Here is a 72089-nt window from a genome sequence, read left to right on the forward strand (position 1 = left end):
AGCAGCACGCAACATAGCATTGCAGACGATAAGTAAAACCGTTTCAGAGAGAAGAGCCGCCAATGTGACGATCGGGCTTTAAGTCGATTCGATAACAAATGACGAAAACGGACGGATTTCTCAGGTTTTTACTACATATGAACACTTTTCACATTCTCCCATGCAACTCGGCTGCTAGTCCTCCTTTCATGCAGAATCTTAAGGTAATAGCTCATGTCCAAGGCACCAAAGCCAACTAAGAAGTCAATAATCGATACCTAAAACTTGAATTGTACTACTTCTTACTGGCTATTACATCAACTTAGAAGCTTCATCTGTGTTCTACTATGGTGATTTTAGTGTCCCCGCATACCGCAGCACGCGACATAGCTTTGCAGACGATAAGTACAACCGTTTCAGAGAGAAGAGCGGCCTATGTGACGATTTGGCTTTAAGTCGATTCGATAACAAATGACGAAAACGGACGGATTTCTCAGGTTTTTACTACATATGAAAACATTTCACATTCTCCTGTGCAACTCGGCTGCTAGTCCTCCTTTCATGCAGAATCTTAAGGTCCTAGCTCATGTCCAAGGCTCCAAATCCAGCTAAAAAGTCAATAATCAGTAGCTAAAACTTGAATTGTACTACATCTTACTGGCTATTACATCAACTTAGAAGCTTCATCGGTGTTTTACTATGGTGCTTTTAGTGTCTCCGCATACCGCAGCATGCGACATAGCTTAGCAGACGATAAGTACAACCGTTTCAGAGAGAAGAGTGGCCAGTGTGACGATCTGGCTTTAAGTCGATTCGATAACAAATGACGAAAACGGACGGATTTCTCAGGTTTTTACTACATATGAACACTTTTCACATTCTCCCGTGCAACTCGGCTGCTAGTCCTCCTTCTATGCAGAATCTTAAGGTCCTAGCTCATGTCCAAGGCATCAAAGCCAGCTAAAAAGTCAATAATCAATACCTAAAACTTGAATTGTACTACTTCTTACTGGCTATTACATCAAATTAGAAGCCTCATCTGTGTTCTACTGTGGTGGTTTTAGTGTCTCCGCCTACCGCAGCATACGACATAGCTTTGCAGACGATAAGTACAACCGTTTCAGAGAGAAGAGCGGCCAATGTGACGATCTGGCTTTAAGTCGATTCGATAACAAATGACGAAAACGGACGGATTTCTCAGGTTTTTACTACATATGAACACTTTTCACATTCTCCCGTGCAACTCGGCTGCTAGTCCTCCTTTCATGCAGAATCTTAAGGTCCTAGCTCATGTCCAAGGCACCAAAGCCAGCTAAAAAGTCAATAATCGATACCTAAAACTTGAATTGGACTACTTCGTACTGGCTATTACATCAACTTAGAAGCTTCATCTATGTTCGACTATGGTGCTTTTAGTGTCTCCGCATACCGCATCACGCGACATAGCTTTGCAGACGATAAGTAGAACCGTTTCAGAGAGAAGAGCGGCCAATGTGACGATCTGGCTTTAAGTCGATTCGATAACAAATGACGAAAACGGACGGATTTCTCAGGTTTTTACTACATATGAACACTTTTCACATTCTCCCGTGCAACTCGGCTGCTAGTCCTCCTTTCATGCAGAATCTTAAGGTCCTAGCTCATGTCCAAGGTACCAAAGCCCACAAAAAAGTCAATAATCGATACCAAAAACTTGAATTCTACTACTTCTTACTGGCTATTACATCAACTTAGAAGCTTCATCGGTGTTCTACTATGGTGCTTTTAGTGTCTCCGCATACCGCAGCAGGCGACATAGCTTTGCAGACGATAAGTACAACCGTTTCGGAGAGAATAGCGGCCAATGTGACGATCTGGCTTTTAGTCGATTCGATAACAAATGACGAAAACGGACGGATTTCTCAGGTTTTTACTACATATGAACACTTTTCACATTCTCCTGGGCAACTCGGCTGCTAGTCCTCCTTTCATGCAGAATCTTAAGGTCCTAGCTCATGTCCAAGGCACCAAAGCCAGCTAAAAAGTCAATAATCAGTAACTAAAACTTGAATTGTACTACCTCTTACTGGCTATTACATCAACTTGGAAGTGTCATCTGTGTTCTACTATGGTGCTTTTAGTGTCTCTGCATACCGCAGCACGCGACATAGCTCTGCAGACGATAAGTACAACCGTTTCCGAGAGAAGAGCGGCCAATGTGACGATCTGGCTTTAAGTCGATTCGATAACAAATGACGAAAACGGACGGATTTCTCAGGTTTTTACTACATATGAACACTTTTCACATTCTCCCGTGCAACTCGGCTGCTAGTCCTCCTTTAATGCAGAATCTTAAGGACCTAGCTCATCTCCAAGGCACCAAAGCCAGCTAAAAAGTAAATAATCGGTACCTAAAACTTGAATTGTACTACTTCTTACTGGCTATTACATCAACTTAGAAGCTTCATCTCTGTTCTACTATGGAGATTTTAGTGTCTCCGCATACCGCAGCACGCAACATAGCATTGCAGACGATAAGTACAACCGTTTCAGAGAGAAAAGCGGCCAATGTGACGATCGGGCTTTAAGTCGATTCGATAACAAATGACGAAAACGGACGGATTTCTCAGGTTTTTACTACATATGAACACGTTTCACATTCTCCCATGCAACTCGGCTGCTAGTCCTCCTTTCATGCAGAATCTTAAGGTAATAGCTCATGTCCAAGGCACCAAAGCCAACTAAGAAGTCAATAATCGATACCTAAAACTTGAATTGTACTACTTCTTACTGGCTATTACATCAACTTAGAAGCTTCATCTGTGTTCTACTATGGTGATTTTAGTGTCCCCGCATACCGCAGCACGCGACATAGCTTTGCAGACGATAAGTACAACCGTTTCAGAGAGAAGAGCGGCCTATGTGACGATTTGGCTTTATGTCGATTCGATAACAAATGACGAAAACGGACGGATTTCTCAGGTTTTTACTACATATGAACACATTTCACATTCTCCTGTGCAACTCGGCTGCTAGTCCTCCTTTCATGCAGAATCTTAAGGTCCTAGCTCATGTCCAAGGCTCCAAAGCCAGCTAAAAAGTCTATAATCAGTAGCTAAAACTTGAATTGTACTACATCTTACTGGCTATTACATCAACTTAGAAGCTTCATCGGTGTTTTACTATGGTGCTTTTAGTGTCTCCGCATACCGCAGCATGCGACATAGCTTTGCAGACGATAAGTACAACCGTTTCAGAGAGAAGAGTGGCCAGTGTGACGATCAGCCTTTAAGTCGATTCGATAACAAATGACAAAAACGGACGGATTTCTCACGTTTTTACTACATATGAACACTTTTCACATTCTCCCGTGCAACTCGGCTGCTAGTCCTCCTTCTATGCAGAATCTTAAGGTCCTAGCTCATGTCCAAGGCATCAAAGCCAGCTAAAAAGTCAATAATCAATACCTAAAACTTGAATTGTACTACTTCTTACTGGCTATTACATCAAATTAGAAGCTTCATCTGTGTTCTACTGTGGTGGTTTTAGTGTCTCCGCCTACCGCAGCATACGACATAGCTTTGCAGACGATAAGTACAACCGTTTCAGAGAGAAGAGCGGCCAATGTGACGATCTGGCTTTAAGTCGATTCGATAACAAATGACGAAAACGGACGGATTTCTCAGGTTTTTACTACATATGAACACTTTTCACATTCTCCCGTGCAACTCGGCTACTAGTCCTCCTTTCATGAAGAATCTTAAGGTCCTAGCTCATGTCCAAGGCACCAACGCCAGCTAAAAAGTCAATAATCATTAACTAAAACTTGAATTGTACTACCTCTTACTGGCTATTACATCAACTTGGAAGTGTCATCTGTGTTCTACTATGGTGCTTTTAGTGTCTCTGCATACCGCAGCACGCGACATAGCTCTGCAGATGATAAGTATAACCGTTTCCGAGAGAAGAGCGGCCAATGTGACGATCTGGCTTTAAGTCGATTCGATAACAAATGACGAAAACGGACGGATTTCTCAGGTTTTTACTACATATGAACACTTTTCACATTCTCCCGTGCAACTCGGCTGCTAGTCCTCCTTTAATGCAGAATTTTAAGGACCTAGCTGATCTCCAAGGCACCAAAGCCAGCTAAAAAGTAAATAATCGGTACCTAAAACTTGAATTGTACTACTTCTTACTGGCTATTACATCATCTTAGAAGCTTCATATGTGTTCTACTGTGGTGCTTTTAGTGTCTCTGCATACCGCAGCACGCGACGTAGCTCTGCAGACGATAAGTACAACCGTTTCAGAGAGAAGAGCGGCCAATGTGACGATCGGGCTTTAAGTCGATTCGATAAAAATGATGAAAACGGACGGATTTCTCAGGTTTTTACTCTATATGAACACTTTTCACATTCTCCCGTGCAATTAGGCAGCTAGTCCTCCTTTCATGCAGAATCTTAAGGTCCTAGCTCATGTCCAAGGCACCAAAGCCAGCTAAAAAGTCAATTACCGGTACCTAAAACTTGAATTGTACTACTTATTACTGGCTATTACATCAACTTAGAAGCTTCATCTGTGTTCTACTATGGTGCTTTTAGTGTCTCCGCATAGCGCAGCACGCGACATAGCTTTGCAGACGATAAGTACAACCGTTTCAGAGAGAAGAGCGGCCAATGTGACGATTTGGCTTTAAGTCGATTCCATAACAAATGACGAAAACGAACGGATTTCTCACGTTTTTACTACATATGAACACTTTTCACATTCTCCCGTGCAATTAGGCTGCTAGTCCTCCTTTCATGCAGAATCTTAAGGTCCTAGCTCATGTCCAAGGCACCAAAGCCAGCTAAAAAGTCAATAATCAGTACCTAAAAGTTGAATTTTGCTATTTCTTACTGGCTATTACATTAACTTGGAAGTATCATCTGAGTTCTACTATGGTGCTTTTAGTGTCTCTGCATACCGCAGCACGCGACATAGCTTTGCAGACGGTAAGTACAACCGTTTCAGAGAGAAGTGCGGCCAATGTGACCATCTGGCTTTAAGTCGATTCGATAACAAATGACGAAAACGAACGGATTTCTCAGGTTTTTACTACATATGAACACTTTTCACATTCTCCCGTGCAACTCGGCTGCTAGTCCTCCTTTCATGCAGAATCTTAAGGTCCTAGCTTATGTCCAAGGCACCAAAGCCAGCTAAAAAGTCAGTAATCAGTACCTAAAACTTGAATTTTACTACTACTTACTGCCTATTACATCATCTTAGAAGCTTCATCTGTGTTCTACTATGGTGCTTTTAGTGTCTCTGCATACCGCAGCACGCGACATAGCTCTGCAGACGGTAAGTACAACCGTTTCAGAGAGAAGAGCGTCCAATGTGACCATCTGGCTTTAAGTCGATTCGATAACAAATGACGAAAACGGACGGATTTCTCAGGATTTTACTCTATATTAACACTTTTCACATTCTCCCGTGCAATTAGGCAGCTAGTCCTCCTTTCATGCAGAATATTAAGGTCCTAGCTCATGTCCAAGGCACCAAAGCCAGCTAAAGAGTCAATAATCGATATCTAAAACTTGAATTGTACTAGTTCTAACTGGCTATTACATCAACTTAGAAGCTTCATCTGTGTTCTACTATGATGATTTTCGTGTCTCCGCATACCGCAGCACGCGACATAGTTTTGCAGACGATAAGTACAACCGTTTAAGAGAGAAGTGCGGCCAATGTGACGATCTGGCTTTAAGTCGATTCGATAACAAATGACGGAAACGGACGGATTTCCCAGGTTTTTACTACATTTGAACACTTTTACATTCTCCCGTGCAACTCGGCTGCTAGTCCTCCTTTCATGCAGAATCTTAAGGTCCTAGCTCATGTCCAAGGCACCAAAGCCAGCTAAAAAGTCAATAACCGGTACCTAAAACTTGAATTGTACTACTTAATACTGGCTATTACATCAACTTGGAAGTATCATCTGTGTTCTACTATGGTGCTTTTAGTGTCTCCGCATACCGCAGCACGCGACATAGCTCTGCAGACGGTAAGTACAACCGTTTCAGAGAGAAGAGCGGCCAATGTGACCATCTGGCTTTAAGTCGATTCGATAACAAATGACGAAAACGAACGGATTTCTCATTTTTTTACTACATATGAACACTTTACACATTCTCCCGTGCAACTCGGCTGCTAGTCCTCCTTTCATGCAGAAACTTAAGGTGCTAGCTCATGTCCAAGTCACCAAAAAAGGGTAAAAAGGCAATAACCGATTCCTAAAACTTGAATTGTACTATTCCTTACTGCCTATTACATCATCTTAGAAGCTTCATCTGTGTTCTACTATGGTGCTTTTAGTGTCTCCGAATACCGCAGTACGCGACATAGCTTTGCAGACGATAAGTACAACCGTTTCAGAGAGAAGAGCGGCCAATGTGACGATTTGGCTTTAAGTCGATTCGATAACAAATGACGAAAACGAACGGATTTCTCCGGTTTTTACTCTATATGAACACTTTTCACATTCTCCCGTGCAATTAGGCTGCTAGTCCTCCTTTCATGCAGAATCTTAAGGTCCTAGCTCATGTCCAAGGCACCAAAGCCAGCTAAAAAGTCAATAATCAGTACCTAAAACTTGAACTTTACTACTTCTTACTGCCTATTACATCAACTTGGAAGTATCATCTGTGTTCTACTATGGTGCCTTTAGTGTCTCTGCATACCGCAGCACGCGACATAGCTCTGCAGACGGTAAGTACAACCGTTTCAGAGAGAAGAGCGGCCAATGTGACCATCTGGCTTTAAGTCGATTCGATAACAAATGACGAAAACGGACGGATTTCTCAGGTTTTTACTACATATGAACACTTTTCACATTCTCCCGTGCAACTCGGCTGCTAGTCCTCCTTTCATGCAGAATCTTAAGGTCATAGCTCATGTCCAGGGCACCAAAGCCAGCTAAAAAGTCAATAACGATACCTAAAACTTGAATTGTACTACTTCTTACTGGCTATTACATCAACTTAGAAGCTTCATCTGTGTTCTACTATGGTGCTTTTAATGTCTCCGCATACCACAGCACGCGACATAGCTTTGCAGACGATAAGTACAACGGTTTCAGAGAGAAGAGCGGCCAATGTGACGATCTGGCTTTAAGTCTATTCGATAACAAATGACGAAAAAGGACGGATGTCTCAGGTTTTTACTACATATGAATACTTTTCATATTCTCCCGTGCAACTGGGCTGCTAGTCCTCCTTTTATGCAGAATCTTAAGGTCCTAGCTCATGTCCAAGGCACCAAAGCCAGCTAAAAAGTCAATAATCGATACCTAAAACTTGAATTGGACTACTTCTTACTGGCTATTACATCAACTTAGAAGCTTCATCTGTGTTCTACTATGGTGCTTTTAGTGTCTCTGCATACCGCAGCACGCGACATAGCTCTGCAGACGGTAAGTACAACCGTTTCAGAGAGAAGAGCGGCCAATGTGACGATCTGGCTTTAAGTCGATTCGATAACAAATGACGAAAACGGACGGTTTTCTCAGGTTTTTACTACATATGAACACTTTTCACATTCTCCCGTGCAACTCGGCTGCTACTCCTCCTTTCATGAAGAATCTTAAGGTCCTAGCTCATGTCCAAGGCACCAAAGCCAGCTAAAAAGTCAATAATCAATACCTAAAACTTGAATTGTACAACTTATTACTTTCTATTACATCATCTTAGAAGCTTCATCTGTGTTCTACTATGGTGCTTTTAGTGCCTCCGCACACCGCAGCACGCGACATAGCTTTGCAGACGATACGTACAACCGTATCAGAGAGAAGAGCGGCCAATGTGACGATCTGGCTTTAAGTCGATTCGATAACAAATGACGAAAACGGACGGATTTCTCAGGTTTTTACTACATATGAACACTTTTCACATTCTCCCGTGCAACTCGGGTGCTAGTCCTCCTTTCATGTAGAATCTCAAGGTCCTAGCTCATGTCCAAGGCACCAACGCCAGCTAAAAAGTCAATAATCGATACCTAAAACTTGAATTGTACTACTTCTTACTGGCTATTACATCAACTTAGAAGCCTCATCTGTGTTCTACTATGGTGATTTTAGTGTCTCCACATACCGCAGCATGCGACATAGCTTTGCAGACGATAAGTACAACGGTTTCAGAGAGAAGAACGGCAAATGTGAGGATCTGGCTTTAAGTCGATTAGATAACAAATGACGAAAACGGACGGATTTCTCAGGTTTTTACTACATATGAACACTTTTCACATTCTCCCGTGCAACTCGGGTGCTAGTCCTCCTTTCATGCAAAATCTTAAGGTCATAGCTCATGTCCAAGGCACCGAAGCCAGCTAAAAAGTCAATAATCGATACCTAAAACTTGAATTTTACTACTTCTTACTGGCTATTACACCAACTTGGAAGTATCATCTGTGTTCTACTATGGTGCTTTTAGTGTCTCTGCATACCGCAGCACGCGACATAGCTCTGCAGACGGTAAGTACAACCGTTTCAGACAGAAGAGCGGCCAATGTGACCATCTGGCTTTAAGTCGATTCGATAACAAATGACGAAAACGAACGGATTTCTCATTTTTTTACTACATATGAACACTTTACACATTCTCCCGTGCAACTCGGCTGCTAGTTCTCCTTTCATGCAGAATCTTAAGGTGCTAGCTCATGTCCAAGTCACCAAACAAGGTTAAAAAGACAATAACCGATTCCTAAAACTTGAATTGTACTATTTCTTACTGCCTATTACATCATCTTAGAAGCTTCATCTGTGTTCTAGTATGGTGCTTTTAGTGTCTCCGAATACCGCAGTACGCGACATAGCTTTGCAGACGATAAGTACAACCGTTTCAGAGAGAAGAGCGGCCAATGTGACGATTTGGCTTTAAGTCGATTCGATAACAAATGACGAAAACGAACGGATTTCTCAGGTTTTTACTCTATATGAACACTTTTCACATTCTCCCGTGCAATTAGGCTGCTAGTCCTCCTTTCATGCAGAATCTTAAGGTCCTAGCTCATGTCCAAGGCACCAAAGCCAGCTAAAAAGTCAATAATCAGTACCTAAAAGTTGAATTTTGCTATATCTTACTGGCTATTACATTAACTTGGAAGTATCATCTGAGTTCTACTATGGTGCTTTTAGTGTCTCTGCATACCGCAGCACGCGACATAGCTCTGCAGACGGTAAGTACAACCGTTTCAGAGAGAAGTGCGGCCAATGTGACCATCTGGCTTTAAGTCGATTCGATAACAAATGACGAAAACGAACGGATTTCTCAGGTTTTTACTACATATGAACACTTTTCACATTCTCCCGTGCAACTCGGCTGCTAGTCCTCCTTTCATGCAGAATCTTAAGTTCCTAGCTCATGTCCAAGGCACCAAAGCCAACTAAAAAGTCAGTAATCAGTACCTAAAACTTGAATTTTACTACTTCTTACTGCCTATTACATCATTTTAGAAGCTTCATCTGTGTTCTACTATGGTGCTTTTAGTGTCTCTGCATACCGCAGCACGCGACATAGCTCTGCAGACGATAAGTACAACCGTCTCAGAGAGAAGAGCGGCCAATGTGACGATCTGGCTTTAAGTCGATTCGATAACAAATGACGAAAACGAACGGATTTCTCAGGTTTTTACTCTATATTAACACTTTTCACATTCTCCCGTGCAATTAGGCAGCTAGTCCTCCTTTCATGCAGAATCTTAAGGTCCTAGCTCATGTCCAAGGCACCAAAGCCAGCTAAAGAGTCAATAATCGATATCTAAAACTTGAATTGTACTAGTTCTTACTGGCTATTACATCAACTTAGAAGCTTCATCTGTGTTCTACTATGATGATTTTCGTGTCTCCGCATACCGCAGCACGCGACATAGTTTTGCAGACGATAAGTACAACCGTTTCAGAGAGAAGAGCGGCCAATGTGACGATCTGGCTTTAAGTCGATTCGATAACAAATGACGAAAACGGACGGATTTCTCAGGTTTTTACTACATTTGAACACTTTTACATTCTCCCGTGCAACTCGGCTGCTAGTCCTCCTTTCATGCAGAATCTTAAGGTCCTAGCTCATGTCCAAGGCACCAAAGCCAGCTAAAAAGTCAATAACCGGTACCTAAAACTTGAATTGTACTACTTAATACTGGCTATTACATCAACTTAGAAGCTTCATCTGTGTTCTACTATGGTGCTTTTAGTGTCTCCGCATAGCGCAGCACGCGACATAGCTTTGCAGACGATAAGTACAACCGTCTCAGAGAGAAGAGCGGCCAATGTGACGATCTGGCTTTAAGTCGATTCGATAACAAATGACGAAAACGGACGGATTTCTCAGGTTTTTACTACATATGAACACTTTTCACATTCTCCCGTGCAACTCGGCTGCTAGTCGTCCTTTCATGCAAATTCTTAAGGTCCTAGCTCATGTCCAAGGCACCAAAGCCAGCTAAAAAGTCAATAATCAGTACATAAATATTGAATTTTACTACTTCTTACTGGCTATTACATCAACTTGGAGGTATCATCTGTGTTCTACAATGGTGCTTTTAGTGTCTCTGCATACCGCAGCACGCGACATAGCTCTGCAGACGGTAAGTACAACCGTTTCAGAGAGAAGAGCGGCCAATGTGACCAAATGGCTTTAAGTCGATTCGATAACAAATGACGAAAACGAAGGGATTTCTCAGGTTTTTACTACATATGAACACTTTACACATTCTCCCGTGCAACTCGGCTGCTAGTCCTCCTTTCATGCAGAATCTTAAGGTCCTAGCTCATGTCCAAGTCACCAAACAAGGGTAAAAAGTCAATAACCGATTCCTAAAATTTGAATTGTACTATTTCTTACTGCCTATTACATCATCTTAGAAGCTTCATCTGTGTTCTGCTATGGTGCTTTTAGTGTCTCCGAGTACCGCAGTACGCGACATAGCTTTGCAGACGATAAGTACAATCGTTTCAGAGAGAACAGCGGCCAATGTGACGATTTGGCTTTAAGTCGATTCGATAACAAATGACGAAAATGAACGGATTTCTCAGTTTTTTACTCTATATGAACACTTATCACATTCTCCCGTGCAATTAGGCTGCTAGTCCTCCTTTCATGCAGAATCTTAAGGACCTAGCTCATGTCCAAGGCACCAAAGCCAGCTAAAAAGTCAATAATCAGTACCTAAAACTTGAATTTTACTACTTCTTACTGGCTATTACACCAACTTGGAAGTATCATCTGTGTTCTACTATGGTGCTTTTAGTGTCTCTGCATACCGCAGCACGCGACATAGCTCTGCAGACGGTAAGTACAACCGTTTCAGAGAGAAGAGCGGCCAATGTGACCATCTGGCTTTAAGTCGATTCGATAACAAATGACGAAAACGAACGGATTTCTCAGGTTTTTACTACAAATGAACACTTTACACATTCTCCCGTGCAACTCGGCTGCTAGTTCTCCTTTCATGCAGAATCTTAAGGTGCTAGCTCATGTCCAAGTCACCAAACAAGGGTAAAAAGAAAATAACCGATTCCTAAAACTTGAATTGTACTATTTCTTACTGCCTATTACATCATCTTAGAAGCTTCATCTGTGTTCTACTATGGTGCTTTTAGTGTCTCCGAATACCGCAGTACGCGACATAGCTTTGCAGACGATAAGTACAACCGTTTCAGAGAGAAGAGCGGCCAATGTGACGATATGGCTTTAAGTCGATTCGATAACAAATGACGAAAACGAACGGATTTCTCAGGTTTTTACTCTATATGAACACTTTTCACATTCTCCCGTGCAATTAGGCTGCTATTCCTCTTTTCATGCAGAATCTTAAGGTCCTAGCTGATGTCCAAGGCACCAAAGCCAGCTAAAAAGTCAATAATCAGTACCTAAAAGTTGAATTTTACTATTTCTTACTGGCTATTACATTAACTTGGAAGTATCATCTGTGTTCTACTATGGTGCTTTTAGTGTCTCCGCATACCGGAGCACGCGACATAGCTCTGCAGACGGTAAGTACAACCGTTTCAGAGAGAAGAGCGGCCAATGTGACCATCAGGCTTTAAGTCGATTCGATAACAAATGACGAAAACGCACGGATTTCTCAGGTTTTTACTCTATATTAACACTTTTCACATTCTCCCGTGCAATTAGGCTGCTAGTCCTCCTTTCATGCAGAATCTTAAGGTCCTAGCTCATGTCCAAGGCACCAAAGCCAGCTAAAAAGTCAATAATCAGTACCTAAAAGTTGAATTTTACTATTTCTTACTGGCTATTACATTAACTTGGAAGTATCATCTGTGTTCTACTATGGTGCTTTTAGTGTCTCCGCATACCGGAGCACGCGACATAGCTCTGCAGACGGTAAGTACAACCGTTTCAGAGAGAAGAGCGGCCAATGTGACCATCAGGCTTTAAGTCGATTCGATAACAAATGACGAAAACGAACGGATTTCTCAGGGTTTTACTACATATGAACACCTTTCACATTCTCCCGTGCAACTCGGCTGCTAGTCCTCCTTTCATGCAGAATCTTAAGTTCCTAGCTCATGTCCAAGGCACCAAAGCCAGCTAAAAAGTCAGTAATCAGTACCTAAAACTTGAATTTTACTACTTCTTACTGCCTATTACATCATTTTAGAAGCTTCATCTGTGTTCTACTATGGTGCTTTTAGTGTCTCTGCATACCGCAGCACGCGACATAGCTCTGCAGACGATAAGTACAACCGTCTCAGAGAGAAGAGCGGCCAATGTGACGATCTGGCTTTAAGTCGATTCGATAACAAATGACGAAAACGAACGGATTTCTCAGGTTTTTACTCTATATTAACACTTTTCACATTCTCCCGTGCAATTAGGCAGCTAGTCCTCCTTTCATGCAGAATCTTAAGGTCCTAGCTCATGTCCAAGGCACCAAAGCCAGCTAAAAAGTCAATAATCGATACCTGTAACTTCAATTGGATTACTTCTTACTGGCTATTACATCAACTTCGAAGCTTCATCTGTGTTCTACTATGGTGCTTATAGTGTCTCCGCATACCGCAGCACGCGACCTAGCTTTGCAGACGATAAGTACAACCGTTCCAGAGAGAGAAGAGCGGCCAATGTGACCATCTGGCTGTAAGTCGATTCGATAACAAATGACGAAAACGGACGGATTTCTCAGGTTTTTACTACATATGAACACTTTTCACATTCTCCAGTGCAACTCGGCTGCTACTCCTCCTTTCATGAAGAATCTTAAGGTCCTAGCTCATGTCCAAGGCACCAAAGCCAGCTAAAAAGTTAATAATCAATACCTAAAACTTGAATTGTACAACTTCTTACTGGCTATTACATCATCTTAGAAGCTTCATATGTGTTCTACTATGGTGCTTTTAGTGCCTCCGCATACCGCAGCACGCGACATAGCTTTGCAGACGATAAGTACAACCGTTTCAGAGAGAAGAGCGGCCAATGTGACGATCTGGCTTTAAGTCGATTCGATAACAAATGACGAAAACGGACGGATTTCTCAGGTTGGTTTTTACTACATATGAACAGTTTTCACATTCTCCCGTGCAACTGGGCTGCTAGTCCTCCTTTCATACAGAATCTTAAGGTCCTAGCTCATGTTCAAGGCACCAAAGCCAGCTAAAAATTCAATAACCGATAACTAAAACTTGAATTGTACTACTTCTTACTGGCTATTATATCATCTTAGATGCTTCATCTGTGTTCTACTATGGTGTTTTTAGTGTCTCCGAATACCGCAGTACGCGACATAGCTTTGCAGACGATAAGTACAACCGTTTCAGAGATAAGAGCGGCCAATGTGATGATCTGGCTTTAAGTCGATTCGATAACAAATGACGAAAACGGACGGATTTCTCAGGTTTTTACTACATATGAACTCTTTACACAATGTCCCGTGCAACTCGGCTGCTAGTCCTCCTTTCATGCAGAATCTCAAGGTCCTTGCTCATGTCCAAGGCACCAAAGCCAGCTAAAAAGTCAATAATCGATACCTAGAACTTGAATTGTACTACCTCTTACTGGCTATTACATCAACTTAGAAGCTTCATCTGTGTTCTACTATGGTGATTTTAGTGTCTCCACATATCACAGCACGCGTCATAGCTTTGCAGACGATAAGTACAACCGTTTCAGAGAGAAGAGCGGCCAATGTGACCATCTGGCTTTAAGTCGATTCGATAACAAATGACGAAAACGGACGGATATCTCAGGTTTTTACTACATATGAACACTTTTCACATTCTCCCGTGCAACTCGGCTGCTAGTCCCCCTTTCATGCAGAATCTTAAGGTCCTAGCTCATGTCCAAGGCTCCAAAGCCACCTAAAAAGTCAATAATCGATACCTAAAACTTGAATTCTACTACTTCTTACTGGCTATTACATCAACTTAGAAGCTTCATCTGTGTTCTACTATGGTGCTTTTAGTGTCTCCGAATACCGCAGTACGCGACAAAGCTTTGCAGACGATAAGAAAAACCGTTTCAGAGAGCAGAGCTGCCAATGTGATGATTTGGCTTTAAGTCGATTCGATAACAAATGACGAAAACGGACGGATTTCTCAGGTTGGTTTTTACTACATATGAACACTTTTCACATTCTCCCGTGCAACTCGGCTGCTAGTCCTACTTTCATGCTGAATCTTATGGTCCTAGCTCATGTCCAAGGCACCAAAGCCAGCTAAAAAGTCAATAATCGATACCTAGAACTTGAGATGTACTACTTCTTACTGGCTATTACATCGACTTAGAAGCTTCATCTGTGTTCTACTATGGTGCTTTTAGTGTCTCCGAATACCGCAGTACGCGACATAGCTTTGCAGACGATAAGTACAAACGTTTCAGAGAGCAGAGCGGCCAATGTGCCGATTTGGCTTTAAGTCGATTCGATAACAAATGACGAAAACGTACGGATTTCTCAGGTTTTTACTACATTTGAACACTTTTCACATTCTCCCGTGCAACTCGGCTGCTAGTCCTACTTTCATGCTGAATCTTAAGGTCCTAGCTCATGTCCAAGGCACCAAAGCCAGCTAAAAAGTCAATAATCGATACCTAAAACTTGAATTGTACTACTTCTTACTGGCTATTACATCAACTTAGAAGCTTTATCTGTGTTCTACTATGATGATTTTCGTGTCTCCGCATACCGCAGCACGCGACATAACTTTGCAGACAATAAGTACAACCGTTTCAGAGAGAAGAGTGGCCAATGTGACGATCTGGCTTTAAGTCGATTCGATAACAAATGACGAAAACGTACGGATTTCTCAGGTTTTTACTACATATGAACACTTTTCACATTCTCCCGTGCAACTCCTCTGCTAGTCCTCCTCTCATGCAGAATCTTAAGGTCCTAGCTCATGTCCAAGGCACCAAAGCCAGCTAAAAAGTCAATAATCGATACCTAAAACTTGAATTGGATTACTTCTTACTGGCTATTACATCAACTTCGAAGCTTCATCTGTGTTCTACTATGGTGCTTTTAGTGTCCCTGCATACCGCAGCACGCGACATAGCTTTGCCGACGATAAGTACAACCGTTTCACAGAGAAGAGCGGCCAATGTGACGATCTGGCTATAAGTCGATTCGATAACAAATGACGAAAACGGACCGATTTCTCATTTTTTTACTACATATGAACACCTTTCACATTCTCCCGTGCAACTCGGCTGCTAGTCCTAATTTCATGCAGAATCTTAAGGTCCTAGCTCATGTCCAAGCCACCGAAGCCAGCTAAAAAGTCAATAATCAATACCTATAACTTGAATTCTACTACTTCTTACTGGCTATTACGTCAACTTAAAAGCTTCATCTGTGTTCTACTATGGTGCTTTTAGTGTCTCCGCATACCGGAGCACGCGACATAGCTTTGCAGACGATAAGTACAACGGTTTCAGAGAGAAGAGCGGCCAATGTGACGATCTGGCTTTAAGTCTATTCGATAACAAATGACGAAAACGGACGGATGTCTCAGGTTTTTATTACATATGAACACTTTTCACATTCTCCCGTGTAACTGGGCTGCTAGTCCTCCTTTTATGCAGAATCTTAAGGTCCTAGCTCATGTCCAAGGCACCAAAGCCAGCTAAAAAGTCAATAATCGATACCTAAAACTTGAATTGGATTACTTCTTACTGGCTATTACATCAACTTCGAAGCTTCATCTGTGTTCTACTATGGTGCTTTTAGTGTCTCCGCATACCGCAGCACGCGACCTAGCTTTGCAGACGATAAGTACAACCGTTCCAGAGAGAGAAGAGCGGCCAATGTGATGATCTGGCTTTAAGTCGATTCGATAACAAATGACGAAAACGGAGGGATTTCTCAGGTTTTTACTACATATGAACACTTTTCACATTCTCCCGTGAAACTCGGCTGCTACTCCTCCTTTCATGAAGGATCTTAAGGTCCTAGCTCATGTCCAAGGCACCAAAGCCAGCTAAGAAGTTAATAATCAATACCTAAAACTTGAATTGTACAACTTCTTACTGGCTATTACATCATCTTAGAAGCTTCATATGTGTTCTACTATGGTGCTTTTAGTGCCTCCGCATACCGCAGCACGCGACATAGCTTTGCAGACGATAAGTACAACCGTTTCAGAGAGAAGAGCGGCTAATGTGACGATCTGGTTTTAAGTCGATTCGATAACAAATGACGAAAACGGACGGATTTCTCAGGTTGGTTTTTACTACATATGAACACTTTTCACATTCTCCCGTGCAACTCGGCTGCTAGTCCTTCTTTCATGCAGAATCTTAAGGTCCTAGATCATGTCCAAGGCACCAAAGCCAGCTAAAAAGTCAATAATCAATATCTAAAACTTGAATTGTACTACTTCTTACTGGCTATTACATCAACTTAGAAGTTTCATCTGTGTTCTACTATGGTGCTTTTAGTGTCTCCGCATACCGCAGCACGCGACATAGCTTTGCAGACGATAAGTACAACGGATTCAGAGAGAAGAGCAGCCAATGTGACGATCTGGCTTTAAGTCGATTCGATAACAAATGACGAAAACGGACGGATTTCTGAAGTTTTTACTACATATGAACACTTTTCACATTCTCCCGTGCAACTCGGGTGCTAGTCCTCCTTTCATGCAGAATCTTAAGGTCATAGCTCATGTCCAAGGCACCAAAGCCAGCTAAAAAGTCAATAATCGATACCTAAAACTTGAATTGTACTACTTCTTACTGGCTATTACATCAACTTAGAAGCTTTATCTGTGTTCTACTCTGATGATTTTCGTGTCTCCGCATACCGCAGCACGTGACATAACTTTGCAGACAATAAGTACAACCGTTTCAGAGAGAAGAGTGGCCAATGTGACGATCTGGCTTTAAGTCGATTCGATAACAGATGACGAAAACGTACGGATTTCTCAGGTTTTTACTACATATGAACACTTTTCACATTCTCCCGTGCAACTCCTCTGCTAGTCCTCCTCTCATGCAGAATCTTAAGGTCCTAGCTCATGTCCAAGGCACCGAAGCCAGCTAAAAAGTCAATAATCGATACCTAAAACATGAATTGTAATACTTCTTACTGGCTATTGCATCAACTTAGAAGCTTCATCTGTGTTCTACTATGGTGATTTTAGCGTCCCTGCATACCGCAGCACGCGACATAGCTTTGCAGACGATAAGTACAACCGTTTCAGAGAGAAGAGTGGCCAATGTGACGATCTGGCTATAAGTCGATTCGATAATAAATGACGAAAACGGACGGATTTCTCAGGTTTTTACTACATATGAACACTTTTCACATTCTCCCGTGCAACTCTGCTCCTAGTCCTCCTTTCATGCAGAATCTTAAGGTCCTAGCTCATGTCCAAGGGACCAAAGCGAGCCAAAAAGTCAATAACCGATACCTAAAAATTTAATTGTACAACTTCTTACTGGCTATTACATCATCTTAGAAGCTTCATCTGTGTTCTACTATGGTGTTTTTAGTGTCTCCGAATACCGCAGTACGTGACATAGCTTTGCAGACGATAAGTACAACCGTTTCAGAGAGAAGAGCGGCCAATGTGACCATCTGGCTTTAAGTCGATTCGATAACAAATGACGAAAACGGACGGATTTCTCAGGTTTTTACTACTAATGAACACTTTCCACATTCTCCCGTGCAACTCGGCTGCTAGTCCTCCTTTCATGCAGAATCTTAAGGTCCTAGCTAATGTCTAAGGCACCGAAGCCAGCTAAAAAGTCAATAATCGATACATAAAACTTGAATTCTACTACTTCTTACTGGCTATTGCATCAAAATAGAAGCTTCATCTGTGTTCTACTATGGTGCTTTTAGTGTCTCCGCATACCGCAGCACGCGACATAGCTTTGCAGACGTTAAGTACAATGGTTTCAGAGAGAAGAGCGGCCAATGTGACGATCTGGCTTTAAGTCGATTCGATAACAAATGACGAAAACGGACGGATTTCTCAGGTTTTTACTACGTATGAACACTTCTCACATTCACCCGTGCAACTCCTCTGCTAGTCCTCCTTTCATGCAGAATCTTAAGGTCCTAGATCATGTCCAAGGCATCAAGCCAGCTAAAAAGTCAATAATCGATAACTAAAACTTGAATTGTACTACTTCTTACTGGCTATTACATCAACTTAGAAGCTTCATCTGTGTTCTACTATGAAGATTTTCTTGTCTCCGCATACCGCAGCACGCGACATAGCTTTGCAGACGATATGTACAACCGTTCAGAGAGAAGAGCGGCCAATGTGACGACCTGGATTTAAGTCGATTCGATAACAAATGAAGAAAACGGACGGATTTCTCAGGTTTTTACTACATATGAACACTTTTCACATTCTCCCGTGCAACTCGGCTGATAGTCCTCCTTTCATGCAGAATCTTAAGGCCCTAGCTCATGTCCAAGGCACCAAAGCCAGCTAAAATGTCAATAATCGATACCAAAAACTTCAATTGGACTACTTCTTACTGGCTATTACATCAACTTAGATGCTTCATCTGTGTTCTACTATGGTGATTTTAGTGTCTCCGCATACCGCAGCACGCGACATAGCTTTGCAGACGATAAGTACAACGGATTCAGAGAGAAGAGCAGCCAATGTGACGATCTGGATTTAAGTCGATTCGATAACAAATGACGAAAACGGACGGATTTCTGAAGTTTTTACTACATATGAACACTTTTCACATTCTCCCGAGCAACTCGAGTGCTAGTCCTCCTTTCATGCAGAATCTTAAGGTCATAGCTCATGTCCAAGGCACCAAAGCCAGCTAAAAAGTCAATAATCGATACCTAAAACTTGAATTGTACTACTTCTTACTGGCTATTACATCAACTTAGAAGCTTTATCTGTGTTCTACTCTGATGATTTTCGTGTCTCCGCATACCGCAGCACGCGACATAACTTTGCAGACAATAAGTACAACCGTTTCAGAGAGAAGAGTGGCCAATGTGACGATCTGGCTTTAAGTCGATTCGATAACAGATGACGAAAACGTACGGATTTCTCAGGTTTTTACTACATATGAACACTTTTCACATTCTCCCGTGCAACTCCTCTGCTAGTCCTCCTCTCATGCAGAATCTTAAGGTCCTAGCTCATGTCCAAGGCACCGAAGCCAGCTAAAAAGTCAATAATCGATACCTAAAACATGAATTGTACTACTTCTTACTGGCTATTGCATCAACTTAGAAGCTTCATCTGTGTTCTACTATGGTGATTTTAGCGTCCCTGCATACCGCAGCACGCGACATAGCTTTGCAGACGATAAGTACAACCGTTTCAGAGAGAAGAGTGGCCAATGTGACGATCTGGCTATAAGTCGATTCGATAACAAATGACGAAAACGGACGGATTTCTCAGGTTTTTACTACATTTGAACACTTTTCACATTCTCCCGTGCAACTCGGCTGCTAGTCCTCCTTTCATGCAGAATCGTAAGGTCCTAGCTCATGTCCAAGGCACCAAAGCCAGCTAAAAAGTCTATAATCGATACCTAAAACTTGAATTGTACTAGTTCTTACTGGCTATTACATAAACTTAGAAGCTTTATCTGTGTTCTACTATGGTGTTTTTAGTTTCTCCGCATACCGCAGCACGCGACACAGCTTTGCAGACGATAAGTACAACCGTTTTAGAGAGAAGAGCGGCTAATGTTACGAACTGGCTTTAAGTCGATTCGATAACAAATGACGAAAACGGACGGATGTCTCAGGTTTTTACTACATATGAACACTTTTCACATTCTCCCGTGCAACTCGGCTGCTAGTCCTCCTTTTATGCAGAATCTTAAGGTATTAGCTCATGTCCAAGGCACCAAAGCCAGCTAAAAAGTCAATAATCGATACCTAAAACTTGAATTGGACTACCTCTTACTGGCTATTACATCAACTTAGAAACTTCATCTATGTTCTACTACGGTGCTTTTAGTTTCTCCGCATACCGCAGCACGCGACATAGTTTTGCAAACGATAAGTACAACTGTTTCAGAGAGAAGAGCGGTCAATGTGACGATCTGGCTTTAACTCGATTGGATAAAAAAATGATGAAAACGGACGGTTTTCTCAGATTTTTACTACATATGAACACTTTTCACATTCTCCCGGGCAACTCGGCTGCTAGTCCTTCTTTCATGCAGAATCTTAAGGTCATAGATCATGTCCAAGGCACCAAAGCCAGCTAAAAAGTCAATAATCAATATCTAAAACTTGAATAGTACTACTTCTTACTGGCTATTACATCAACTTAGAAGCTTTATCTGTGTTCTACTATGAAATCTTTCGTGTCTCCGCATACCGCAGCACGCGACATTGCTTTGCAGACAACAAGTACAACCGTTTCAGAGAGAAGAGTGACCAATGTGACGATCTGGCTTTAAGTCGATTCGATAACAAATGACGAAAACGGACGGATTTCTCAGGTTTTTACTACATATGAACACTTTTCACATTCTCCCGTGCAACTCTGCTCCTAGTCCTCCTTTCATGCAGAATCTTAAGGTCCTAGCTCATGTCCAAGGGACCAAAGCGAGCCAAAAAGTCAATAACCGATACCTAAAAATTTAATTGTACAACTTCTTACTGGCTATTACATCATCTTAGAAGCTTCATCTGTGTTCTACTACGGTGTTTTTAGTGCCTCCGAATACCGCAGTACGTGACATAGCTTTGCAGACGATAAGTACAACCGTTTCAGAGAGAAGAGCGGCCAATGTGACCATCTGGCATTAAGTCGATTCGATAACAAATGACGAAAACGGACGGATGTCTCAGGTTTTTATTACATATGAACACTTTTCACATTCTCCCGTGCAACTGGGCTGCTAGTCCTCCTTTTATGCAGAATCTTAAGGTCCTAGCTCATGTCCAAGGCACCAAAGCCAGCTAAAAAGTCAATAATCGATACCTGTAACTTCAATTGGATTACTTCTTACTGGCTATTACATCAACTTCGAAGCTTCATCTGTGTTCTACTATGGTGCTTATAGTGTCTCCGCATACCGCAGCACGCGACCTAGCTTTGCAGACGATAAGTACAACCGTTCCAGAGAGAGAAGAGCGGCCAATGTGACCATCTGGCTGTAAGTCGATTCGATAACAAATGACGAAAACGGACGGATTTCTCAGGTTTTTACTACATATGAACACTTTTCACATTCTCCCGTGCAACTCGGCTGCTACTCCTCCTTTCATGAAGAATCTTAAGGTCCTAGCTCATGTCCAAGGCACCAAAGCCAGCTAAAAAGTTAATAATCAATACCTAAAACTTGAATTGTACAACTTCTTACTGGCTATTACATCATCTTAGAAGCTTCATATGTGTTCTACTATGGTGCTTTTAGTGCCTCCGCATACCGCAGCACGCGACATAGCTTTGCAGACGATAAGTACAACCGTTTCAGAGAGAAGAGCGGCCAATGTGACGATCTGGCTTTAAGTCGATTCGATAACAAATGACGAAAACGGACGGATTTCTCAGGTTGGTTTTTACTACATATGAACAGTTTTCACATTCTCCCGTGCAACTGGGCTGCTAGTCCTCCTTTCATACAGAATCTTAAGGTCCTAGCTCATGTTCAAGGCACCAAAGCCAGCTAAAAATTCAATAACCGATAACTAAAACTTGAATTGTACTACTTCTTACTGGCTATTATAGCATCTTAGATGCTTCATCTGTGTTCTACTATGGTGTTTTTAGTGTCTCCGAATACCGCAGTACGCGACATAGCTTTGCAGACGATAAGTACAACCGTTTCAGAGATAAGAGCGGCCAATGTGATGATCTGGCTTTAAGTCGATTCGATAACAAATGACGAAAACGGACGGATTTCTCAGGTTTTTACTACATATGAACTCTTTTCACAATGTCCCGTGCAACTCGGCTGCTAGTCCTCCTTTCATGCAGAATCTCAAGGTCCTTGCTCATGTCCAAGGCACCAAAGCCAGCTAAAAAGTCAATAATCGATACCTAGAACTTGAATTGTACTACCTCTTACTGGCTATTACATCAACTTAGAAGCTTCATCTGTGTTCTACTATGGTGATTTTAGTGTCTCCACATATCACAGCACGCGTCATAGCTTTGCAGACGATAAGTACAACCGTTTCAGAGAGAAGAGCGGCCAATGTGACCATCTGGCTTTAAGTCGATTCGATAACAAATGACGAAAACGGACGGATATCTCAGGTTTTTACTACATATGAACACTTTTCACATTCTCCCGTGCAACTCGGCTGCTAGTCCCCCTTTCATGCAGAATCTTAAGGTCCTAGCTCATGTCCAAGGCTCCAAAGCCACCTAAAAAGTCAATAATCGATACCTAAAACTTGAATTGTACTACTTCTTACTGGCTATTACATCAACTTAGAAGCTTTATCTGTGTTCTACTCTGATGATTTTAGTGTCTCCGAATACCGCAGTACGCGACAAAGCTTTGCAGACGATAAGAAAAACCGTTTCAGAGAGCAGAGCTGCCAATGTGATGATTTGGCTTTAAGTCGATTCGATAACAAATGACGAAAACGGACGGATTTCTCAGGTTGGTTTTTACTACATATGAACACTTTTCACATTCTCCCGTGCAACTCGGCTGCTAGTCCTACTTTCATGCTGAATCTTATGGTCCTAGCTCATGTCCAAGGCACCAAAGCCAGCTAAAAAGTCAATAATCGATACCTAGAACTTGAGATGTACTACTTCTTACTGGCTATTACATCAACTTAGAAGCTTCATCTGTGTTCTACTATGGTGCTTTTAGTGTCTCCGAATACCGCAGTACGCGACATAGCTTTGCAGACGATAAGTACAAACGTTTCAGAGAGCAGAGCGGCCAATGTGCCGATTTGGCTTTAAGTCGATTCGATAACAAATGAAGAAAACGTACGGATTTCTCAGGTTTTTACTACATTTGAACACTTTTCACATTCTCCCGTGCAACTCGGCTGCTAGTCCTACTTTCATGCTGAATCTTAAGGTCCTAGCTCATGTCCAAGGCACCAAAGCCAGCTAAAAAGTCAATAATCGATACCTAAAACTTGAATTGTACTACTTCTTACTGGCTATTACATCAACTTAGAAGCTTTATCTGTGTTCTACTATGATGATTTTCGTGTCTCCGCATACCGCAGCACGCGACATAACTTTGCAGACAATAAGTACAACCGTTTCAGAGAGAAGAGTGGCCAATGTGACGATCTGGCTTTAAGTCGATTCGATAACAAATGACGAAAACGTACGGATTTCTCAGGTTTTTACTACATATGAACACTTTTCACATTCTCCCGTGCAACTCCTCTGCTAGTCCTCCTCTCATGCAGAATCTTAAGGTCCTAGCTCATGTCCAAGGCACCAAAGCCAGCTAAAAAGTCAATAATCGATACCTAAAACTTGAATTGGATTACTTCTTACTGGCTATTACATCAACTTCGAAGCTTCATCTGTGTTCTACTATGGTGCTTTTAGTGTCCCTGCATACCGCAGCACGCGACATAGCTTTGCAGACGATAAGTACAACCGTTTCACAGAGAAGAGCGGCCAATGTGACGATCTGGCTATAAGTCGATTCGATAACAAATGACGAAAACGGACCGATTTCTCATTTTTTTACTACATATGAACACCTTTCACATTCTCCCGTGCAACTCGGCTGCTAGTCCTAATTTCATGCAGAATCTTAAGGTCCTAGCTCATGTCCAAGCCACCGAAGCCAGCTAAAAAGTCAATAATCAATACCTATAACTTGAATTCTACTACTTCTTACTGGCTATTACGTCAACTTAAAAGCTTCATCTGTGTTCTACTATGGTGCTTTTAGTGTCTCCGCATACCGGAGCACGCGACATAGCTTTGCAGACGATAAGTACAACGGTTTCAGAGAGAAGAGCGGCCAATGTGACGATCTGGCTTTAAGTCTATTCGATAACAAATGACGAAAACGGACGGATGTCTCAGGTTTTTATTACATATGAACACTTTTCACATTCTCCCGTGTAACTGGGCTGCTAGTCCTCCTTTTATGCAGAATCTTAAGGTCCTAGCTCATGTCCAAGGCACCAAAGCCAGCTAAAAAGTCAATAATCGATACCTAAAACTTGAATTGGATTACTTCTTACTGGCTACTACATCAACTTCGAAGCTTCATCTGTGTTCTACTATGGTGCTTTTAGTGTCTCCGCATACCGCAGCACGCGACCTAGCTTTGCAGACGATAAGTACAACCGTTCCAGAGAGAGAAGAGCGGCCAATGTGATGATCTGGCTTTAAGTCGATTCGATAACAAATGACGAAAACGGAGGGATTTCTCAGGTTTTTACTACATATGAACACTTTTCACTTTCTCCCGTGAAACTCGGCTGCTACTCCTCCTTTCATGAAGGATCTTAAGGTCCTAGCTCATGTCCAAGGCACCAAAGCCAGCTAAGAAGTTAATAATCAATACCTAAAACTTGAATTGTACAACTTCTTACTGGCTATTACATCATCTTAGAAGCTTCATATGTGTTCTACTATGGTGCTTTTAGTGCCTCCGCATACCGCAGCACGCGACATAGCTTTGCAGACGATAAGTACAACCGTTTCAGAGAGAAGAGCGGCCAATGTGACGATCTGGTTTTAAGTCGATTCGATAACAAATGACGAAAACGGACGGATTTCTCAGGTTGGTTTTTACTACATATGAACACTTTTCACATTCTCCCGTGCAACTCGGCTGCTAGTCCTTCTTTCATGCAGAATCTTAAGGTCCTAGATCATGCCCAAGGCACCAAAGCCAGCTAAAAAGTCAATAATCAATATCTAAAACTTGAATTTTACTACTTCTTACTGGCTATTACATCAACTTAGAAGTTTCATCTGTGTTCTACTATGGTGCTTTTAGTGTCACCGCATACCGCAGCACGCGACATAGCTTTGCAGACGATAAGTACAACGGATTCAGAGAGAAGAGCAGCCAATGTGACGATCTGGCTTTAAGTCGATTCGATAACAAATGACGAAAACGGACGGATTTCTGAAGTTTTTACTACATATGAACACTTTTCACATTCTCCCGTGCAACTCGGGTGCTAGTCCTCCTTTCATGCAGAATCTTAAGGTCATAGCTCATGTCCAAGGCACCAAAGCCAGCTAAAAAGTCAATAATCGATACCTAAAACTTGAATTGTACTACTTCTTACTGGCTATTACATCAACTTAGAAGCTTTATCTGTGTTCTACTCTGATGATTTTCGTGTCTCCGCATACCGCAGCACGCGACATAACTTTGCAGACAATAAGTACAACCGTTTCAGAGAGAAGAGTGGCCAATGTGACGATCTGGCTTTAAGTCGATTCGATAACAGATGACGAAAACGTACGGATTTCTCAGGTTTTTACTACATATGAACACTTTTCACATTCTCCCGTGCAACTCCTCTGCTAGTCCTCCTCTCATGCAGAATCTTAAGGTCCTAGCTCATGTCCAAGGCACCGAAGCCAGCTAAAAAGTCAATAATCGATACCTAAAACATGAATTGTACTACTTCTTACTGGCTATTGCATCAACTTAGAAGCTTCATCTGTGTTCTACTATGGTGATTTTAGCGTCCCTGCATACCGCAGCACGCGACATAGCTTTGCAGACGATAAGTACAACCGTTTCAGAGAGAAGAGTGGCCAATGTGACGATCTGGCTATAAGTCGATTCGATAATAAATGACGAAAACGGACGGATTTCTCAGGTTTTTACTACATATGAACACTTTTCACATTCTCCCGTGCAACTCTGCTCCTAGTCCTCCTTTCATGCAGAATCTTAAGGTCCTAGCTCATGTCCAAGGGACCAAAGCGAGCCAAAAAGTCAATAACCGATACCTAAAAATTTAATTGTACAACTTCTTACTGGCTATTACATCATCTTAGAAGCTTCATCTGTGTTCTACTATGGTGTTTTTAGTGTCTCCGAATACCGCAGTACGTGACATAGCTTTGCAGACGATAAGTACAACCGTTTCAGAGAGAAGAGCGGCCAATGTGACCATCTGGCTTTAAGTCGATTCGATAACAAATGACGAAAACGGACGGATTTCTCAGGTTTTTACTACTAATGAACACTTTCCACATTCTCCCGTGCAACTCGGCTGCTAGTCCTCCTTTCATGCAGAATCTTAAGGTCCTAGCTAATGTCTAAGGCACCGAAGCCAGCTAAAAAGTCAGTAATCGATACATAAAACTTGAATTCTACTACTTCTTACTGGCTATTGCATCAAGATAGAAGCTTCATCTGTGTTCTACTATGGTGCTTTTAGTGTCTCCGCATACCGCAGCACGCGACATAGCTTTGCAGACGTTAAGTACAATGGTTTCAGAGAGAAGAGCGGCCAATGTGACGATCTGGCTTTAAGTCGATTCGATAACAAATGACGAAAACGGACGGATTTCTCAGGTTTTTACTACGTATGAACACTTCTCACATTCACCCGTGCAACTCCTCTGCTAGTCCTCCTTTCATGCAGAATCTTAAGGTCCTAGATCATGTCCAAGGCATCAAGCCAGCTAAAAAGTCAATAATCGATAACTAAAACTTGAATTGTACTACTTCTTACTGGCTATTACATCAACTTAGAAGCTTCATCTGTGTTCTACTATGAAGATTTTCTTGTCTCCGCATACCGCAGCACGCGACATAGCTTTGCAGACGATATGTACAACCGTTCAGAGAGAAGAGCGGCCAATGTGACGATCTGGATTTAAGTCGATTCGATAACAAATGAAGAAAACGGACGGATTTCTCAGGTTTTTACTACATATGAACACTTTTCACATTCTCCCGTGCAACTCGGCTGATAGTCCTCCTTTCATGCAGAATCTTAAGGCCCTAGCTCATGTCCAAGGCACCAAAGCCAGCTAAAATGTCAATAATCGATACCAAAAACTTCAATTGGACTACTTCTTACTGGCTATTACATCAACTTAGATGCTTCATCTGTGTTCTACTATGGTGATTTTAGTGTCTCCGCATACCGCAGCACGCGACATAGCTTTGCAGACGATAAGTACAACGGATTCAGAGAGAAGAGCAGCCAATGTGACGATCTGGCTTTAAGTCGATTCGATAACAAATGACGAAAACGGACGGATTTCTGAAGTTTTTACTACATATGAACACTTTTCACATTCTCCCGAGCAACTCGAGTGCTAGTCCTCCTTTCATGCAGAATCTTAAGGTCATAGCTCATGTCCAAGGCACCAAAGCCAGCTAAAAAGTCAATAATCGATACCTAAAACTTGAATTGTACTACTTCTTACTGGCTATTACATCAACTTAGAAGCTTTATCTGTGTTCTACTCTGATGATTTTCGTGTCTCCGCATACCGCAGCACGCGACATAACTTTGCAGACAATAAGTACAACCGTTTCAGAGAGAAGAGTGGCCAATGTGACGATCTGGCTTTAAGTCGATTCGATAACAGATGACGAAAACGTACGGATTTCTCAGGTTTTTACTACATATGAACACTTTTCACATTCTCCCGTGCAACTCCTCTGCTAGTCCTCCTCTCATGCAGAATCTTAAGGTCCTAGCTCATGTCCAAGGCACCGAAGCCAGCTAAAAAGTCAATAATCGATACCTAAAACATGAATTCTACTACTTCTTACTGGCTATTGCATCAACTTAGAAGCTTCATCTGTGTTCTACTATGGTGATTTTAGCGTCCCTGCATACCGCAGCACGCGACATAGCTTTGCAGACGATAAGTACAACCGTTTCAGAGAGAAGAGTGGCCAATGTGACGATCTGGCTATAAGTCGATTCGATAACAAATGACGAAAACGGACGGATTTCTCAGGTTTTTACTACATTTGAACACTTTTCACATTCTCCCGTGCAACTCGGCTGCTAGTCCTCTTTTCATGCAGAATCGTAAGGTCCTAGCTCATGTCCAAGGCACCAAAGCCAGCTAAAAAGTCTATAATCGATACCTAAAACTTGAATTGTACTAGTTCTTACTGGCTATTACATAAACTTAGAAGCTTTATCTGTGTTCTACTATGGTGTTTTTAGTTTCTCCGCATACCGCAGCACGCGACACAGCTTTGCAGACGATAAGTACAACCATTTTAGAGAGAAGAGCGGCTAATGTTACGAACTGGCTTTAAGTCGATTCGATAACAAATGACGAAAACGGACGGATGTCTCAGGTTTTTACTACATATGAACACTTTTCACATTCTCCCGTGAAACTCGGCTGCTACTCCTCCTTTCATGAAGGATCGTAAGGTCCTAGCTCATGTCCAAGGCACCAAAGCCAGCTAAGAAGTTAATAATCAATACCTAAAACTTGAATTGTACAACTTCTTACTGGCTATTACATCATCTTAGAAGCTTCATATGTGTTCTACTATGGTGCTTTTAGTGCCTCCGCATACCGCAGCACGCGACATAGCTTTGCAGACGATAAGTACAACCGTTTCAGAGAGAAGAGCGGCCAATGTGACGATCTGGTTTTAAGTCGATTCGATAACAAATGACGAAAACGGACGGATTTCTCAGGTTGGTTTTTACTACATATGAACACTTTTCAAATTCTCCCGTGCAACTCGGCTGCTAGTCCTTCTTTCATGCAGAATCTTAAGGTCCTAGATCATGTCCAAGGCACCAAAGCCAGCTAAAAAGTCAATAATCAATATCTAAAACTTGAATTGTACTACTTCTTACTGGCTATTACATCAACTTAGAAGTTTCATCTGTGTTCTACTATGGTGCTTTTAGTGTCTCCGCATACCGCAGCACGCGACATAGCTTTGCAGACGATAAGTACAACGGATTCAGAGAGAAGAGCAGCCAATGTGACGATCTGGCTTTAAGTCGATTCGATAACAAATGACGAAAACGGACGGATTTCTGAAGTTTTTACTACATATGAACACTTTTCACATTCTCCCGTGCAACTCGGGTGCTAGTCCTCCTTTCATGCAGAATCTTAAGGTCATAGCTCATGTCCAAGGCACCAAAGCCAGCTAAAAAGTCAATAATCGATACCTAAAACTTGAATTGTACTACTTCTTACTGGCTATTACATCAACTTAGAAGCTTTATCTGTGTTCTACTCTGATGATTTTCGTGTCTCCGCATACCGCAGCACGCGACATAACTTTGCAGACAATAAGTACAACCGTTTCAGAGAGAAGAGTGGCCAATGTGACGATCTGGCTTTAAGTCGATTCGATAACAGATGACGAAAACGTACGGATTTCTCAGGTTTTTACTACATATGAACACTTTTCACATTCTCCCGTGCAACTCCTCTGCTAGTCCTCCTCTCATGCAGAATCTTAAGGTCCTAGCTCATGTCCAAGGCACCGAAGCCAGCTAAAAAGTCAATAATCGATACCTAAAACATGAATTGTACTACTTCTTACTGGCTATTGCATCAACTTAGAAGCTTCATCTGTGTTCTACTATGGTGATTTTAGCGTCCCTGCATACCGCAGCACGCGACATAGCTTTGCAGACGATAAGTACAACCGTTTCAGAGAGAAGAGTGGCCAATGTGACGATCTGGCTATAAGTCGATTCGATAACAAATGACGAAAACGGACGGATTTCTCAGGTTTTTACTACATTTGAACACTTTTCACATTCTCCCGTGCAACTCGGCTGCTAGTCCTCCTTTCAATCAGAATCGTAAGGTCCTAGCTCATGTCCAAGGCACCAAAGCCAGCTAAAAAGTCTATAATCGATACCTAAAACTTGAATTGTACTAGTTCTTTCTGGCTATTACATCAACTTAGAAGCTTTATCTGTGTTCTACTATGGTGTTTTTAGTTTCTCCGCACACCGCAGCACGCGACACAGCTTTGCAGACGATAAGTACAACCGTTTTAGAGAGAAGAGCGGCTAATGTTACGAACTGGCTTTAAGTCGATTCGATAACAAATGACGAAAACGGACGGATGTCTCAGGTTTTTACTACATATGAACACTTTTCACATTCTCCCGTGCAATTCGGCTGCTAGTCCTCCTTTTATGCAGAATCTTAAGGTATTAGCTCATGTCCAAGGCACCAAAGCCAGCTAAAAAGTCAATAATCGATACCTAAAACTTGAATTGGACTACCTCTTACTGGCTATTACATCAACTTAGAAACTTCATCTATGTTCTACTACGGTGCTTTTAGTTTCTCCGCATACCGCAGCACGCGACATAGTTTTGCAAACGATAAGTACAACCGTTTCAGAGAGAAGAGCGGTCAATGTGACGATCTGGCTTTAACTCGATTGGATAAAAAAATGACGAAAACGGACGGTTTTCTCAGATTTTTACTACATATGAACACTTTTCACATTCTCCCGGGCAACTCGGCTGCTAGTCCTTCTTTCATGCAGAATCTTAAGGTCCTAGATCATGTCCAAGGCACCAAAGCCAGCTAAAAAGTCAATAATCAATATCTAAAACTTGAATTGTACTACTTCTTACTGGCTATTACATCAACTTAGAAGCTTTATCTGTGCTCTACTATGAAATCTTTCGTGTCTCCGCATACCGCAGCACGCGACATTGCTTTGCAGACAACAAGTACAACCGTTTCAGAGACAAGAGTGACCAATGTGACGATCTGGCTTTAAGTCGATTCGATAACAAATGACGAAAACGGACGGATTTCTCAGGTTTTTACTACATATGAACACTTTTCACATTCTCCCGTGCAACTCTGCTCCTAGTCCTCCTTTCATGCAGAATCTTAAGGTCCTAGCTCATGTCCAAGGGACCAAAGCGAGCCAAAAAGTCAATAACCGATACCTAAAAATTTAATTGTACAACTTCTTACTGGCTATTACATCATCTTAGAAGCTTCATCTGTGTTCTACTATGGTGTTTTTAGTGTCTCCGAATACCGCAGTACGTGACATAGCTTTGCAGACGATAAGTACAACCGTTTCAGAGAGAAGAGCGGCCAATGTGACCATCTGGCTTTAAGTCGATTCGATAACAAATGACGAAAACGGACGGATTTCTCAGGTTTTTACTACTAATGAACACTTTCCACATTCTCCCGTGCAACTCGGCTGCTAGTCCTCCTTTCATGCAGAATCTTAAGGTCCTAGCTAATGTCTAAGGCACCGAAGCCAGCTAAAAAGTCAATAATCGATACATAAAACTTGAATTCTACTACTTCTTACTGGCTATTGCATCAAAATAGAAGCTTCATCTGTGTTCTACTATGGTGCTTTTAGTGTCTCCGCATACCGCAGCACGCGACATAGCTTTGCAGACGTTAAGTACAATGGTTTCAGAGAGAAGAGCGGCCAATGTGACGATCTGGCTTTAAGTCGATTCGATAACAAATGACGAAAACGGACGGATTTCTCAGGTTTTTACTACGTATGAACACTTCTCACATTCACCCGTGCAACTCCTCTGCTAGTCCTCCTTTCATGCAGAATCTTAAGGTCCTAGATCATGTCCAAGGCATCAAGCCAGCTAAAAAGTCAATAATCGATAACTAAAACTTGAATTGTACTACTTCTTACTGGCTATTACATCAACTTAGAAGCTTCATCTGTGTTCTACTATGAAGATTTTCTTGTCTCCGCATACCGCAGCACGCGACATAGCTTTGCAGACGATATGTACAACCGTTCAGAGAGAAGAGCGGCCAATGTGACGATCTGGATTTAAGTCGATTCGATAACAAATGAAGAAAACGGACGGATTTCTCAGGTTTTTACTACATATTAACACTTTTCACATTCTCCCGTGCAACTCGGCTGATAGTCCTCCTTTCATGCAGAATCTTAAGGCCCTAGCTCATGTCCAAGGCACCAAAGCCAGCTAAAATGTCAATAATCGATACCAAAAACTTCAATTGGACTACTTCTTACTGGCTATTACATCAACTTAGATGCTTCATCTGTGTTCTACTATGGTGATTTTAGTGTCTCCGCATACCGCAGCACGCGACATAGCTTTGCAGACGATAAGTACAACGGATTCAGAGAAAAGAGCAGCCAATGTGACGATCTGGCTTTAAGTCGATTCGATAACAAATGACGAAAACGGACGGATTTCTGAAGTTTTTACTACATATGAACACTTTTCACATTCTCCCGAGCAACTCGAGTGCTAGTCCTCCTTTCATGCAGAATCTTAAGGTCATAGCTCATGTCCAAGGCACCAAAGCCAGCTAAAAAGTCAATAATCGATACCTAAAACTTGAATTGTACTACTTCTTACTGGCTATTACATCAACTTAGAAGCTTTATCTGTGTTCTACTCTGATGATTTTCGTGTCTCCGCATACCGCAGCACGCGACATAACTTTGCAGACAATAAGTACAACCGTTTCAGAGAGAAGAGTGGCCAATGTGACGATCTGGCTTTAAGTCGATTCGATAACAGATGACGAAAACGTACGGATTTCTCAGGTTTTTACTACATATGAACACTTTTCACATTCTCCCGTGCAACTCCTCTGCTAGTCCTCCTCTCATGCAGAATCTTAAGGTCCTAGCTCATGTCCAAGGCACCGAAGCCAGCTAAAAAGTCAATAATCGATACCTAAAACATGAATTGTACTACTTCTTACTGGCTATTGCATCAACTTAGAAGCTTCATCTGTGTTCTACTATGGTGATTTTAGCGTCCCTGCATACCGCAGCACGCGACATAGCTTTGCAGACGATAAGTACAACCGTTTCAGAGAGAAGAGTGGCCAATGTGACGATCTGGCTATAAGTCGATTCGATAACAAATGACGAAAACGGACGGATTTCTCAGGTTTTTACTACATTTGAACACTTTTCACATTCTCCCGTGCAACTCGGCTGCTAGTCCTCCTTTCATGCAGAATCGTAAGGTCCTAGCTCATGTCCAAGTCACCAAAGCCAGCTAAAAAGTCTATAATCGATACCTAAAACTTGAATTGTACTAGTTCTTACTGGCTATTACATAAACTTAGAAGCTTTATCTGTGTTCTACTATGGTGTTTTTAGTTTCTCCGCATACCGCAGCACGCGACACAGCTTTGCAGACGATAAGTACAACCGTTTTAGAGAGAAGAGCGGCTAATGTTACGAACTGGCTTTAAGTCGATTCGATAACAAATGACGAAAACGGACGGATGTCTCAGGTTTTTACTACATATGAACACTTTTCACATTCTCCCGTGCAACTCGGCTGCTAGTCCTCCTTTTATGCAGAATCTTAAGGTATTAGCTCATGTCCAAGGCACCAAAGCCAGCTAAAAAGTCAATAATCGATACCTAAAACTTGAATTGGACTACCTCTTACTGGCTATTACATCAACTTAGAAACTTCATCTATGTTCTACTACGGTGCTTTTAGTTTCTCCGCATACCGCAGCACGCGACATAGTTTTGCAAACGATAAGTACAACTGTTTCAGAGAGAAGAGCGGTCAATGTGACGATCTGGCTTTAACTCGATTGGATAAAAAAATGATGAAAACGGACGGTTTTCTCAGATTTTTACTACATATGAACACTTTTCACATTCTCCCGGGCAACTCGGCTGCTAGTCCTTCTTTCATGCAGAATCTTAAGGTCATAGATCATGTCCAAGGCACCAAAGCCAGCTAAAAAGTCAATAATCAATATCTAAAACTTGAATAGTACTACTTCTTACTGGCTATTACATCAACTTAGAAGCTTTATCTGTGTTCTACTATGAAATCTTTCGTGTCTCCGCATACCGCAGCACGCGACATTGCTTTGCAGACAACAAGTACAACCGTTTCAGAGAGAAGAGTGACCAATGTGACGATCTGGCTTTAAGTCGATTCGATAACAAATGACGAAAACGGACGGATTTCTCAGGTTTTTACTACATATGAACACTTTTCACATTCTCCCGTGCAACTCTGCTCCTAGTCCTCCTTTCATGCAGAATCTTAAGGTCCTAGCTCATGTCCAAGGGACCAAAGCGAGCCAAAAAGTCAATAACCGATACCTAAAAATTTAATTGTACAACTTCTTACTGGCTATTACATCATCTTAGAAGCTTCATCTGTGTTCTACTACGGTGTTTTTAGTGTCTCCGAATACCGCAGTACGTGACATAGCTTTGCAGACGATAAGTACAACCGTTTCAGAGAGAAGAGCGGCCAATGTGACCATCTGGCATTAAGTCGATTCGATAACAAATGACGAAAACGGACGGATTTCTCAGGTTTTTACTACATATGAACACTTTCCACATTCTCCCGTGCAACTCGGCTGCTAGTCCTCCTTTCATGCAGAATCTTAAGGTCCTAGCTCATGTCTAAGGCACCGAAGCCAGCTAAAAATTCAATAATCGATACATAAAACTTGAATTCTACTACTTCTTACTGGCTATTGCATCAAAATAGAAGCTTCATCTGTGTTCTACTATGGTGCTTTTAGTGTCTCCGCATACCGCAGCACGCGACATAGCTTTGCAGACGTTAAGTACAACGGTTTCAGAGAGAAGAGCGGCCAATGTGACGATCTGGCTTTAAGTCGATTCGATAACAAATGACGAAAACGGAAGGATTTCTCAGGTTTTTACTACGTATGAACACTTCTCACATTCACCCGTGCAACTCCTCTGCTAGTCCTCCTTTCATGCAGAATCTTAAGGTCCTAGATCATGTCCAAGGCATCAAGCCAGCTAAAAAGTCAATAATCGATAACTAGAACTTGAATTGTACTACTTCTTACTGGCTATTACATCAACTTAGAAGCTTCATCTGTGTTCTACTGTGAAGATTTTCTTGTCTCCGCATACCGCAGCACGCGACATAGCTTTGCAGACGATATGTACAACCGTTCAGAGAGAAGAGCGGCCAATGTGACGATCTGGATTTAAGTCGATTCGATAACAAATGAAGAAAACGGACGGATTTCTCAGGTTTTTACTACATATGAACACTTTTCACATTCTCCCGTGCAACTCGGCTGCTAGTCCTCCTTTCATGCAGAATCTTAAGGCCCTAGCTCATGTCCAAGGCACCAAAGCCAGCTAAAATGTCAATAATCGATACCAAAAACTTCAATTGGACTACTTCTTACTGGCTATTACATCAACTTAGATGCTTAATCTGTGTTCTACTATGGTGATTTTAGTGTCTCCGCATACCGCAGCACGCGACATAGCTTTGCAGACGATAAGTACAACCGTTTCAGAGAGAAGAGCGGCCAATGTGACGATCTGGCTTTAAGTCGATTCGATAACAAATGACGAAAACGGACGGATTTCTCAGGTTTTTACTACATGCGAACACTTTTCACATTCTCCCGTGCAACTCGGCTGCTAGTCCTCCTTTCATGCAGAATCTTAAGGTCCTAGCTCATGTCCAAGTCACCAAAGCCAGCTAAAAAGTCAATAACCGATACCTAAAACTTGAATTGTACTACTTCTTACTGGCTATTACATCAACTTAGAAGCTTTATCTGTGTTCTACTATGATGATTTTCGTGTCTCCGCATACCGCAGCACGCGACATAACTTTGCAGACAATAAGTACAACCGTTTCAGAGAGAAGAGTGGCCAATGTGACGATCTGGCTTTAAGTCGATTCGATAACAAATGACGAAAACGTACGGATTTCTCAGGTTTTTACTACATATGAACACTTTTCACATTCTCCCGTGCAACTCGGCTGCTAGTCCTCCTTTCATGCTGAATCTTAAGGTCCTAGCTCATGTCCAAGGCACCGAAGCCAGCTAAAAAGTGAATAATCGATACCTAAAACATGAATTGTACTACTTCTTACTGGCTATTGCATCAACTTAGAAGCTTCATCTGTGTTCTACTATGGTGATTTTAGCGTCCCTGCATACCGCAGCACGCGACATAGCTTTGCAGACGATAAGTACAACCGTTCTTAGAGAAGAGTGGCCAATGTGACGATCTGGCTATAAGTCGATTCGATAACAAATGACGAAAACGGACCGATATCTCAGGTTTTTACTACATATGAACACCTTTCACATTCTCCGTGCAACTCGGCTGCTAGTCCTAATTTCATGCAGAATCTTAAGGTCCTAGCTCATGTCCAAGGCACCGAAGCCAGCTAAAAATCAATAATCGATACCTAAAACTTGAATTGTACTACTTCTTACTGGCTATTACATCAACTTAAAAGCTTCATCTGTGTTCTAATATGGTGATTTTAGTGTCTCCGCATACCGCAGCACGCGACATAGCTTTGCAGACGATAAGTACAACCGTTTTAGAGAGAAGAGCGGCCAATGTTACGATCTGGCTTTAAGTCGATTCGATAACAAATGACGAAAACGGACGGATGTCTCAGGTTTTTACTACATATGAACACTTTTCACATTCTCCCGTGCAACTCGGCTGCTACTCCTCCTTTTATGCAGAATCTTAAGGTCCTAGCTCATGTCCAAGGCACCAAAGCCAGATAAAAAGTCAATAATCGATACCTAAAACTTGAATTGGACTACTTCTTAGTGGCTATTACATCAACTTAGAACCTTCATCAATGTTCTACTACGGTGCTTTTAGTTTCTCCGCATACCGCAGCACGCGACATAGTTTTGCAGACGATAAGTTCAACCGTTTCAGAGAGAAGAGCGGCCAATGTGACGATCTGGCTTTAAGTCGATTGGATAAAAAAATGACGAAAACGGACGGATTTCTAAGGTTTTTACTACATATGAACACTTTTCACATTCTCCCGGGCAACTCGGCTGCTAGTCCTTCTTTCATGCAGAATCTTAAGGTCCTAGATCATGTCCAAATCACCAAAGCCAGCTAAAAAGTCATTAATCAATATCTAAAACTTGAATTGTACTACTTCTTACTGGCTATTACATCAACTTAGAAGCTTCATCTGTGTTCTACTATGGTGCGTTTAGTGTCTCCGAATACCGCAGTACGCGACATAGCTTTGCAGACGATAAGTACAACCGTTTCAGAGAGCAGAGCGGCCAATGTGACGATTTGGCTTTAAATCGATTCGATAACAAATGACGAAAACGGGCGGATTTCTTGGGTTTTTACTACATTTGAACACTTTTCACATTCTCCCTTGCAACTCGGCTGCTAGTCCTCCTTTCATGCAGAATCGTAAGGTCCTAGCTCATGTACCAGGCACCAAAGCTAGCTAAAAAGTCAATAATCGATACCTAAAACTTGAATTGTACTAGTTCTTACTGGCTGTTACATCAACTTAGAAGCTTTATCTGTGTTCTACTATGGTGTTTTTAGTTTCTCCGCATACCGCAGCACGCGACACAGCTTTGAAGACGATAAGTACAACCGATTTAGAGAGAAGAGCGGCTAATGTTACGATCTGGGTTTAAGTCGATTCGATAACAAATGACGAAAACGGACGGATTTCTCAGGTTTTTACTACATATGAACACTTTTCACATTCTCCCGTGCAACTCGGCTGCTAGTCCTCCTTTTATGCAGAATCTTAAGGTATTAGCTCATGTCCAAGGCACCAAAGCCAGCTAAAAAGTCAATAATCGATACCTAAAACTTGAATTGGACTACCTCTTACTGGCTATTACATCAACTTAGAAAATTCATCTATGTTCTACTACGGTGCTTTTAGTTTCTCCGCATACCGCAGCACGCGACATAGTTTTGCAGACGATAAGTACAACCGTTTCAGAGAGAAGAGCGGTCAATGTGACGATCAGGCTTTAACTCGATTGGATAAAAAAATGACGAAAACGGACGGTTTTCTCAGATTTTTACTACATATGAACACTTTTCACATTCTCCCGGGCAACTCGGATGCTAGTCCTTCTTTCATGCAGAATCTTAAGGTCCTAGATCATGTCCAAGGCACCAAAGCCAGCTAAAAAGTCAATAATCAATATCTAAAACTTGAATTGTACTACTTCTTACTGGCTATTACATCAACTTAGAAGCTTCATCTGTGTTCTACTATGGTGCTTTTAGTGTCTCCGCATATCGCAGCACGCGACATAGCTTTGCAGACGATAAGTACAACGGTTTCAGAGAGAAGAGCGGCCAATGTGACGATCTGGCTTTAAGTCGATTCGATAACAAATGACGCAAACGGACGGATTTCTCAGGTTTTTACTAGATATGAACACTTTTCACATTCTGCCGTGCAACTCGGCTGCTAGTCCTCCTTTCATGCAGAATCTTAAGGTCATAGCCCATGTCCAAGGCACCAAATCCAGCTAAAAAGTCAATAACGATAATAAAAACTTGAATTGTACTATTTCTTACTGGCTATTACATCATCTTAGAAGCTTCATCTGTGTTCTACTATGGTGCGTTTAGTGTCTCCGAATACCGCAGTACGCGACATAGCTTTGCAGACGATAAGTACAAACGTTTCAGAGAGCAGAGCGGCCAATGTGCCGATTTGGCTTTAAGTCGATTCGATAACAAATGACGAAAACGGACGGATTTCTCAGGTTTTTACTACATTTGAACACTTTTCACATTCTCCCGTGCAACTCGGCTGCTAGTCCTACTTTCATGCTGAATCTTAAGGTCCTAGCTCATGTCCAAGGCACCAAAGCCAGCTAAAAAGTCAATAATCGTTACCTAAAACTTGAATTGTACTACTTCTTACTGGCTATTAGATCAACTTAGAAGCTTTATCTGTGTTCTACTATGATGATTTTCGTGTCTCCGCATACCGCAGCACGCGACATAACTTTGCAGACAATAAGTACAACCGTTTCAGAGAGAAGAGTGGCCAATGTGACGATCTGGCTTTAAGTCGATTCGATAACAAATGACGAAAACGTACGGATTTCTCAGGTTTTTACTACATATGAACACTTTTCACATTCTCCCGTGCAACTCGGCTGCTAGTCCTCCTTTCATGCAGAATCTTAAGGTCCTAGCTCATGTCCAAGGCACCGAAGCCAGCTAAAAAGTGAATAATCGATACCTAAAACATGAATTGTACTACTTCTTACTGGCTATTGCATCAACTTAGAAGCTTCATCTGTGTTCTACTATGATGATTTTAGCGTCCCTGCATACCGCAGCACGCGACATAGCTTTGCAGACGATAAGTACAACCGTTTCAGAGAGAAGAGTGGCCAATGTGACGATCTGGCTATAAGTCGATTCGATAACAAATGACGAAAACGGACCGATATCTCAGGTTTTTACTACATATGAACACCTTTCACATTCTCCGTGCAACTCGGCTGCTACTCCTCCTTTTATGCAGAATCTTAAGGTCCTAGCTCATGTCCAAGGCACCAAAGCCAGATAAAAAGTCAATAATCGATCCCTAAAACTTGAATTGGACTACTTCTTAGTGGCTATTACATCAACTTAGAACCTTCATCAATGTTCTACTACGGTGCTTTTAGTTTCTCCGCATACCGCAGCACGCGACATAGTTTTGCAGACGATAAGTTCAACCGTTTCAGAGAGAAGAGCGGCCAATGTGACGATCTGGCTTTAAGTCGATTGGATAAAAAAAATGACGAAAACGGACGGATTTCTAAGGTTTTTACTACATATGAACACTTTTCACATTCTCCCGGGCAACTCGGCTGCTAGTCCTTCTTTAATGCAGAATCTTAAGGTCCTAGATCATGTCCAAATCACCAAAGCCAGCTAAAAAGTCATTAATCAATATCTAAAACTTGAATTGTACTACTTCTTACTGGCTATTACATCAACTTAGAAGCTTCATCTGTGTTCTACTATGGTGCTTTTAGTGTCTCCGCATATCGCAGCACGCGACATAGCTTTGCAGACGATAAGTACAACGGTTTCAGAGAGAAGAGCGGCCAATGTGACGATCTGGCTTTAAGTCGATTCGATAACAAATGACGCAAACGGACGGATTTCTCAGGTTTTTACTAGATATGAACACTTTTCACATTCTGCCGTGCAACTCGGCTGCTAGTCCTCCTTTCATGCAGAATCTTAAGGTCATAGCCCATGTCCAAGGCACCAAAGCCAGCTAAAAAGTCAATAACGATATCTAAAACTTGAATTGTACTATTTCTTACAGTCTATTACATCATCTTAGAAGCTTCATCTGTGTTCTACTATGGTGCGTTTAGTGTCTCCGAATACCGCAGTACGCGACATAGCTTTGCAGACGATAAGTACAACCGTTTCAGAGAGCAGAGCGGCCAATGTGACGATTTGGCTTTAAGTGGATTCGATAACAAATGACGAAAACGGACGGATTTCTCAGGTTTTTACTACATATAAACACTTTTCACATTCTCCCGTGCAACTCGGCTGCTAGTCCTCCTTTCATGCAGTATCGTAAGGTCCTAGCACATGTCCAAGGCACCAAAGCCAGCTAAAAAGTCAATAATCGATACCTAAAACTTTTATTGTACTAGTTCTTACTTTCTATTACATCAACTTAGAAGCTTTATCTGTGTTCTACTATGATGACTTTCGTGTCTCCGCATACCGCAGCACGCGACATTGCTTTGCAGACAACAAGTACAACCGTTTCAGAGAGAAGAGTGACCAATGTGACGATCTGGCTTTAAGTCGATTCGATAACAAATGACGAAAACGGACGGATTTCTCAGGTTTTTACTACATATGAACACTTTTCACATTCTCCCGTGCAACTCTGCTCCTAGTCCTCCTTTCATGCAGAATCTTAAGGTCCTAGCTCATGTCCAAGGGACCAAAGCGAGCCAAAAAGTCAATAACCGATACCTAAAAATTGAATTGTACAACTTCTTACTGGCTATTACATCATCTTAGAAGCTTCATCTGTGTTCTACTATGGTGCTTTTAGTGTCTCCGCATACCGCAGCACGCGACATAGCTTTGCAGACGTTAAGTACAACGGTTTCATAGAGAAGAGCGGCCAATGTGACGATCTGGCTTTAAGTCGATTCGATAACAAATGACGAAAACGGACGGATTTCTCAGGTTTTTACTACGTATGAACACTTCTCACATTCACCCGTGCAACTCCTCTGCTAGTCCTCCTCTCATGCAGAATCTTAAGGTCCTATATCATGTCCAAGGCATCAAAGCCAGCTAAAAAGTCAATAATCGATAACTAAAACTTGAATTGTACTACTTCTTACCGGCTATTACATCAACTTAGAAGCTTCATCTGTGTTCTACTATGAAGATTTTCTTGTCTCCGCATACCGCAGCACGCGACATAGCTTTGCAGACGATATGTACAACCGTTCAGAGAGAAGAGCGGCCAATGTGACGATCTGGATTTAAGTCGATTCGATAACAAATGAAGAAAACGGACGGATTTCTCAGGTTTTTACAACATATGAACACTTTTCACATTCTCCCGTGCAACTCGGCTGCTAGTCCTCCTTTCATGCAGAATCTTAAGGTCCTAGCTCATGTCCAAGTCACCAAAGCCAGCTAAAATGTCAATAATCGATACCAAAAACTTCAATTGGACTACTTCTTACTGGCTATTACATCAACTTAGATGCTTCATCTGTGTTCTACTATGGTGATTTTAGTGTCTCCGCATACCGCAGCACGCGACATAGCTTCGCAGACGATAAGTACAACCGTTTCAGAGAGAAGAGCGGCCAATGTGACGATCTGGCTATAAGTCGATTGGATAACAAATGACGAAAACGGACGGATTTCTCAGGTTTTTACTACATGCGAACACTTTTCACATTCTCCCGTGCAACTCGGCTGCTAGTCCTCCTTTCATGCAGAATCTCAAGGTCCTAGCTCATGTCCATGGCACCAAGGCAGCTAAAAGGTCAATAATCAATACTTAAAACTTGAATTGTACTACTTCTTACTGGCTATTACATCAACTTAGAAGCTTCATCTGTGTTCTACTATGGTGCTGTTAGTGTCTTCGCATACCGCAGCAGGCGACATAGCTTTGCAGACGATAAGTACAACCGTTTCAGAGAGAAGAGCGGTCAATGTGACGATCTGGCTTTAAGACGATTCGATAACAAATGACGAAAACGGACGGATTTCTTGGGTTTTTACTACATATGAACACTTTTCACATTCTCCCGTGCAACTCGGCAGCTAGTCCTCCTTTCATGCAGAATCTTAAGGTCCTAGCTCATGTCCAAGTCACCAAAGCCAGCTAAAAAGTCAATAACCGATACCTAAAACTTGAATTGTACTACTTCTTACTGGCTATTACATCAACTTAGAAGCTTCATCTGTGTTCTACTATGGTGCTTTTACTGTCTCCGCATACCGCAGCACGCGACATAGCTTTGTAGACGATAAGTACAACCGTTTCAGAGAGAAGAGCGGCCAATGTGACGATCTGGCTTTAAGTCGATTCGATAACAAATGACGCAAACGGACGGATTTCTTGGGTTTTTACTACATATGAACACTTTTCACATTCTGCCGTGCAACTCTGCTCCTAGTCCTCCTTTCATGCAGAATCTTAAGGTCATAGCCCATGTCCAAGGCACCAAAGCCAGCTAAAAAGTCAATAACGATATCTAAAACTTGAATTGTACTATTTCTTACTGGCTATTACATCATCTTAGAAGCTTCATCTGTGTTCTACTATGGTGCGTTTAGTGTCTCCGAATACCGCAGTACGCGACATAGCTTTGCAGACGATAAGTACAAACGTTTCAGAGAGCAGAGCGGCCAATGTGCCGATTTGGCTTTAAGTCGATTCGATAACAAATGACGAAAACGGACGGATCTCTCAGGTTTTTACTACATTTGAACACTTTTCACATTCTCCCGTGCAACTCGGCTGCTAGTCCTACTTTCATGCTGAATCTTAAGGTCCTAGCTCATGTCCAAGGCACCGAAGCCAGCTAAAAAGTCAATAATCGATACCTAAAACATGAATTGTACTACTTCTTACTGGCTATTGCATCAACTTAGAAACTTCATCAATGTTCTACTACGGTGCTTTTAGTTTCTCCGCATACCGCAGCACGCGACATAGTTTTGCAGACGATAAGTACAACCGTTTCAGAGAGAAGAGCGGCCAATGTGACGATCTGGCTTTAAGTCGATTGGATAAAAAAATGACGAAAACGGACGGATTTCTAAGGTTTTTACTACATATGAACACTTTTCACATTCTCCCGGGCAACTCGGCTGCTAGTCCTTCTTTCATGCAGAATCTTAAGGTCCTAGATCATGTCCAAATCACCAAAGCCAGCTAAAAAGTCATTAATCAATAACTAAAACTTGAATTGTACTACTTCTTACTGGCTATTACATCAACTTAGAAGCTTCATCTGTGTTCTACTATGGTGCGTTTAGTGTCTCTGAATACCGCAGTACGCGACATAGCTTTGCAGACGTTAAGTACAACCGTTTCAGAGAGCAGAGCGGCCAATGTGACGATTTGGCTTTAAGTCGATTCGATAACAAATGACGAAAACGGACGGATTTCTTGGGTTTTTACTACATTTGAAAACTTTTCACATTCTCCCTTGCAACTCGGCTGCTAGTCCTCCTTTCATGCAGAATCGTAAGGTCCTAGCTCATGTCCAAGGCACCAAAGCCAGCTAAAAAGTCAATAATCGATACCTAAAACTTGAATTGTACTAGTTCTTACTGGCTGTTACATCAACTTAGAAGCTTTATCTGTGTTCTACTATGGTGTTTTTAGTTTCTCCGCATACCGCAGCACGCGACACAGCTTTGAAGACGATAAGTACAACCGTTTTAGAGAGAAGAGCGGCTAATGTTACGATCTGGCTTTAAGTCGATTCGATAACAAATGACGAAAACGGACGGATGTCTCAGGTTTTTACTACATATGAACACTTTTCACATTCTCCCGTGCAACTCGGCTGCTAGTCCTCCTTTTATGCAGAATCTTAAGGTATTAGCTCATGTCCAAGGCACCAAAGCCAGCTAAAAAGTCAATAATCGATACCTAAAACTTGAATTGGACTACCTCTTACTGGCTATTACATCAACTTAGAAACTTCATCTATGTTCTACTACGGTGCTTTTAGTTTCTCCGCATACCGCAGCACGCGACATAGTTTTGCAGACGATAAGTACAACCGTTTCAGAGAGAAGAGCGGTCAATGTGACGATCTGGCTTTAACTCGATTGGATAAAAAAATGACGAAAACGGACGGTTTTCTCAGATTTTTACTACATATGAACACTTTTCACAATCTCCCGGGCAACTCGGCTGCTAGTCCTTCTTTCATGCAGAATCTTAAGGTCCTAGATCATGTCCAAGGCACCAAAGCCAGCTAAAAAGTCAATAATCAATATCTAAAACTTGAATTGTACTACTTCTTACTGGCTATTACATCAACTTAGAAGCTTCATCTGTGTTCTACTATGGTGCTTTTAGTGTCTCCGCATATCGCAGCACGCGACATAGCTTTGCAGACGATAAGTACAACGGTTTCAGAGAGAAGAGCGGCCAATGTGACGATCTGGCTTTAAGTCGATTCGATAACAAATGACGCAAACGGACGGATTTCTCAGGTTTTTACTAGATATGAACACTTTTCACATTCTGCCGTGCAACTCGGCTGCTAGTCCTCCTTTCATGCAGAATCTTAAGGTCATAGCCCATGTCCAAGGCACCAAAGCCAGCTAAAAAGTCAATAACGATATCTAAAACTTGAATTGTACTATTTCTTACAGTCTATTACATCATCTTAGAAGCTTCATCTGTGTTCTACTATGGTGCGTTTAGTGTCTCCGAATACCGCAGTACGCGACATAGCTTTGCAGACGATAAGTACAACCGTTTCAGAGAGCAGAGCGGCCAATGTGACGATTTGGCTTTAAGTCGATTCGATAACAAATGACGAAAACGGACGGATTTCTCAGGTTTTTACTACATATAAACACTTTTCACATTCTCCCGTGCAACTCGGCTGCTAGTCCTCCTTTCATGCAGTATCGTAAGGTCCTAGCTCATGTCCAAGGCACCAAAGCCAGCTAAAAAGTCAATAATCGATACCTAAAACTTGAATTGTACTAGTTCTTACTTTCTATTACATCAACTTAGAAGCTTTATCTGTGTTCTACTATGATGACTTTCGTGTCTCCGCATACCGCAGCACGCGACATTGCTTTGCAGACAACAAGTACAACCGTTTCAGAGAGAAGAGTGACCAATGTGACGATCTGGCTTTAAGTCGATTCGATAACAAATGACGAAAACGGACGGATTTCTCAGGTTTTTACTACATATGAACACTTTTCACATTCTCCCGTGCAACTCTGCTCCTAGTCCTCCTTTCATGCAGAATCTTAAGGTCCTAGCTCATGTCCAAGGGACCAAAGCGAGCCAAAAAGTCAATAACCGATACCTAAAAATTGAATTGTACAACTTCTTACTGGCTATTACATCATCTTGAAAGCTTCATCTGTGTTCTACTAAAGTGTTTTTAGTGTCTCCGAATACCGCAGTACGTGACATAGCTTTGCAGACGATAAGTACAACCGTTTCAGAGAGAAGAGCGGCCAATGTGACCATCTGGCTTTAAGTCGATTCGATAACAAATGACGAAAACGGACGGATTTTCAGGTTTTTACTACATATGAACACTTTCCACATTCTCCCGTGCAACTCGGCTGCTAGTCCTCCTGTCATGCAGAATCTTAAGGTCCTAGCTCATGTCTAAGGCACCGAAGCCAGCTAAAAAGTCAATAATCGATACATAAAACTTGAATTCTACTACTTCTTACTGGCTATTGCATCAACTTAGAAGCTTCATCTGTGTTCTACTATGGTGCTTTTAGTGTCTCCGCATACCGCAGCACGCGACATAGCTTTGCAGACGTTAAGTACAACGGTTTCAGAGAGAAGAGCGGCCAATGTGACGATCTGGCTTTAAGTCGATTCGATAACAAATGACGAAAACGGACGGATTTCTCAGGTTTTTACTACGTATGAACACTTCTCACATTCACCCGTGCAACTCCTCTGCTAGTCCTCCTCTCATGCAGAATCTTAAGGTCCTAGATCATGTCCAAGGCATCAAAGCCAGCTAAAAAGTCAATAATCGATAACTAAAACTTGAATTGTACTACTTCTTACTGGCTATTACATCAACTTAGAAGCTTCATCTGTGTTCTACTATGAAGATTTTCTTGTCTCCGCATACCGCAGCACGCGACATAGCTTTGCAGACGATATGTACAACCGTTCAGAGAGAAGAGCGGCCAATGTGACGATCTGGATTTAAGTCGATTCGATAACAAATGAAGAAAACGGACGGATTTCTCAGGTTTTTACTACATATGAACACTTTTCACATTCTCCCGTGCAACTCGGCTGCTAGTCCTCCTTTCATGCAGAATCTTAAGGTCCTAGCTCATGTCCAAGTCACCAAAGCCAGCTAAAATGTCAATAATCGATACCAAAAACTTCAATTGGACTACTTCTTACTGGCTATTACATCAACTTAGATGCTTCATCTGTGTTCTACTATGGTGATTTTAGTGTCTCCGCATACCGCAGCACGCGACATAGCTTTGCAGACGATAAGTACAACCGTTTCAGAGAGAAGAGCGGCCAATGTGACGATCTGGCTATAAGTCGATTGGATAACAAATGACGAAAACGGACGGATTTCTCAGGTTTTTACTACATGCGAACACTTTTCACATTCTCCCGTGCAACTCGGCTGCTAGTCCTCCTTTCATGCAGAATCTCAAGGTCCTAGCTCATGTCCAAGACTCCAAGGCAGCTAAAATGTCAATAATCAATATCTAAAACTTGAATTGTACTACTTCTTACTGGCTATTACATCAACTTAGAAGCTTCATCTGTGTTCTACTATGGTGCGTTTAGTGTCTCCGAATACCGCAGTACGCGACATAGCTTTGCAGACGTTAAGTACAACCGTTTCAGAGAGCAGAGCGGCCAATGTGACGATTTGGCTTTAAGTCGATTCGATAACAAATGACGAAAACGGACGGATTTCTTGGGTTTTTACTACATTTGAACACTTTTCACATTCTCCCTTGCAACTCGGCTGCTAGTCCTCCTTTCATGCAGAATCGTAAGGTCCTAGCTCATGTCCAAGGCACCAAAGCCAGCTAAAAAGTCAATAATCGATACTTAAAACTTGAATTGTACTAGTTCTTACTGGCTGTTACATCAACTTAGAAGCTTTATCTGTGTTCTACTATGGTGTTTTTAGTTTCTCCGCATACCGCAGCACGCGACACAGCTTTGAAGACGATAAGTACAACCGTTTTAGAGAGAAGAGCGGCTAATGTTACGATCTGGCTTTAAGTCGATTCGATAACAAATGACGAAAACGGACGGAAGTCTCAGGTTTTTACTACATATGAACACTTTTCACATTCTCCCGTGCAACTCCGCTGCTAGTCCTCCTTTTATGCAGAATCTTAAGGTATTAGCTCATGTCCAAGGCACCAAAGCCAGCTAAAAAGTCAATAATCGATACCTAAAACTTGAATTGGACTACCTCTTACTGGCTATTACATCAACTTAGAAACTTCATCTATGTTCTACTACGGTGCTTTTAGTTTCTCCGCATACCGCAGCACGCGACATAGTTTTGCAGACGATAAGTACAACCGTTTCAGAGAGAAGAGCGGTCAATGTGACGATCTGGCTTTAACTCGATTGGATAAAAAAATGACGAAAACGGACGGTTTTCTCAGATTTTTACTACATATGAACACTTTTCACATTCTCCCGGGCAACTCGGCTGCTAGTCCTTCTTTCATGCAGAATCTTAAGGTCCTAGATCATGTCCAAGGCACCAAAGCCAGCTAAAAAGTCAATAATCAATATCTAAAACTTGAATTGTACTACTTCTTACTGGCTATTACATCAACTTAGAAGCTTCATCTGTGTTCTACCATGGTGCTTTTAGTGTCTCCGCATATCGCAGCACGCGACATAGCATTGCAGACGATAAGTACAACGGTTTCAGAGAGAAGAGCGGCCAATGTGACGATCTGGCTTTAAGTCGATTCGATAACAAATGACGCAAACGTACGGATTTCTCAGGTTTTTACTAGATATGAACACTTTTCACATTCTTCCGTGCAACTCGGCTGCTAGTCCTCCTTTCATGCAGAATCTTAAGGTCATAGCCCATGTCCAAGGCACCAAAGCCAGCTAAAAAGTCAATAACGATATCTAAAACTTGAATTGTACTATTTCTTACAGTCTATTACATCATCTTAGAAGCTTCATCTGTGTTCTACTATGGTGCGTTTAGTGTCTCCGAATACCGCAGTACGCGACATAGCATTGCAGACGATAAGTACAACCGTTTCAGAGAGCAGAGCGGCCAATGTGACGATTTGGCTTTAAGTCGATTCGATAACAAATGACGAAAACGGACGGATTTCTCAGGTTTTTACAACATATAAACACTTTTCACATTCTCCCGTGCAACTCGGCTGCTAGTCCTCCTTTCATGCAGTATCGTAAGGTCCTAGCTCATGTCCAAGGCACCAAAGCCAGCTAAAAAGTCAATAATCGATACCTAAAACTTGAATTGTACTAGTTCTTACTTTCTATTACATCAACTTAGAAGCTTTATCTGTAATCTACTATGATGACTTTCGTGTCTCCGCATACCGCAGCACGCGACATTGCTTTGCAGACAACAAGTACAACCGTTTCAGAGAGAAGAGTGACCAATGTGACGATCTGGCTTTAAGTCGATTCGATAACAAATGACGAAAACGGACGGATTTCTCAGGTTTTTACTACATATGAACACTTTTCACATTCTCCCGTGCAACTCTGCTCCTAGTCCTCCTTTCATGCAGAATCTTAAGGTCCTAGCTCATGTCCAAGGGACCAAAGCGAGCCAAAAAGTCAATAATCGATACATAAAACTTGAATTCTACTACTTCTTACTGGCTATTGCATCAACTTAGAAGCTTCATCTGTGTTCTACTATGGTGCTTTTAGTGTCTCCGCATACCGCAGCACGCGACATAGCTTTGCAGACGTTAAGTACAACGGTTTCAGAGAGAAGAGCGGCCAATGTGACGATCTGGCTTCAAGTCGATTCGATAACAAATGACGAAAACGGACGGATTTCTCAGGTTTTTACTACGTATGAACACTTCTCACATTCACCCGTGCAACTCCTCTGCTAGTCCTCCTCTCATGCAGAATCTTAAGGTCCTAGATCATGTCCAAGGCATCAAAGCCAGCTAAAAAGTCAACAATCGATAACTAAAACTTGAATTGTACTACTTCTTACTGGCTATTACATCAACTTAGAAGCTTCATCTGTGTTCTACTATGAAGATTTTCTTGTCTCCGCATACCGCAGCACGCGACATAGCTTTGCAGACGATATGTACAACCGTTCAGAGAGAAGAGCGGCCAATGTGACGATCTGGATTTAAGTCGATTCGATAACAAATGAAGAAAACGGATGGATTTCTCAGGTTTTTACTACATATGAACACTTTTCACATTCTCCCGTGCAACTCGGCTGCTAGTTCTCCTTTCATGCAGATTCTTAAGGTCCTAGCTCATGTCCAAGTCACCAAAGCCAGCTAAAATGTCAATAATCGATACCAAAAACTTCAATTGGACTACTTCTTACTGGCTATTACATCAACTTAGATGCTTCATCTGTGTTCTACTATGGTGATTTTAGTGTCTCCGCATACCGCAGCACGCGACATAGCTTTGCAGACGATAAGTACAACCGTTTCAGAGAGAAGAGCGGCCAATGTGACGATCTGGCTATAAGTCGATTGGATAACAAATGACGAAAACGGACGGATTTCCCAGGTTTTTACTACATGCGAACACTTTTCACATTCTCCCGTGCAACTCGGCTGCTAGTCCTCCTTTCATGCAGAATCTCAAGGTCCTAGCTCATGTCCAAGACACCAAGGCAGCTAAAATGTCAATAATCAATACTTAAAACTTGAATTGTACTACTTCTTACTGGCTATTACATCAACTTAGAAGCTTCATCTGTGTTCTACTATGGTGCTTTTAGTGTCTCCGCATACCGCAGCAGGCGACATAGCTTTGCAGACGATAAGTACAACCGTTTCAGAGAGAAGAGCGGTCAATGTGACGATCTGGCTTTAAGACGATTCGATAACAAATGACGAAAACGGACGGATATCTTGGGTATTTACTACATATGAACACTTTTCACATTCTCCCGTGCAACTCGGCAGCTAGTCCTCCTTTCATGCAGAATCTTAAGGTCCTAGCTCATGTCCAAGTCACCAAAGCCAGCTAAAAAGTCAATAACCGATACCTAAAACTTGAATTGTACTACTTCTTACTGGTTATTACATCAACTTAGAAGCTTCATCTGTGTTCTACTATGGTGCTTTTAGTGTCTCCGCATACCGCAGCACGCGACATAGCTTTGTAGACGATAAGTACAACCGTTTCAGAGAGAAGAGCGGCCAATGTGACGGTCTGGCTTTAAGTCGATTCGATAACAAATGACGCAAACGGACGGATTTCTCAGGTATTTACTAGATATGAACACTTTTCACATTCTGCCGTGCAACTCGGCTGCTAGTCCTCCTTTCATGCAGAATCTTAAGGTCATAGCCCATGTCCAAAGCACCAAAGCCAGCTAAAAAGTCAATAACGATATCTAAAACTTGAATTGTACTATTTCTTACTGGCTATAACATCATCTTAGAAGCTTCATCTGTGTTCTACTATGATGCGTTTAGTGTCTCCGAATACCGCAGTACGCGACTTAGCTTTGCAGACGATAAGTACAACCGTTTCAGAGAGCAGAGCGGCCAATGTGACGATTTGGCTTTAAGTCGATTCGATAACAAATGACGCAAACGGACGGATTTCTCAGGTATTTACTAGATATGAACACTTTTCACATTCTCCCGTGCAACTCGGCTGCTAGTCCTCCTTTCATGCAGAATCGTAAGGTCCTAGCTCATGTCCAATGCACCAAAGCCAGCTAAAAAGTCAATAATCGATACCTAAAACTTGAATTGTACTAGTTCTTACTTTCTATTACATCACCTTAGAAGCTTTATCTGTGTTCTACTATGATGACTTTCGTGTCTCCGCATACCGCAGCACGCGACATAGCTTTGCAGACGATAAGTACAACGGTTTCAGAGAGAAGAGCGGCCAATGTGACGATCTGGCTTTAAGTCGATTCGATAACAAATGACGAAAACGGACGGATTTCTCAGGTTTTTACTACGTATGAACACTTCTCACATTCACCCGTGCAACTTTTCTGCTAGTCCTCCTTTCATGCAGAATCTTAAGGTCCTAGATCATGTCCAAGGCATCAAAGCCAGCTAAAAAGTCAATAATCGATAACTAAAACTTGAATTGTACTACTTCTTACTGGCTATTACATCAACTTAGAAGCTTCATCTGTGTTCTACTATGAAGATTTTCTTGTCTCCGCATACCGCAGCACGCGACATAGCTTTGTAGACGATAAGTACAACCGTTTCAGAGAGAAGAGCGGCCAATGTGACGATCTGGCTAAAAGTCGATTCGATAACAAATGACGAAAACGGACGGATTTCTCAGGTTTTTACTACATATGAACACTTTTCACATTCTCCCGGGCAACTCGGCTGCTAGTCCTTCTTTCATGCAGAATCTTAAGGTCCTAGATCATGTCCAAGGCACCAAAGCCAGCTAAAAAGTCAATAATCAATATCTAAAACTTGAATTGTACTACTTCTTACTGGCTATTACATTAACTTAGAAGCTTCATCTGTGTTCTACTATGGTGCTTTTAGTGTCTCCGCATATCGCAGCACGCGACATAGCTTTGCAGACGATAAGTACAACGGTTTCAGAGAGAAGAGCGGCAAATGTGACGATCTGGCTTTAAGTCGATTCGATAACAAATGACGCAAACGGACGGATTTCTCAGGTTTTTACTACATATGAACACTTTTCACATTCTCCCGTGCAACTCGGCTGCTAGTCCTCCTTTCATGCAGAATCTTAAGGTCATAGCCCATGTCAAAGGCACCAAAGCCAGCTAAAAAGTCAATAATCGATACCTATAACTTGAATTGGACTTCTTCTTACTGGCTATTACATCAACTTAGATGCTTCATCTGTGTTCTACTATGGTGATTTTAGTGTCTCCGCATACCGCAGCACGCGACATAGCTTTGCAGACGATAAGTACAACCGTTTCAGAGAGAAGAGCGGCCAATGTGACGATCTGGCTATAAGTCGATTCGATAACAAATGACGAATACGGACGGATTTCTCAGGATTTTATTACATATGAACACTTTTCACATTCTCTCGTGCAACTCGGCTGTTAGTCCTCCTTTCATGCAGAATCTTAAGGTCCTAGCTCAGGTCCAAGGCACCAAAGCCAGCTAAAAAGTCAATAACCGATACCTAAAACTTGAATTGTACTACTTCTTACTGGCTATTACATCAACTTAGAAGCTTCATCTGTGTTCTACTATGGTGCTTTTAATGTCTCCGCATACCGCAGCACGCGACATAGCTTTGCAGACGATAAGTACAACCGTTTCAGAGAGAAGAGCGGTCAATGTGACGATCTGGCTTTAAGACGATTCGATAAGAAATGACGAAAACGGACGGATTTCTTGGGTTTTTACTACATATGAACACTTTTCACATTCTCCCGTGCAACTCGGCAGCTAGTCCTCCTTTCATGCAGAATCTTAAGGTCCTAGCTCATTTCCAAGGCACCAAAGCCAGCTAAAAAGTCAATAACCGATACCTAAAACTTGAATTGTACTACTTCTTACTGGCTATTACATCAACTTAGAAGCTTCATCTGTGTTCTACTATGGTGCTTTTAGTGTCTCCGCATACCGCAGCACGCGACATAGCTTTGTAGACGATAAGTACAACCGTTTCAGAGAGAAGAGCGGCCATTGTGACGATCTGGCTATAAGTCGATTCGATAACAAATGACGAAAACGGACGGATTTCTCAGGTTTTTACTACATTCGAACACTTTTCACATTCTCCCGTGCAACTCGGCTGCTAGTCCTCCTTTCATGCAGAATCTCAAGGTCCTAGCTCATGTCCAAGGCACCAAGGCAGCTAAAAGGTCAATAATCAATACTTAAAACTTGAATTGTACTACTTCTTACTGGCTATTACATCAACTTAGAAGCTTCATCTGTGTTCTACTATGGTGCTTTTAATGTCTCCGCATACCGCAGCACGCGAATTAGCTTTGCAGATGATAAGTACAACCGTTTCAGAGAGAAGAGCGGCCAATGTGACGATCTGGCTAAAAGTCGATTCGATAACAAATGACGAAAACGGACGGATTTCTCAGGATTTTATTACATATGAACACTTTTCACATTCTCCCGTGCAACTCGGCTGCTAGTCCTCCTTTCATGCAGAATCTTAAGGTCCTAGCTCATGTCCAAGGCACCAAAGCCAGCTAAAAAGTCAATAATTAATACCTAAAACTTGAATTCTACTACTTCTTACTGGCTATTACATCAACTTAGAAGCTTCATCTCTGTTCTACTATGGTGCTTTTAGTGTCTCCACACACCGCAGCACGCGACATAGCTTTGCAGAAGATAAGTACAACCGTTTCAGAGAGAAGAGCGGCCAATGTGACGATCTGGCTAAAAGTCGATTCGATAACAATTGGCGAAAACGCTCGGATTTCTCAGGTTTTTACTACATATGAACACTTTTCACATTCTCCCGGGCAACTCGGCTGCTAGTCCTTCTTTCATGCAGAATCTTAAGGTCCTAGATCATGTCCAAGGCACCAAAGCCAGCTAAAAAGTCAATAATCGATACCTAAAACTTGAATTGGACTACTTCCTACTGGCTATTACATCAACTTAGATGCTTCATCTGTGTTCTACTATGGTGATTTTAGTGTCTCCGCATACCGCAGCACGCGACATAGCTTTGCAGACGATAAGTACAACCGTTTCAGAGAGAAGAGCGGCCAATGTGACGATCTGGCTAAAAGTCGATTCGATAACAAATGACGAAAACGGACGGATTTCTCAGGTTTTTACTACATATGAACACTTTTCACATTCTCCCGGCCAACTCGGCTGCTAGTCCTTCTTTCATGCAGAATCTTAAGGTCCTAGATCGTGTCCAAGGCACCAAAGCCAGCTAAAAAGTCAATAATCAATATCTAAAACTTGAATTGTACTACTTCTTACTGGCTATTACATTAACTTAGAAGCTTCATCTGTGTTCTACTATGGTGCTTTTAGTGTCTCCGCATATCGCAGCACGCGACATAGCTTTGCAGACGATAAGTACAACGGTTTCAGAGAGAAGAGCGGCAAATGTGACGATCTGGCTTTAAGTCGATTCGATAACAAATGACGAAATCGGACGGATTTCTCAGGTTTTTACTACATGCGAACACTTTTCACATTCTCCCGTGCAACTCGGCTGCTAGTCCTCCTTTCATGCAGAATCTCAAGGTCCTAGCTCATGTCCAAGGCACCAAGGCAGCTAAAAGGTCAATAATCAATACTTAAATCTTGAATTGTACTACTTCTTACTGGCTATTACATCAACTTAGAAGCTTCATCTGTGTTCTACTATGGTGCTTTTAATGTCTCCGCATACCGCAGCACGCGACATAGCTTTGCAGACGATAAGTACAACCGTTTCAGAGAGAAGAGCGGTCAATGTGACGATCTGGCTTCAAGACGATTCGATAAAAAATGACGAAAACGGACGGTTTTCTTGGGTTTTTACTACATATGAACACTTTTCACATTCTCCCGTGCAACTCGGCAGCTAGTCCTCCTTTCATGCAGAATCTTAAGGTCCTAGCTCATGTCCAAGGCACCAAAGCCAGCTAAAAAGTCAATAATCAATACCTAAAACTTGAATTCTACTACTTCTTACTGGCAATTACATCAACTTGGAAGCTTCATCTCTGTTCTACTATGGTGCTTTTAGTGTCTCCACATACCGCAGCACGCGACATAGCTTTGCAGAAGATAAGTACAACCGTTTCAGAGAGAAGAGCGGCCAATGTGACGATCTGGCTAAAAGTCGATTCGATAACAAATGACGAAAACGGACGGATTTCTCAGGTTTTTACTACATATGAACACTTTTCACATTCGCCCGGGCAACTCGGCTGCTAGTCCTTCTTTCATGCAGAATCTTAAGGTCCTAGCTCATGTCCAAGGCACCAAAGCCAGCTAAAAAGTCAATAATCAATACCTAAAACTTGAATTCTACTACTTCTTACTGGCAATTACATCAACTTAGAAGCTTCATCTCTGTTCTACTATGGGGCTTTTAGTGTCTCCACATACCGGAGCACGCGACATAGCTTTGCAGACGATAAGTACAACCGTTTCAGAGAGAAGAGCGGCAAATGTGACGATCTGGCTTTAAGTCGATTCGATAACAAATGACGAAAACGGACGGATTTGTCACGTTTTTACTACATATGAACACTTTTCAGATTCTCCCGTGCAACTCGGCTGCTAGTCCTCCTTTCATGCAGAATCTTAAGGTCATAGCCCATGTCAAAGGCAACAAAGCCAGCTAAAAAGTCAATAATCGATACCTAAAACTTGAATTGGACTACTTCTTACTGGCTATTACATCAACTTAGATGCTTCATCTGTGTTCTACTATGGTGATTTTAGTGTCTCCGCATACCGCAGCACGCGACATAGCTTTGCAGACGATAAGTACAACCGTTTCAGAGAGAAGAGCGGCCAATGTGACGATCTGGCTGTAAGTCGATTAGATAACAAATGAGGAAATCGGACGGATTTCTCAGGTTTTTACTACATGCGAACACTTTTCACATTCTCCCGTGCAACTCGGCTGCTAGTCCTCCTTTCATGCAGAATCTCAAGGTCCTAGCTCATGTCCAAGGCACCAAGGCAGCTAAAAGGTCAATAATCAATACTTAAAACTTGAATTGTACTACTTCTTACTGGCTATTACATCAACTTAGAAGCTTCATCTGTGTTCTACTATGGTGCTTTTAGTGTCTCCGCATACCGCAGCACGCGACATAGCTTTGTAGACGATAAGTACAACCGTTTCAGAGAGAAGAGCGGCCAATGTGACGATCTGGCTATAAGTCGATTCGATAACAAATGACGAAAACGGACGGATTTCTCAGGTTTTTACTACATGCGAACACTTTTCACATTCTCCCGTGCAACTCGGCTGCTAGTACTCCTTTCATTCAGAATCTCAAGGTCCTAGCTCATGTCCAAGGCACCAAGGCAGCTAAAAGGTCAATAATCAATACTTAAAACTTGAATTGTACTACTTCTTACTGGCTATTACATCAACTTAGAAGCTTCATCTGTGTTCTACTATGGTGCTTTTAATGTCTCCGCATACCGCAGCACGCGACATAGCTTTGAAGACGATAAGTACAACCGTTTCAGAGAGAAGAGCGGTCAATGTGACGATCTGGCTTTAAGTCGATTCGATAACAAATGACGCAAACGGACGGATTTCTCAGGTTTTTACTACATATGAACACTTTTCACATTCTCCCGTGCAACTCGGCTGCTAATCCTCCTTTCATGCAGAATCTTAAGATCCTAGCTCATGTCCAAGGCACCAAAGCCAGCTAAAAAGTCAATAATCAATACCTAAAACTTGAATTCTACTACTTCTTACTGGCTATTACATCAACTTAGAAGCTTCATCTCTGTTCTACTATGGTGCTTTTAGTGTCTCCACATACCGCAGCACGCGACATAGCTTTGCAGAAGATAAGTACAACCGTTTCAGAGAGAAGAGCGGCCAATGTGACGATCTGGCTAAAAGTCGATTCGATAACAAATGACGAAAACGGACGGATTTCTCAGGTTTTTACTACATATGAACACTTTTCACATTCTCCCGGGCAACTCGGCTGCTAGTCCTTCTTTCATGCAGAATCTTAAGGCCCTAGATCATGTCCAAGGCACCAAAGCCAGCTAAAAAGTCAATAACGATATCTAAAACTTGAATTGTACTATTTCTTACTGGCTATTACATCATCTTAGAAGCTTCATCTGTGTTCTACTATGGTGCTTTTAGTGTTTCCGCATACCGCAGCACGCGACATAGCTTTGCAGACGATAAGTACAACCGTTTCAGAGAGAAGAGCGGCCAATGTGACGATCTGGCTTTAAGTCGATTCGATAACAAATGACGAAAACGGACGGATTTCTCAGGTTTTTACTACATATGAACAGTTTTCACATTCTCCCGTGCAACTCGGCTGCTAGTCCTCCTTTCATGCAGAATCTTAAGGTCCTAGCTCATGTCCAAGGCATCAAAGCCAGCTACAAAGTCAGTAATCGATAACTAAAACTTCAATTGTACTACTTCTTACTGGCTATTACATCAACTTAGAAGCTTCATCTGTGTTCTACTATGGTGCTTTTAGTGTCTCCGCATACCGCAGCACGCGACATAGCTTTGCAGACGATAAGTACAAACGTTTCAGAGAGAAGAGCGGTCAATGTGACGATCTGACTTTAAGACGATTCGATAACAAATGACGAAAACGGACGGATTTCTTAGGTTTTTACTACATATGAACACTTTTCACATTCTCCTGTGCAACTCGGCAGCTAGCCCTTTCATGCAGAATCTTAAGGTCCTAGCTCATGTCCAAGGCACTAAAGCCAGTTTAAAAGTCAATAACCGATACCTAAAACTTGAATTGTACTACTTCTTACTGGCTGTTACATCAACTTAGAAGCTTCATCTGTGTTCTACTATGGTGCTTTTAGTGTCTCCGCATACCGCAGCACGCGACATAGCTTTGTAGACGATAAGTATAAACGACGAAATCGGTCGGATTTCTCAGGTTTTTACTACGTGCGAACACTTTTCACATTCTCCCGTGCAACTCGGCTGCTAGTCCTCCTTTCATGCAGAATCGTAAGGTCCTAGCTCATGTCCAAGACATCAAAGCCAGCTACAAAGTCAGTAATCGATACCTAAAACTTGAATTGTACTACTTCTTACTGGCTATTACATCAACTTAGAAGCTTCATCTGTGTTCTACTATGGTGCTTTTAGTGTCTCCGCACACCGCAGCACGCGACATAGCTTTGTAGACGATAAGTACAACCGTTTCAGAGAGAAGAGCGGCCAATGTGACGATCTGGCTTTAAGTCGATTCGATATCAAATGACGAAAACGGACGGATTTCTCAGGTTTTTATTACATATGAACACTTTTCACATTCTCCCGTGCAACTCGGCTGCTAGTCATCCATTCATGCAGAATCTTAAGGTCCTAGCTAATGTCCAAGGCACCAAAGCCAGCTAAAAAGTCAATAATCAATACCTAAAACTTGAATTCTACTACTTCTTACTGGCTATTACATCAACTTAGAAGCTTCATCTCTGTTCTACTATGGTGCTTTTAGTGTCTCCACGTACCGCAGCACGCGACATAGCTTTGCAGAAGGTAAGTACAACCGTTTCAGAGAGAAGAGCGGCCAATGTGACGATCTGGCTAAAAGTCGATTCGATAACAAATGACGAAAACGGACGGATTTCTCAGGTTTTTACTACATATGAACACTTTTCACATTCTCCCGGGCAACTCTGCTGCTACTCCTTCTTTCATGCAGAATCTTAAGGCCCTAGATCATGTCCAAGGCACCAAAGCCAGATAAAAAGTCAATAATCAATATCTAAAACTTGAATTGTACTACTTCTTACTGGCTATTACATTAACTTAGAAGCTTCATCTGTGTTCTACTATGGTGCTTTTAGTGTCTCCGCATATCGCAGCACGCGACATAGCTTTGCAGACGATAAGTACAACGGTTTCAGAGAGAAGAGCGGCAAATGTGACGACCTGGCTTTAAAACGATTCGATAACAAATGACGCAAACGGACGGATTTCTCAGGTTTTTACTACATATGAACACTTTTCACATTCTCCCGTGCAACTCGGCTGCTAGTCCTCCTTTCATGCAGAATCTTAAGGTCATAGCCCATGTCCAAGGCACCAAAGCCAGCAAAAAAGTCAATAACGATATCTAAAACTTGAATTGTACTATTTCTTACTGGCTATTACATCATCTCAGAAGCTTCATCTGTGTTCTACTATGGTGCTTTTAGTGTTTCCGCATACCGCAGCACGCGACATAGCTTTGCAGACGATAAGTACAACCGTTTCAGAGACAAGAGCGGACAATGTGACGATCTGGCTTTAAGTCGATTCGATAACAAATGACGAAAACGGACGGATTTCTCAGGTTTTTACTACATATGAACAGTTTTCACATTCTCCCGTGCAACTCGGCTGCTAGTCCTCCTTTCATGCAGAATCTTAAGGTCCTAGCTCATGTCCAAGGCACCAAAGCCAGCTACAAAGTCAGTAATCGATAACTAAAACTTCAATTGTACTACTTCTTACTGGCTATTACATCAACTTAGAAGCTTCATCTGTGTTCTACTATGGTGCTTTTAGTGTCTCCGCATACCACAGCACGCGACATAGCTTTGCAGACGATAAGTACAACCGTTTCAGAGACAAGAGCGGACAATGTGACGATCTGGCTTTAAGACGATTCGATAACAAATGACGAAAACGGACGGATTTCTTAGGTTTTTACTACATATGAACACTTTTCACATTCTCCCGTGCAACTCGGCAGCTAGCCCTTTCATGCAGAATCTTAAGGTCCTAGCTCATGTCCAAGGCACCAAAGCCAGCTAAAAAGTCAATAACCGATACCTAAAACTTGAATTGTACTACTTCTTACTGGCTGTTACATCAACTTAGAAGCTTCATCTGTGTTCTACTATGGTGCTTTTAGTGTCGCCGCATACCGCAGCACGCGACATAGCTTTGTAGACGATAAGTATAAATGACGAAATCGGACGGATTTCTCAGGTTTTTACTACATGCGAACACTTTTCACATTCTCCCGTGCAACTCGGCTGCTAGTCCTCCTTTCATGCAGAATCTTAAGGTCATAGCTCATGTCCAAGACATCAAAGCCAGCTACAAAGTCAGTAATCGATAACTAAAAATTCAATTGTACTACTTCTTACTGGCTATTACATCAACTTAGAAGCTTCATCTGTGTTCTACTATGGTGCTTTTAGTGTCTCCGCATACCGCAGCACGCGACATAGATTTGCTGACGATAAGTACAACCGTTTCAGAGAGAAGAGCGGTCAATGTGACGATCTGACTTTAAGACGATTCGATAACAAATGACGAAAACGGACGGATTTCTTGGGTTTTTACTACATATGAACACTTTTCACATTCTCCCGTGCAACTCGGCTGCTAGTCCTCCTTTCATGCAGAATCTTAAGGTCCTAGGTAATGTCCAAGGCACCAAAGCCAGCTAAAAAGTCAATAATCAATACCTAAAACTTGAATTCTACTACTTCTTACTGGCTATTACATCAACTTAGAAGCTTCATCTCTGTTCTACTATGGTGCTTTTAGTGTCTCCACATAACGCAGCACGCAACATAGCTTTGCAGAAGATAAGTACAACCGTTTCAGAGAGAAGTGCGGCCAATGTGACGATCTGGCTTTAAGTCGATTCGATAACAAATGACGCAAACGGACGGATTTTTTAGGTTTTTACTACATATGAACACTTTTCACATTCTCCCGTGCAACTCGGCTGCTAATCCTCCTTTCATGCAGAATCTTAAGGTCCTAGCTCATGTCCAAGGCACCAAAGCCAGCTAAAAAGTCAATAATCAATATCCAAAACTTGAATTGTACTACTTCTTACTGGCTATTACATTAACTTAGAAGCTTCATCTGTGTTCTACTATGGTGCTTTTAGTGTCTCCGCATATCGCTGCACGCGACATAGCTTTGCAGACGATAAGTACAACGGTTTCAGAGAGAAGAGCGGCAAATGTGACGATCTGGCTTTAAGTCGATTCGATAACAAATGACGCAAACGGACGGATTTCTCAGGTTTTTACTACATATGAACACTTTTCACATTCTCCCGTGCAACTCGGCTGCTAGTCCTCCTTTCATGCAGAATCTTAAGGTCATAGCCCATGTCAAAGGCACCAAAGCCAGCTAAAAAGTCAATAATCGATACCTAAAACTTGAATTGGACTACTTCTTACTGGCTATTACATCAACTTAGATGCTTCATCTGTGTTCTACTATGGTGATTTTAGTGTCTCCGCATACCGCAGCACGCGACATAGCTTTGCAGACGATAAGTAATACCGTTTCAGAGAGAAGAGCGGCCAATGTGACGGTCTGGCTATAAGTCGATTCGATAACAAATGACGAATACGGACGGATTTCTCAGGATTTTATTACATATGAACACTTTTCACATTCTCTCGTGCAACTCGGCTGTTAGTCCTCCTTTCATGCAGAATCTTAAGGTCCTAGCTCAGGTCCAAGGCACCAAAGCCAGCTAAAAAGTCAATAACCGATACCTAAAACTTGAATTGTACTACTTCTTACTGGCTATTACATCAACTTAGAAGCTTCATCTGTGTTCTACTATGGTGCTTTTAATGTCTCCGCATACCGCAGCACGCGACATAGCTTTGCAGACGATAAGTACAACCGTTTCAGAGAGAAGAGCGGTCAATGTGACGATCTGGCTTTAAGACGATTCGATAGGAAATGACGAAAACGGACGGATTTCTTGGGTTTTTACTACATATGAACACTTTACACATTCTCCCGTGCAACTCGGCAGCTAGTCCTCCTTTCATGCAGAATCTTAAGGTCCTAGCTCATGTCCAAGGCACCAAAGCCAGCTAAAAAGTCAATAACCGATACCTAAAACTTGAATTGTACTACTTCTTACTGGCTATTACATCAACTTAGAAGCTTCATCTGTGTTCTACTATGGTGCTTTTAGTGTCTCCGCATACCGCAGCACGCAACATAGCTTTGTAGACGATAAGTACAACCGTTTCAGAGAGAAGAGCGGCCATTGTGACGATCTGGCTATAAGTCGATTCGATAACAAATGACGAAAACGGACGGATTTCTCAGGTTTTTACTACATTCGAACACTTTTCACATTCTCCCGTGCAACTCGGCTGCTAGTCCTCCTTTCATGCAGAATCTCAAGGTCCTAGCTCATGTCCAAGGCACCAAGGCAGCTAAAAGGTCAATAATCAATACTTAAAACTTGAATTGTACTACTTCTTACTGGCTATTACATCAACTTAGAAGCTTCATCTGTGTTCTACTATGGTGCTTTTAATGTCTCCGCATACCGCAGCACGCGAAATAGCTTTGCAGACGATAAGTACAACCGTTTCAGAGAGAAGAGCGGCCAATGTGACGATCTGGCTAAAAGTCGATTCGATAACAAATGACGAAAACGGACGGATTTCTCAGGATTTTATTACATATGAACACTTTTCACATTCTCCCGTGCAACTCGGCTGCTAGTCCTCCTTTCATGCAGAATCTTAAGGTCCTAGCTCATGTCCAAGGCACCAAAGCCAGCTAAAAAGTCAATAATTAATACCTAAAACTTGAATTCTACTACTTCTTACTGGCTATTACATCAACTTAGAAGCTTCATCTCTGTTCTACTATGGTGCTTTTAGTGTCTCCACATACCGCAGCACGCGACATAGCTTTGCAGAAGATAAGTACAACCGTTTCAGAGAGAAGAGCGGCCAATGTGACGATCTGGCTAAAAGTCGATTCGATAACAATTGACGAAAACGCTCGGATTTCTCAGGTTTTTACTACATATGAACACTTTTCACATTCTCCCGGGCAACTCGGCTGCTAGTCCTTCTTTCATGCAGAATCTTAAGGTCCTAGATCATGTCCAAGGCACCAAAGCCAGCTAAAAAGTCAATAATCGATACCTAAAACTTGAATTGGACTACTTCTTACTGGTTATTACATCAACTTAGATGCTTCATCTGTGTTCTACTATGGTGATTTTAGTGTCTCCGCATACCGCAGCACGCGACATAGCTTTGCAGACGATAAGTACAACCGTGTCAGAGAGAAGAGCGGCCAATGTGACGATCTGGCTTTAAGTCGATTCGATAACAAATGACGAAAACGGACGGATTTCTCAGGTTTTTACTACATATGAACACTTTTCACATTCTCCCGGCCAACTCGGCTGCTAGTCCTTCTTTCATGCAGAATCTTAAGTTCCTAGATCGTGTCCAAGGCACCAAAGCCAGCTAAAAAGTCAATAATCAATATCTAAAACTTGAATTGTACTACTTCTTACTGGCTATTACATTAACTTAGAAGCTTCATCTGTGTTCTACTATGGTGCTTTTAGTGTCTCCACATACCGCAGCACGCGACATAGCTTTGCAGAAGATAAGTACAACCGTTTCAGAGAGAAGAGCGGCCAATGTGACGATCTGGCTAAAAGTCGATTCGATAACAAATGACGAAAACGGACGGATTTCTCAGGTTTTTACTACATATGAACACTTTTCACATTCGCCCGGGCAACTCGGCTGCTAGTCCTTCTTTCATGCAGAATCTTAAGGTCCTAGCTCATGTCCAAGGCACCAAAGCCAGCTAAAAAGTCAATAATCAATACCTAAAACTTGAATTCTTCTACTTCTTACTGGCAATTACATCAACTTAGAAGCTTCATCTCTGTTCTACTATGGGGCTTTTAGTGTCTCCACATACCGGAGCACGCGACATAGCTTTGCAGACGATAAGTACAAACGTTTCAGAGAGAAGAGCGGCAAATGTGACGATCTGGCTTTAAGTCGATTCGATAACAAATGACGAAAACGGACGGATTTGTCAGGTTTTTACTACATATGAACACTTTTCAGATTCTCCCGTGCAACTCGGCTGCTAGTCCTCCTTTCATGCAGAATCTTAAGGTCATAGCCCATGTCAAAGGCAACAAAGCCAGCTAAAAAGTCAATAATCGATACCTAAAACTTGAATTGGACTACTTCTTACTGGCTATTACATCAACTTAGATGCTTCATCTGTGTTCTACTATGGTGATTTTAGTGTCTCCGCATACCGCAGCACGCGACATAGCTTTGCAGACGATAAGTACAACCGTTTCAGAGAGAAGAGCGGCCAATGTGACGATCTGGCTATAAGTCGATTAGATAACAAATGAGGAAATCGGACGGATTTCTCAGGTTTTTACTACATGGGAACGCTTTTCACATTCTCCCGTGCAACTCGGCTGCTAGTCCTCCTTTCATGCAGAATCTCAAGGTCCTAGCTCATGTCCAAGGCACCAAGGCAGCTAAAAGGTCAATAATCAATACTTAAAACTTGAATTGTACTACTTCTTACTGGCTATTACATCAACTTAGAAGCTTCATCTGTGTTCTACTATGGTGCTTTTAGTGTCTCCGCATACCGCAGCACGCGACATAGCTTTGTAGACGATAAGTACAACCGTTTCAGAGAGAAGAGTGGCCAATGTGACGATCTGGCTATAAGTCGATTCGATAACAAATGACGAAAACGGACGGATTTCTCAGGTTTTTACTACATGCGAACACTTTTCACATTCTCCCGTGCAACTCGGCTGCTAGTCCTCCTTTCATTCAGAATCTCAAGGTCCTAGCTCATGTCCAAGGCACCAAGGCAGCTAAAAGGTCAATAATCAATACTTAAAACTTGAATTGTACTACTTCTTACTGGCTATTACATCAACTTAGAAGCTTCATCTGTGTTCTACTATGGTGCTTTTAATGTCTCCGCATACCGCAGCACGCGACATAGCTTTGCAGACGATAAGTACAACCGTTTCAGAGAGAAGAGCGGTCAATGTGACGATCTGGCTTTAAGTCGATTCGATAACAAATGACGCAAACGGACGGATTTCTCAGGTTTTTACTACATATGAACACTTTTCACATTCTCCCGTGCAACTCGGCTGCTAATCCTCCTTTCATGCAGAATCTTAAGGTCCTAGCTCATGTCCAAGGCACCAAAGCCAGCTAAAAAGTCAATAATCAATACCTAAAACTTGAATTCTACTACTTCTTACTGGCTATTACATCATCTTAGAAGCTTCATCTCTGTTCTACTATGGTGCTTTTAGTGTCTCCACATACCGCAGCACGCGACATAGCTTTGCAGAAGATAAGTACAACCGTTTCAGAGAGAAGAGCGGACAATGTGACGATCTGGCTAAAAGTCGTTTCGATAACAAATGACGAAAACGGACGGATTTCTCAGGTTTTTACTACATATGAACACTTTTCACATTCTCCCGGGCAACTCGGCTGCTAGTCCTTCTTTCATGCAGAATCTTAAGGCCCTAGATCATGTCCAAGGCACCAAAGCCAGCTAAAAAGTCAATAACGATATCTAAAACTTGAATTGTACTATTTCTTACTGGCTATTACATCATCTTAGAAGCTTCATCTGTGTTCTACTATGGTGCTTTTAGTGTTTCCGCATACCGCAGCACGCGACATAGCTTTGCAGACGATAAGTACAACCGTTTCAGAGAGAAGAGCGGCCAATGTGACGATCTGGCTTTAAGTCGATTCGATAACAAATGACGAAAACGGACGGATTTCTCAGGTTTTTACTACATATGAACAGTTTTCACATTCTCCCGTGCAACTCGGCTGCTAGTCCTCCTTTCATGCAGAATCTTAAGGTCCTAGCTCATGTCCAAGGCATCAAAGCCAGCTACAAAGTCAGTAATCGATAACTAAAACTTCAATTGTACTACTTCTTACTGGCTATTACATCAACTTAGAAGCTTCATCTGTGTTCTACTATGGTGCTTTTAGTGTCTCCGCATACCGCAGCACGCGACATAGCTTTGCAGACGATAAGTACAAACGTTTCAGAGAGAAGAGCGGTCAATGTGACGATCTGGCTTTAAGACGATTCGATAACAAATGACGAAAACGGACGGATTTCTTAGGTTTTTACTACAAATGAACACTTTTCACATTCTCCCGTGCAACTCGGCAGCTAGCCCTTTCATGCAGAATCTTAAGGTCCTAGCTCATGTCCAAGGCACTAAAGCCAGTTTAAAAGTCAATAACCGATACCTAAAACTTGAATTGTACTACTTCTTACTGGCTGTTACATCAACTTAGAAGCTTCATCTGTGTTCTACTATGGTGCTTTTAGTGTCTCCGCATACCGCAGCACGCGACATAGCTTTGTAGACGATAAGTATAAACGACGAAATCGGACGGATTTCTCAGGTTTTTACTACGTGCGAACACTTTTCACATTCTCCCGTGCAACTCGGCTGCTAGTCCTCCTTTCATGCAGAATCGTAAGGTCCTAGCTCATGTCCAAGACATCAAAGCCAGCTACAAAGTCAGTAATCGATACCTAAAACTTGAATTCTACTACTTCTTACTGGCTATTACATCAACTTAGAAGCTTCATCTGTGTTCTACTATGGTGCTTTTAGTGTCTCCGCATACCGCAGCACGCGACATAGCTTTGTAGACGATAAGTACAACCGTTTCAGAGAGAAGAGCGGCCAATGTGACGATCTGGCTTTAAGTCGATTCGATATCAAATGACGAAAACGGACGGATTTCTCAGGTTTTTATTACATATGAACACTTTTCACATTCTCCCGTGCAACTCGGCTGCTAGTCCTCCATTCATGCAGAATCTTAAGGTCCTAGCTAATGTCCAAGGCACCAAAGCCAGCTAAAAAGTCAATAATCAATACCTAAAACTTGAATTCTACTACTTCTTACTGGCTATTACATCAACTTAGAAGCTTCATCTGTGTTCTACTATGGTGCTTTTAGTGTCTCCGCATATCGCAGCACGCGACATAGCTTTGCAGACGATAAGTACAACGGTTTCAGAGAGAAGAGCGGCAAATGTGACGATCTGGCTTTAAAACGATTCGATAACAAATGACGCAAACGGACGGATTTCTCAGGTTTTTACTACATATGAACACTTTTCACATTCTCCCGTGCAACTCGGCTGCTAGTCCTCCTTTCATGCAGAATCTTAAGGTCATAGCCCATGTCCAAGGCACCAAAGCCAGCAAAAAAGTCAATAACGATATCTAAAACTTGAATTGTACTATTTCTTACTGGCTATTACATCATCTCAGAAGCTTCATCTGTGTTCTACTATGGTGCTTTTAGTGTTTCCGCATACCGCAGCACGCGACATAGCTTTGCAGACGATAAGTACAACCGTTTCAGAGACAAGAGCGGACAATGTGACGATCTGGCTTTAAGTCGATTCGATAACAAATGACGAAAACGGACGGATTTCTCAGGTTTTTACTACATATGAACAGTTTTCACATTCTCCCGTGCAACTCGGCTGCTAGTCCTCCTTTCATGCAGAATCTTAAGGTCCTAGCTCATGTCCAAGGCATCAAAGCCAGCTACAAAGTCAGTAATCGATAACTAAAACTTCAATTGTACTACTTCTTACTGGCTATTACATCAACTTAGAAGCTTCATCTGTGTTCTACTATGGTGCTTTTAGTGTCTCCGCATACCGCAGCACGCGACATAGCTTTGCAGACGATAAGTACAAACGTTTCAGAGAGAAGAGCGGTCAATGTGACGATCTGGCTTTAAGACGATTCGATAACAAATGACGAAAACGGACGGATTTCTTAGGTTTTTACTACATATGAACACTTTTCACATTCTCCCGTGCAACTCGGCAGCTAGCCCTTTCATGCAGAATCTTAAGGTCCTAGCTCATGTCCAAGGCACCAAAGCCAGCAAAAAAGTCAATAACCGATACCTAAAACTTGAATTGTACTACTTCTTACTGGCTGTTACATCAACTTAGAAGCTTCATCTGTGTTCTACTATGGTGCTTTTAGTGTCTCCGCATACCGCAGCACGCGACATAGATTTGCTGACGATAAGTACAACCGTTTCAGAGAGAAGAGCGGTCAATGTGACGATCTGACTTTAAGACGATTCGATAACAAATGACGAAAACGGACGGATTTCTTGGGTTTTTACTACATATGAACACTTTTCACATTCTCCCGTGCAACTCGGCTGCTAGTCCTCCTTTCATGCAGAATCTTAAGGTCCTAGGTAATGTCCAAGGCACCAAAGCCAGCTAAAAAGTCAATAATCAATACCTAAAACTTGAATTCTACTACTTCTTACTGGCTATTACATCAACTTAGAAGCTTCATCTCTGTTCTACTATGTTGCTTTTAGTGTCTCCACATAACGCAGCACGCAACATAGCTTTGCAGAAGATAAGTACAACCGTTTCAGAGAGAAGTGCGGCCAATGTGACGATCTGGCTTTAAGTCGATTCGATAACAAATGACGAAAACGGACGGATGTCTCAGGTTTTTACTACATGTGAACACTTTTCACATTCTCCCGTGCAACTGGGCTGCTAGTCCTCCTTTTATGCAGAATCTTAAGGTCCTAGCTCATGTCCAAGGCACCAAAGCCAGCTAAAAAGTCAATAATCTATACCTAAAACTTGAATTGGACTACTTCTTACTGGCTATTACATCAACTAAGAAGCTTCATCTGTGTTCTACTACGGTGCTTTTAGTTTCTCCGCATACCGCAGCACGCGATATAGTTTTGCAGACGATAAGCACAACCGTTTCAGAGAGAAGAGCGGTCAATGTGACGATCTGGCTTTAAGTCGATTCGATAACAAATGACGCAAACGGACGGATTTCTCAGGTTTTTACTACATATGAACACTTTTCACATTCTCCCGTGCAACTCGGCTGCTAATCCTCCTTTCATGCAGAATCTTAAGGTCCTAGCTCATGTCCAAGGCACCAAGGCAGCTAAAAGGTCAATAATCAATACTTAAAACTTGAATTGTACTACTTCTTACTGGCTATTACATCAACTTAGAAGCTTCATCTGTGTTCTACTATGGTGCTTTTAATGTCTCCGCATACCGCAGCACGCGACATAGCTTTGCAGACGATAAGTACAACCGTTTCAGAGAGAAGAGCGGTCAATGTGACGATCTGGCTTTAAGTCGATTCGATAACAAATGACGCAAACGGACGGATTTCTCAGGTTTTTACTACATATGAACACTTTTCACATTCTCCCGTGCAACTCGGCTGCTAATCCTCCTTTCATGCAGAATCTTAAGGTCCTAGCTCATGTCCAAGGCACCAAAGCCAGCTAAAAAGTCAATAATCAATACCTAAAACTTGAATTCTACTACTTCTTACTGGCTATTACATCAACTTAGAAGCTTCATCTCTGTTCTACTATGGTGCTTTTAGTGTCTCCACATACCGCAGCACGCGACATAGCTTTGCAGAAGATAAGTACAACCGTTTCAGAGAGAAGAGCGGCCAATGTGACGATCTGGCTAAAAGTCGATTCGATAACAAATGACGAAAACGGACGGATTTCTCAGGTTTTTACTACATATGAACACTTTTCACATTCTCCCGGGCAACTCGGCTGCTAGTCCTTCTTTCATGCAGATTCTTAAGGCCCTAGATCATGTCCAAGGCACCAAAGCCAGCTAAAAAGTCAATAACGATATCTAAAACTTGAATTGTACTATTTCTTACTGGCTATTACATCATCTTAGAAGCTTCATCTGTGTTCTACTATGGTGCTTTTAGTGTTTCCGCATACCGCAGCACGCGACATAGCTTTGCAGACGATAAGTACAACCGTTTCAGAGAGAAGAGCGGCCAATGTGACGATCTGGCTTTAAGTCGATTCGATAACAAATGACGAAAACGGACGGATTTCTCAGGTTTTTACTACATATGAACAGTTTTCACATTCTCCCGTGCAACTCGGCTGCTAGTCCTCCTTTCATGCAGAATCTTAAGGTCCTAGCTCATGTCCAAGGCATCAAAGCCAGCTACAAAGTCAGTAATCGATAACTAAAACTTCAATTGTACTACTTCTTACTGGCTATTACATCAACTTAGAAGCTTCATCTGTGTTCTACTATGGTGCTTTTAGTGTCTCCGCATACCGCAGCACGCGACATAGCTTTGCAGACGATAAGTACAAACGTTTCAGAGAGAAGAGCGGTCAATGTGACGATCTGGCTTTAAGACGATTCGATAACAAATGACGAAAACGGACGGATTTCTTAGGTTTTTACTACATATGAACACTTTTCACATTCTCCCGTGCAACTCGGCAGCTAGCCCTTTCATGCAGAATCTTAAGGTCCTAGCTCATGTCCAAGGCACTAAAGCCAGTTTAAAAGTCAATAACCGATACCTAAAACTTGAATTGTACTACTTCTTACTGGCTGTTACATCAACTTAGAAGCTTCATCTGTGTTCTACTATGGTGCTTTTAGTGTCTCCGCACACCGCAGCACGCGACATAGCTTTGTAGACGATAAGTACAACCGTTTCAGAGAGAAGAGCGGCCAATGTGACGATCTGGCTTTAAGTCGATTCGATATCAAATGACGAAAACGGACGGATTTCTCAGGTTTTTATTACATATGAACACTTTTCACATTCTCCCGTGCAACTCGGCTGCTAGTCCTCCATTCATGCAGAATCTTAAGGTCCTAGCTAATGTCCAAGGCACCAAAGCCAGCTAAAAAGTCAATAATCAATACCTAAAACTTGAATTCTACTACTTCTTACTGGCTATTACATCAACTTAGAAGCTTCATCTCTGTTCTACTATGGTGCTTTTAGTGTCTCCACGTACCGCAGCACGCGACATAGCTTTGCAGAAGGTAAGTACAACCGTTTCAGAGAGAAGAGCGGCCAATGTGACGATCTGGCTAAAAGTCGGTCCGATAACAAATGACGAAAACGGACGGATTTCTCAGGTTTTTACTACATATGAACACTTTTCACATTCTCCCGGGCAACTCTGCTGCTAGTCCTTCTTTCATGCAGAATCTTAAGGCCCTAGATCATGTCCAAGGCACCAAAGCCAGCTAAAAAGTCAATAATCGATACCTAAAACTTGAATTGGACTACTTCTTACTGGCTATTACATCAATTTAGAAGCTTCATCTGTGTTCTATTATGGTGCTTTTCCTGTTTCCGCCTACGGCAACACGCGACATAGCTTTGCAGACGATAAGTACAACCGTTTCAGAGAGAAGAGCGGCAAATGTGACGATCTGGCTTTAAAACGATTCGATAACAAATGACGCAAACGGACGGATTTCTCAGGTTTTTACTACATATGAACACTTTTCACATTCTCCCGTGCAACTCGGCTGCTAGTCCTCCTTTCATGCAGAATCTTAAGGTCATAGCCCATGTCCAAGGCACCAAAGCCAGCAAAAAAGTCAATAACGATATCTAAAACTTGAATTGTACTATTTCTTACTGGCTATTACATCATCTCAGAAGCTTCATCTGTGTTCTACTATGGTGCTCTTAGTGTTTCCGCATACCGCAGCACGCGACATAGCTTTGCAGACGATAAGTACAACCGTTTCAGAGACAAGAGCGGACAATGTGACGATCTGGCTTTAAGTCGATTCGATAACAAATGACGAAAACGGACGGATTTCTCAGGTTTTTACTACATATGAACAGTTTTCACATTCTCCCGTGCAACTCGGCTGCTAGTCCTCCTTTCATGCAGAATCTTAAGGTCCTAGCTCATGTCCAAGGCATCAAAGCCAGCTACAAAATCAGTAATCGATAACTAAAACTTCAATTGTACTACTTCTTACTGGCTATTACATCAACTTAGAAGCTTCATCTGTGTTCTACTATGGTGCTTTTAGTGTCTCCGCATACCGCAGCACGCGACATAGCTTTGCAGACGATAAGTACAAACGTTTCAGAGAGAAGAGCGGTCAATGTGACGATCTGGCTTTAAGACGATTCGATAACAAATGACGAAAACGGACGGATTTCT

This window comes from Schistocerca gregaria, unplaced genomic scaffold (genome assembly GCF_023897955.1).
Source record: "Schistocerca gregaria isolate iqSchGreg1 unplaced genomic scaffold, iqSchGreg1.2 ptg000327l, whole genome shotgun sequence".
NCBI lineage: Eukaryota > Metazoa > Arthropoda > Insecta > Orthoptera > Acrididae > Schistocerca > Schistocerca gregaria.